At 38.1% G+C, this 72,089-nt stretch overlaps 1 protein-coding gene across 2 annotated transcripts; it reads right to left on the reverse strand.

Moving 5' to 3' along the window:
- Positions 1 to 3,874: 3,874 nt before the first annotated feature.
- On the reverse strand, positions 3,875 to 45,237 carry UGCG (UDP-glucose ceramide glucosyltransferase). 2 transcript variants are annotated; one of them, XM_057721401.1, is made up of 9 exons: positions 44,749 to 45,236; positions 26,299 to 26,440; positions 16,259 to 16,361; positions 15,441 to 15,542; positions 13,801 to 13,913; positions 10,486 to 10,664; positions 7,660 to 7,746; positions 6,972 to 7,161; positions 3,875 to 6,507 (listed from the first exon to the last, which is right to left on the reverse strand). In XM_057721401.1, the coding sequence occupies exons 1-9, from the start codon at positions 44,844 to 44,846 to the stop codon at positions 6,337 to 6,339; spliced, it is 1,185 nt and encodes a 394-aa protein (XP_057577384.1). In that variant the 5' UTR covers positions 44,847 to 45,236; the 3' UTR covers positions 3,875 to 6,336. The 2 variants fall into 2 exon arrangements, with proteins under 2 accessions (XP_057577384.1, XP_057577385.1); XM_057721402.1 differs by lacking the exon at positions 7,660 to 7,746 and having other exon boundaries at positions 44,749 to 45,237.
- Between the last annotated feature and the right edge of the window lie 26,852 nt (positions 45,238 to 72,089).

A 72,089-nucleotide genomic window follows, 5' to 3' on the forward strand; every position in this document is an offset into this window, starting at 1 on the left:
ATGTGAAAGTACCCGGAGGGCAGGGAGAGATGAAAAGACAAACAGGCACAGAAATGAAGACAGAGACATGCCAAGTTCAGGCCCTTATAAAGCTGGAAGTAACTCGAAGACACAAAGTAAAATGCCTGACAAAACAGACAATAATGTAGGTACACAGCATTCTGGAGAGGTCCTGGACTGAATGTGAATTAAGGGTTAAAGGGCAGGGGATCCCAATAGGCAGAGAAAATGATGATGGAGGGAGAGAGATGACCTTTCGGGCCAAGGAAACAGCATAAGAAGGAAGTACTGGTTCAATTTGGAGAACGGGGGTGGGGAGGTGGGGGGTGGGGAGAGAAGTTGGAATGAAGTGAGAAAAGGAAGGACTTTGAGTGATGCTGAGGAACACGGGGTCAGAAAGAGAAGCCAAAGTTAGAGGTTAAGCTCTAGGTCAATATGGAAACAGAGCAGGGGCTACAATAAGCAAAAAAAAAAAAAAAAAAAGCAAAAGAAGAACAAACTAAAAATGTGCAGACTCTGGCAGACTCTGGGCAGGACTGGGGAACCAAAAACTTTTTATTGGATGCTGACCATGGTGTAGACAGATTGATCTTGAATAAAGGTACAGGACTAGAAGATTTAGAGGAATAATTACCCTTCACTGTCTCTTTCTGACTTTACTCTGTAAGAAATTCAAGTCAGAATTCTTTTCAGCCTAGGATTTGGGACCTTGGAAAGGTATCACTGTGGCAATTTTTCCAAGTATCTGTACGCATAGCTTTTATTTCTTGCTCACCAGCTCCTTAAGCCCCAGTAATCTGATTTCTGTTCCTTCCACTCTACTGAAGAGCCATTCTTTTCTTTTTTTTTTTTTTTTTTGGCTGTGCCATGCAGTTTGTGGGACCTTAGTTCCCTAATCAGGGATTGTACCCAGGCCCTCAGCAGTGAAAGCATCAATTCCTAAACACTGGACCATCAGGGAATTCCCAGAACAGCCATTCTTAAAACTTTTTTTTTGTTATAAGAGCCAGATGGTTACTCTCAAGGTCAGGAGCAATTTCCAGCTCTCTCTGAACATCCCACCCTTCTCTCTTTTTTTTTTTTTTTGCTCTTAAAATCTTTATTCAATCAGCAGTGTAACAAAAGCATATATATGTATAATGATCGTGTGATTACCAATTTAAATACTGAATTTAATACTACCAGGAAGTAATTGATGAGCTTAGCCCAGAAGCAATAAGACTACAAACTTAAGGAAATGACAAAAATCCAAGTGATGTATATTATTTTGGAAAACCACATATTTGCATTTTAATGTCTCTTGAAGATTTTTTGTTAACTTATTTTTTACAATAAACTGCATATATTTAGAGTGTACAATTTGGTATCCCAGTCTCCCCCCACCCTTCTCTCTTTCCCTGAAAAAATATAATGTAAAACAAGACAGACCATCTATAAGGAAGCTATGTTCTCACATGCTGACACTTCACCTATCATTGTTGGACAATTCACAATGGCCTGAAATCCAACAATACTGGTGACACTGCAGGAAATACGTCTGCTCTTGAACTCACCAGCCTTCATTCCTTTTCATTCATGACCCACTGACCATTTCCTTCTTCAAATCTAAGGCACCTGTGGCACTCCTCTTACTACTTCTCTCTTCTTTCAAAGGGGGGAGGAACTAACTATCACTTTATATACATCATCTCTCCATTTCCACCTGGTTAATAAATGCAAGCTCAGAAAGATTAAGTAAACTGCCCCAAATCCCACAGCTACCAAAAGGCTGTCTGACTCCACAAGGGCAGCCTCTTTTCCTGGATGCTTTTCTGCCAAGGGATGTATGAATAGGTCCTCAGGATTCTGTCCTTAGCTCCCATCCATTGACACTGTCTTTGGTTATCACACTCAGTGTCTTCAGCTATCAGGTCTATGTAAATGACTCCCAAGCCTACGCCTTTTCATGCTCCAGAGCGGCCATCAATGGTCTGCAGAATTCTCTAACATCCTGCCTATGTTCCTTCCACTGGCTTGGTGTTGGTCAGCCGTGAGGGAAGATGACAGAAGTTCCAGGGCTGATGCCAAGGATAAGGAAACAAAGTAAAAACAAGGTGGCAATGGGAGGAAGGGAGGCAGCAGGGGAGGGCAGAACAGATACTTCCAGTCCTGGTATAAAGAAATGATGTCCTTAAATTGTTTAATTACAAGTCCATGCTGTTCACACAGATGTCTTTTTTTTTTTAGGCTCAGTAGTTGTGGCACACGGGCTTAGTTGCTCCACGGCATGTTGGATCTTCCCGGCTCAGGGATCAAACCTGTGTCCACTGCATTGGCAGGCGGATTCTTAATCACTGAACCACCAGGGATGTCCCAGCACAGATGTCTCAGTGATAAATATACTAAACAGCAAAGCACATGAAACCCCCCCCCCCAGTCTCTACCAATCTCTCCTAGGAAAGGGCAGGGGTCATGCAAAGTATTTAGCACATTTTGGTTCTTAGGCAACTAGCTGCTCAAGAAACTGTTAAAGTTATATATTTTTATTTGTTTTTAGAAAATGTGGAGATAGTGATTCTAAGCTATCTTGCGATATTTGTATTTTAAGGCAAATTACTCAAGCGCATTCCTTGCAGCTCTGCAGGGATAATTAACTGCTCACCATTTTGCAATGTTTGCTTCCTTTCCAACAAAAAGAGGTAGTTGTAGTCATAAACTATAACTTGAAATGAATGAACAATCCAAACACTATATCCTACCAAATATGAGAAGGAAATGTCCAAATCATTTACTAATCTTATCTATCAAATAATATATGTAAAACATTTACCTTAAATTAGCTTTGTAATTACATTCTTGTCTGGCAGGTTTGAATTTGGTTCTCTAGAACAATTTAAGAGTTGGCATATATGGTTATTGAAATTATGGATTTAAACATGTTTTTTAAGGTTTATATAACAAGCTTTAAAGCTGTAATAGGCAGAACTTTAAACAGCAGGACCTAGTGGAGTGACCTACAACGCTGGGACCTGACAGATGCCGGGGCCACTCCCAGCTCTGCTGACAACTGTCCACCTGTGGACACAGCTTTCACAGTGGGCGTCTCAGCCTTTTACTCTAAAATAAGGGCCTGGGCTCTGCAAAGTTTGCCTAGCTATAAAACTCTAAGACTTAACACACAACTTTTTGTTGATCATTTCTTAAATGTTAGGGTTAGAAGTATACTTTACAAACCAGGAGGAATGAGCTTAGTTACTGGGTCAAGGTGTTAGGAGTGGGGCCTCTGGCAGGCCATGGCCAAATCCCTTCTAGAGTCTTTCTCCCCTGGGATTGGCTCTCCAGTTAAGAGCATTCTTCTCTGGTAAAACAGACCTGGGGGTGCCTCTAAGCTTGGGAGGAGCGTGACCCTGGGCAGCGTGTGGGGTATCACATAGTCTATTTCTCTTTTAGGTCTCCAGCAGCTAAGCCATAACATTCTTTTCCTTGGATTTGCCTTTCCTCGCCATTGGGTGGTAAGATCGCAAAGGCTGAGTTCAGGTTGTAAGTGCAGGTGAGACGGGACTAAAGGACCACTGAGCCTTTTCTAAATGTTACGATGGGCCAGGACTTCTCAAATCTGCCTGCACAGAACAAAGAGCAGTGCTCAGGTTCCACCCAGAATAATTAAACCAGACTCTGTAGGCAGGGCCCAGGCATCTGTATTTTTTAAAAAAGTTCTTCAGGTGATTCTAACATGCAACCAACACAGAAAAGTCTGACTTTTAAGTCATACATCTCACCTGTAGCATAGGTAAAGGGAAGATTTCAAAATTATTCTTCAAATAATTCTGCTGTGAATGGTGGAGCACGTTAGATTATTTACAAAAATATAAAAGACATGACACAAAAATACATTATTGCTAATGTTTTGATTGTATTCAAATTTTTATTTTTTGAACAAAAAACTTAAGACAATGATTTTTAAATAATAAACATGGTATATTCTAGACACTTTTTTTTAAAGACAGTTTATTAAATCTGGATTCCTACAGTTCTACTGTGATGCTTTCTTCATCATTATAATAACACTTATATTATTTTTAATCATTTTATCATCATTCTAAACTTGCTAAACAAAGAATCACTCTGTCTGCTTAAGTGAAGCTTCACTGGAAGGAAATACTCCACTATCACATAAAAAAAAACACATATACAGAACAGTCATTTTTTTTTATATTTACAAACACAAGAAGTCTGTCCAGCCATTTTGGTTTTGTTCTTACACTGCCCATACTGAGATCAGCAAAAAGCTAAGGAATAAGCAAGATTTCACTTCAGCAGTGCAAAGGATGGCATCAACCAAACTTCGTTAAACAAACCAACAAATTACAAACATGGTCAGCATAATTCAGCTTGTGTGATAGTGACTTAAAAAAATAAACAGGGTGGGTCACAACTAGACTGGTTTTCACTGTGCAACTTTCCTCAGGGAACAATACTGCCTCCATTTCATGGAGAAAGGAATATGCATGAAAGCCTTTGTTCATGAAGAAAATGCCCTTCAAACAGATTCATCATAAGGCAAAACAAAAACAAAAACACAACAACAAAAAAACCCACAAAGAACCGAATGAAGCAGTTTGGCCCAGAGAAAGCGTGTATATGTGTATACACAGTGTATACACATTTACAGATATACTGCAATTTAAACCATGTATGTACTCATTAGAAAATTAAATGAAATTGGCTCAGTGAAGTGAAAAAGTGTTCATTTTTTTATAAATATCTAGTTATTGCTAAGATGTGACATGTTACGCTTTGACATGGAAATTGCAGTAACGGAGTTTGAAGCTGCCATATTGCCAGTATCAGCCCTGCAGCAGGTGTTCATAAGGACAACATGCCACCTGATCCTGAGCGAAAAGCAAAAATTCCACGAAAAAAAAAAAGAAAAAAGAAAGAAAAAAAAAAAAGGCTTATGCACTGTCCCTTACGTTTTGCCCATTTTTTTTGTTTTTAAAACAAAAACAAGTCCAGTTCACCACAAGTTAAGCACAACCTGACAAGCGAGTTTGGCGGCGTGATGGGGAGAGAAGAGTGAAATACAGCATGCGTTTACAGCCGGCACTGCTCTAGTCTATTCTGTCATACAAACTGGAATACAAACATCCAATTTAAATAAGACTAGACTAACAGTAAATTAAAAAAACAAAACAAAACACACAGTAGACTTAGTTTGATACTGATTAGTTTTAAGAGCAAAACTCATCCTGTCCCCTCTTAATACTCTATTGCAATTTACTTATTGAAGGCTAGAATATTTATTTACTTAAAAAAGATATTAAATACCTGTATCATGAAATTACATTCTTTTTTAACAATAAGACAGACTGTGTAAGAAAATAGCTCATGTGTGAAATGTGTCTGAAATGCGTTTTTCTTCACAACTATCAAAACATCCACTCACACGAAAACAACCCCCCCACCCCACCCCCACCCCCCGCTGAAAGTTAAGGAAAGATGGGGTGCGTCAGGTGAGGAGCAGGGAAGGAAAGATTTACCAGCACAGTGATTAACAATGGTTCAAGACAGAACCAACGAGAGTTGGTCAAAAAGGACGCCTTCGAGACATGGCTACAATTAAAAACCAAACTCAACCACTTTTGGTTCACTGCGGTGAGACCGAAAAAATATTTCTCACAGATTCATATAAATACTAGACTCCAGCTCTTTTGTTATTATTATTTTAAAAGTTTTTCCGTTTGTTTTTGCAAGGCCTAGCTACCATATCACAATTTATATTTGCTCTGCAACGACTACAAGAGGTAGGCATAAAGCATGAAAAAGTTTCTCAGTTAGTACCTCACTGCGGGCAGTTCACTGCGTAACACCTTTCAATTTAGACATGAAAAGGGATCACACCTTCTAGTCTTTTCTAACCCCCCAAACAAAGCTGCTGCCATCCCATACATGTTCTAAAAGAGTGTACTCACCAATAAGAAACTTTCTCTACTGAAGGATACTGTCATAGTGTTTGTTGCAGAACATTCATATATAGAGAGATTTATTTATGTATTTAAAAAAAATAAACAAACAAACAACAACAAAAACTGAACCCAGGTTCCTAGAACCAATTCTCTTGATTCTCTGCTTCCACAAAATAACGTATAACCTTTTGGCCAAGACTACAGATGTGTTTTTTTGTTTTTTTTTTCCTTTTCACAGATGCAATTGCCATGCAAAATAAATTAAAGAACAGTTACCAAAACATACATGTGATAAAACTACTGAAGGTAGATTTTTTTTTTAAAAGCATTTATATAAACATAATTTATAATACTTCTCTTTTTTCCTTTATGTACAGTCACAGAGCTGTAGTTATACATCCAGGATTTCCTCGGCTGTGCCTCCGCAGCGCAGTCTGTAGCGACCAGTTCTCCAGCTTATCGTTGGGTCCCACAGGGCCGACAGAAAAATGTATATTGTCATGGATTCACGGATGAACCAAGCGACTGCATAATCAAGTTTTGAAAAACACAGTGTGCCACCCTAGGAATTAAAGAAATCAATTATTGACTGTCAGACTACAGACAGCTAAAAAACGAAATTCTTCAGTTTCACGCTTTTCAATACACTATATAAAGTCAAGTCTACTTCTTAAGACAACTGTCATGCTATATTGGTTAAGAAAATGTGAATCAGGAGTAGAAGCAGCATTGAAATAACTGCTATCCTAACATATTCTTAATCTGAAGACTTGCTGATTTGCTTAACATCATTTTGTGGTTTTTTTGGAGCCTTAATAAAAGTGATTGTATAACCAACTGAAAGTTGAAGATCAAGTTCCATTTTCTGTCCACATTCCACTAAGGAAAGTAATGCTTAAACCTGATTTTAACCTTTACTGGGAGGCTGAAAAATGGTTTTAGATAGACTTTCTTCAACCTTTTCTAAATCAAAAGCATTTTAGTTCCACCAAATGACTGCCAACTTTCTCAAGCCTATCCACATACCTGGACACCCCTGAGTTGAATGTAGTCAAATATAAACCATGCCAGGCAATGACACATGAAAAATACCATAATATCCCATCTGAATACATGGTGGGCTGCCCATCCAATAATTAAACTGGCAACAAAGCACTCTGAAATCGGCTCACAAATTATTGTAGCAGGAAGCATGTTAATTCGCAATTTGGTCCACCTTAAACAAACAAACAAAAAAGGATTTTCTTTAAACAACAGCCTGGTTATAAGACTAATTAATTTTTTCCCAAATGATCAGCATTTTACCCTGCTATATAAAGGCCTTTTATATAAACTTTAAAGAGTATTTAATAAATCTCTTTTCTACTTTTATTTAGTATCTCAAAAGAAAAAAGTCTTCAGTTCATTTGTATGGCCTATGCTCTGATGAATAAAGACCAGAAAAAAATTCAAAGGGGAGAAAGTCAGAAAATAGAGATGGCATAAAAAAATTCAAAGTCTCAACATCTCTTTTTTGGAAGCTTTCAGTGTTACACAGGAAAGAAAATACATTTAGACATTAACTAAATTTTAATAAAGAAGTTTTCTGGAACTAAACAAAATCTAACTTTCAGTTTTGTTTTGTTTTTTTTTTAAACCAAGTTAGGAGCATGTAAAAATTAAACCCCCTCCCCTTTTCTTTTAAAAAAGTACAAAAAGAAGCCAGCTAATTTACCTGATCATTCTGGACTGAAACTGAGAAATTGAATACGAGCCAGAGTTTTGCATTGCAACTTGAGTGGACATCGCAAACCTCCAACCTCTGAAAATTAAGACAATTATAAAAAGAGCTACGGTGATGAACACATGCAAGCATGACTGGTTATACATTTATTCATCACTATAGAGAGTAAGAAGCATTATTTACAGTAACCAAAATATGGAGGCAACCAGTCCATCAACATATGAATGGATAAAGAAGATGTGATGTGTATGTATATACACACAGTGTACACACACACACATGCACGCGTGCGTGCAGACACACGAATATTACTCAGCCACAAAAAAGAATGAAACCCTGCCATTTGCAACAATGTGGGTGGACCTAGAGGGTACCATGCTTAGTGAAATAAGTGAGACAGAAAAAGACAAATACTCTGTCATCACTTATATATGCAATCTAAAAAATGAATGACTAAACAAAAAAGAGACAGACTCATAGACTTAAAGAACCAGTGGAGAGAGGGAAGGAGGGAGGAGCAAGATAGGGCAACAGGATGAAGACATACAAACTACTATGTATAATAAAATAAACAGGCAACAAGGATACCTTGTACAGCACAGGGAAATACAGCCATTATTTTGCTATAACTTTAAATGCAGTATGATCTATAAAAACACTGAATCACTATGTTGTACACCTAAAACTATATAACACTGTAAATCAACTATACTTTAATTAAAAAAAAAAAGTGAGCAACCACCAGTGTTCAGGGTGAGCCTCATTGCAGGACAGCACCCTACATAGGGTATTTCATACTTATACATATTTTAGTCATTAGAGGCCTATGATAGCACCACCTAAGAACTGGAAGGAACTACAGCTCCTCAGTTCACAGTTTAATAAACTTAAAATACAGACATTCTGAAAGTACCAAATGGAGTGGGTCCTATGTTTAATAGTTTAGTCTCTGAATGCTATTAACAACAACAACAAAAGGGGTGGGGATGGTGGTGGTGGGGTGTGTGTGAAACCAAAAGTGGTCTTCTGTATCTCATGAGAAACACTGTGACACCATGGACCACATTAACACCATCAGGAGAGAAGTTTAAAAATATACTTCAATTTTTAAGATCGCATCTTTAGTAAATTATCACACAAGGAAACGACCCTCTTTAAAAAAGCAAATGAGGGTCATTTTGTGATAGAGAAATGTTAAGCCAATCACGTGATTCAATTAGGCGGCTTCTTCGCAAAGTATCAAATAATCTACTGAGAAATTTCAAAATTTAGAATCATATTCTTTTTTTTTTTTATTTTAGATTTCAGTGTGCAATTTTTTTTTCTCTTTTTTTTTTTTTATTATTTTTTTGGGGGTACACCAAGTTCAATCATCTGTTTTTATACACATATCCCCGTATTCCCTCCCTTCCTTGACTCCCCCCGCCTTGAGTCCCCCCCACCCTCCCGTCCCACTCCTCTAAGGCATCTTCCATCCTCGAGTTGGACTCCCTTTGTTATACAACTTCCCACTGACTATCTATTTTACAGTTGGTAGTATATATATGTCTGTGCTACTCTCTCGCTTCGTCTCAGCTTCCCCTTCACCTCCCGCCCCCTCCCATACCTCGAGTTCTCCAGTCCATTCTCTGTATCTGCATCCTTGTTCTTGTCACTGAGTTCATCAGTACCATTTTTAGATAGAATCATATTCTTTAAATTTTCACCTACTGGCTAATGACTACACTGATATTTTTAATTCTTCTAAAACACATTAAAAATTTACATCCATAATAATGAAAATTTACAATCACAGAGAAGCTTCAACTTAATCACTTCAAACCACAGATTTTTTTTTTTAGGGTTTAAATGTATTTATTTTATTTTACTTTTTAATTGACATATAGTTAATTTACAATGTTGCGTTAGTTTCAAGTGCACAGCAAAGTGATTCAGTATGTGTACGTGTGTGTATATATATATATAGAGAGAGAATATATTCAGTGTGTGTGTATATATATATATATATATATATATATACACATACACGTATACACACACACACACATATGCTATAGAGTAGGTCCTTGCTGTTTACCTATTTATATATAGTAGTGTGGCTATGTTAACCCCTAATTCCTAATTTATCTCCCCTGCCCCACTGCCAACTATCCACTTTGGTAAATGTAGGTTTGTTTTCTATGTCTGTGAGTTTACATCTGTTCTGTAAATAAGTTCATTTGTACCACTTTTTTAGATTCCACCTACAAGTGATATTATGTGATATTTGTCTTTCTCTGTCTGACTTACTTAACTTAATATGATAATCTCTAGGTCCATCCATGTTGCTGCAAATGACATTATTTCATTGCTTTTTATGGCTGAGTAACATTCCATTGTATATTCGGACTACATCTTCTTTATCCATTCACCTATTGATGGGCATTTAGGTTGCTTCCATGTCTTGGCTATTGCAAATAGTGCTGCTATGAACATTGGGGTGCGTGTATCTTCAACCTAGAGTTTTCTCCAGATACATGCCCAGAAGTGGGATTGCAGGATCATATGGTAACTCTATTTTTAGTTTTTTAAGGCAACTCCATACTGTTCTCAAAACCACATTAATCTGAAGAATGTAGAGAAACTAGAACATTTATTTGCTTCATTAGTACATACCTGAATAATTAATGGGAATTACACTCTAAAAATATTAAACTATTCTTGTACTCACTAGCAAAAAATAAAATTGCTCTTAATCCATGGGTTTAACAAATAGAATAAACCAACAAAAGTTAGAAACCAAAAATACAACAGCCTAATTTAATTTAGTTTTCTTACCGGTCAGCTATTGCTTTGGCCATAAAGTAATCTTCAGCAATGTATTGAGCAAAAGCTATAAGTCCTCCTGCTTGATCTAACACATCCTTTCTCATTAAACAAGACATTCCTGTCACACATTTGAAACCAGTGACATTGGCAGAGATATAGGACCTTGGATGAGAGGTTCCAAAATACACCTGCCAAAACAAAACCAAAAAAAATGTATATAATTAGAATTTTGTGTTAAAAGTATGATGTTTATAAATTCTTTTTCCTAATGAATTTAAGAATGATTGGGTGAATACTCTATTATTCTTATGTAAACCACCTGAATAAAAAGTGGTACAAAATAATATTCACATATAGCAAGCAATCAGTAATTTTGTATTTGATTGATACTCTTGTTATTATCACCATTACAAAAAAGTATTTACTTCTAGGTGGGAAAAGTATATTTTATTCTCAAATAAATACTGTCTTCTCTAGAACTCCAAGATTTCAAGATTTACTGAAGTAAAACTTAATTTGGATTTAAATAAGATAGGTAAAAATACTACTCACTGACATATAAAATATTAATATTTAATGTGTCCCAGGACTTCCTAGGTGGCACAGTGGTTAAGAATCCGCCTGCCAAGGCAAGGGACACGGGTTCAAGCCCTGCTCTGGGAAGATTCCACATGTTGCAAAGCAGCTAAACCTGTGTGACACAACTACTGAGCCTGTGCTCTAGAGCCTGTGAGCCACAACTATTGAGCCCATGTGCTGCAACTACTGAAGCCCATGTGCCTAGAGCCCGTGCTCCACAACAAGAGAAGCCACCGAAATGAGGAGCCCGCACACCACGATGAAGAGTAAACCCCTGCTCGCTGCAACTAGAGGAAGCCCGCATGCAGCAACAAAGACCCAACACAGCCAAAAATAAACAAATAAATTTATTAAAAAATAATTTATTGTGTCCTGTTTTCCGAATGTTAGGTATATGAATATATAGGTATACGTATGTATGTGTATATGTGCATATGTATGCATGTGGCTACACACATGCACATGTACACACACAACACTTATAGGTAAATCAACCAACAGAATAATTCTATTCTTAATTCCTTTTCTTGTGTACTTTTAGAGCTAGCTGTTTCTTGCCCGAGTCACTGAGCTTCCCAACTTCCCCATTTTTCAATGTACTTTTCATAAACAGGGTGGATACTAACATTCTGTCTTCCATTTCACTGCCCTTTTCCTAGATATGCTTTGAAGTCACGAGAAATGCAAACTGCTAAATTAATAGTAGAATAAAATAGTCATCACCCAACTTATCAGATATAAACCCTATTTATTATTTACATCTCAGATATGCTGCCTTTTCTAATTAGTCATCTCTCTGTATCCTACAGGGATTGGTTCCAGGAGCCCTTTACCAAAATCCACTGATGCTATCTGCATATTATCTACACCTGTCAGATTACTTATAATACCTTACACAATGTAAATACTATGTAAAGAGTTGTAAACACAATGCAAATACTATGTAAAGAGCTGTAAATACAACGTAAATGCCATGTAAATAGTTGCTGGCTCAAGGCAAATTCACCGTTTGCTTTCTATAACTTTCTGGAATTTTTTTCCCCCAAATATTTTCGATCTATGGTTGGTTGAAGTCATGGATATAGAACCCACAGATATGGAGGGCAGCACCAGCTGCAAATGGAGAGCAGTGATCTCAACGGCAGAAGTCACATACATGGCATAGAACAAGGTAATTCTCAGATAAGATTAAGAATGTGCTTCTTGCCACCTAACCTATGTCCAGACTGGAATGAAGCCCTCGTACCTGTGGGACAGAAGCGAACCAAACTTCTGAAACCAGAAGCACACATCTTAATTCCTTTAGCAAGTATTAAGTGAGGTTTTAGGAATGAGGTGGGACTAGGTACTGTGTTGAAGGCTCCCAGGATTTCTTTACTGACTGGAATAATTCCTCTGGCCTATTTCCATTCACTCTTCATGACAGAGTGACCTTTAGTGATTAACCCTGAACTATGGGAGTGGGTATAATCTGGGAGACGTATTACTGACATACAAATTCAGTTGAATTTTCCAAAACAAAACCATAACATAGTGCATAAGAATAAAAAGTATTTGATTTTAAAGTAACTACCCAGGTCTCTTTTACTAAACAAAAACTCTTGTATTTAAGACTAATGATTTCTTCCAGCAGGGAAAGTATACCCATAGGCAATATTAAGAAAGACCTCATGGTTCAAATTGCCAAAGATTAAATGCAAGTTTCTACAATGTACCTTTTACTCTCAGATGACTGCAATTCAAAAGAATATAAATGCAGATATGCTTAAAAGCAAGTTGGTATATTTAGAGACTGAAACTATATATCTTTCCCTTATAACATTGTCTTTCCTCCTAAATGTTTAACAGTACAGGAATGGTTAAGTATAGATATACATATAATAGACTATGATAGAGCCAATAAAAATTATACCTTTACAAAATAATATTAATGATATAGGGAAAATTTATGAAGTGACAAAAATAAGATACAAATTATTTTGAGTATTATCTCAACTTTGTTTTTTAGAAGGTACATAGGAAAAAAAAGAGAGAGAGAGAGAGTCCTAATGCTAAAAGAAACACAATCTTAATTTTTAAAACTAGAAACTTCCTCTAATTGGTAGGGTTCTGGGAGTGGTTTGTGTTTTGATTTTTTTGCTTATTATATTTCCCCATAACTTATAGTTTTCTACACATAAGTTTGTATTTCTGTTAAAAGGTGAGGAGTAAAAATGGAAAACATAAAATAAGTTGCTCAGATAATTTTCAGAAATCCGTTGTAGAAGGAAATCAATTGGGTTTTATAATGACTTATATGAACAATTTTCCTTTTTTATATATTTGAAATAATTCATGATATTTAAAAAGGATTCTTTTCAGACTGGCTCTGTAAAAGAACTACATAACACATACTTTTATGTAAGTCAGTAGTCCGGAACTGGACTCTAGAACTGAAAGTTAAGAACCATAAGGAAAAAGCATATACTGTGCTCAGCTGGTAATGAGGCCACAGGGTGTTTCCTGGGCATAGCCATTCATTGCCAGAGCACAGGAAGTTTAGCTGTGAGTGATTCTGGGGCCCCAAGCATTTCTTCACTAATGAAAACAGCTACTCTCAACTTGAAGATGCCAGTACTCAGCAGGTTAAAGCAGACTTAATACAGTTAACTTCAGGGAGCTCATCCCAACTCTCAGCATAGTCTCAAGCTTCTGGGAGATTAGGGATCTGATAACAAGAATATTATTTATAACCATTGCACTTACCTGTTCTAATGTGGCGGCAAAGCCCTGTCTGTCTGCTACATACGGCAGCCCGTGAACCAGGCCTACTTTCTCTGTCATTTGGTTAACCATGTCTGTGAGTGTGTCTGGAATCACTATGATGCAAAAGAAAAAAAGATGCAGAGGGAGAGAGGAAAAAAAATTATTTTTAGTAAAATGCCCACGAATGTAAAATATAGTGTGAGTTATTAAATTCTTAATAAATGTTTTTCTTTGTATGTGGGTCTAATGAAATCACCCTTCTGAGTAGAATACAAAATTTTAAAGAAGGCTAACTTACGGTAGTGAATTTATTCTGGACATTTGCAGGCTGGTATATACCTAATATGTACCAGAGGCGAGATGTACCTTGAAAACGTTAACAACCCCTGTTCCTGAACCTCCAAACTGGAATAACGGACAATGTGTCCTAGTATAAAAGGTACAGGAGCAGAGGTCAAAGGACCTCTCAGTGTTCATTCTGACTCCTCCATTTCAACCATAGGAAATGAGCCTCCTCTTTCTGAGGGTATGAGATATTCTCTCTCTTAAAACTGCTAATTGGAACTCAATGAGAATATACTGGATGGAGATTTGTATGCTGAAAACATAACAAATATATGATAGTAAACAACTGAAGGTAGCAAATGTGAAAAATGAACATAACCTCTGACTGTGAACTGACAAATTTGTAATGATCTAATTAAGTAGCAGTGCCACACTTACTATTAATTTTCAAATTTGCGCATTTTAAGCTGATAAAAGTTTACATCATTGTCCCATTTTTAAATAGCAAAAATCTCATATCATTTTATAAGACTTCATTTTTATTTCCCTCAAGTATTTAAAAACTAAATCTACTGTATAGAAGTGTATTTGGACCTTAAATGCATGGAATCTGGGTGGTGGTTCTCAACTGCCTTGTGGGGGACATTTGGCAATGTCCAAAGACAGTTCTGGTTGTCGAAACCAACAGAGGGGGGCTACTGCATCTAGTGGGTAGGGGCCAGAGGTGCTGCTAAACATCCTGCAAGACAGCCCTGACAACAAAGAATTACCCAGCCCCAAGCTGTTGAGGCTGAAAAACTTGAGGTAATTAGAATATACTAGAATATTACAGAACACTGAAATTATTATGTTTAAAAATGCAAAAGTATAAATTATAATTTCAATATATAAAAGGCTTCCTGATAAAATCGGCTAAGTAAAAAGCCATGAACATATTCTAATAAATGTATGTAATTCTAGTAAAATATGCACCTATTAACTTCTGTCCCTTTGCATGAGACAGTATACTGCGCATGCCACAAACAGATCAAAGTAAAAGATAAGTGTCACATGAATAAGGGAAAACTTACACCTATGAAAAAGCTCATAGATTATATAATGGACCCTGACTATTTTTTTTTAATAGTTGGAATTTTCTCTTCAAAATGAAAACATTTTCATACATGTAACATTCTAGGTTAGCACAAAAAAATTAAAATCTTGGTAAGTATAACCTGACATAGTACCATGAAATGATGATAAAATGAATTATTTTATTAGGCAAACAAATAGGATTGATAAATGTATTTTCAGACTGCTCTTGGCAATTTATCATTGAATGAATAGTGTTACAAAGTAAAAAAGAAAAACCTCACCTCTTATTCCACTATCACAAATCCATATAAGATCATACTTTGCAACTTCATATCCTGGCATTAAATTGTTAATTTTAGGATTAATGCCAACCTTTTTGCCACCTAAAAATTTAAAAGTACTGCAGTGAACGATTCATGAAATATTGAAAGTATTTTCTATTATACATATACATAGTAGTGGGTAGTAAAAAGTACTTGCATTTTTAATAATTTAAACAAACATACTTTAATATCATGTTTCTTATTACCCATAATAATATTTTTAGAAAAACGCTGTTCATTCTCAAAAGTAAAATTATATCATTTATCTTTGAAAATTCACTAGTTTCAGTTTTCTAATTCTTAAGTGCCTGCATTAATAGTAAGCATTAATATTTCATAATAAACGAGAGTCTAAAGACTCTTGAGTCTTTCAAATAAGCCTGTAGGCTTTTGGAAAAATATTCTTTTTGCAATACGACAAAAATGAATTCTATCACTCACTGCCAATTATAATCAATGAGATACAGAAAAGACCATAGATTGAAAATTTTAAAGAAACAAAAATAACAGACTCATGTCTGATTGATAAGTAAAACATAATTTGGGGTAATTTTGTTGGTCCCAGATATAAAAAAAAAACACAAATAAAAAAAACTTTGTCTTTATAACAAGTCTTTTCAAAAGGATAGAAACACCTTTCTATATATCTAACAAACATGCATAAAGCAAACACGCTAATAACGTCAATGGGTGTCTAGCACCCTATAGCTTAATGCAAAGATTACTTATATTCAATATATTAAAGCAAAAAGGTTACTGTAGAATTTATTACTTACCTATAAACAATCTAGCATCCACATTTGGATATTTTCCAAGAAGCTTCTTACACACATCAATGGCTGGATCATCATGGTCTTGGACACAGAGAAGTACTTCATACTAGTCAAAGAACACATTTTATGTAAACTAACCTCTTTTACAAAGACAACCACTTATTATTAGCGTTTACTGATGGGTCAAAAAGCATTAAGAAAACAAGCAATTGTACACACAACGTTTAAAAGTTAAGAGAGTATTCATAATGGATGCAAACACTTAGAGCATTATCAAGTGTTGCTTTAACAGAGAGCAGCTTCTCCAGAAGGGGCCTGTTTGCAAGCCAAAGAGAGAATGAAGAGATTGGCAGGGCCCACAGCTGAAGTTGTGCCACTGCCAAATAGGCATGGCCTAATAATTCAACTGGATTCCAAGCTTCTCCATGGCCTTCATCACTGAAGATTTACTAGAGGCTCACAGGGTGCCTAGCAGTGTAAAAGCAACATAAAAAGCAAGTGATTCTGTTAGCTAGTATTTTGTTGAGGATTTTTGCATCTATATTCATCAATGATACTGGCCTGTAATTTTCCTTTTTTGTGACATCTTTGCCTGGTTTTGGTATCAGGGTGATGGTGGCCTCGCAGAATGAGTTTGGGAGTGTTCCTCCTTCTGCTATAGTTTGGAAGAGTTTGAGAAGGATAGGTGTTAGCTCGTCTCTAAATGTTTGATAGAATTCGCCTGTGAATCCATCTGGCCCTTGGCTTTTGTTTGTTGGGAGATTTTTAATCACAGTCTCAATTTCCATACTTGTGATTGGTCTGTTCATATTTTCTATTTCTTCCTGGTTCAGTCTTGGAGGATTGTACTTTTCTAAGAATTTATCCATTTCTTCCAGGTTCTCCAATTTATTGGCATGTAGTTGCTTGTAGTAGTCTCTCATGATCTTTTGTATTTCTGCAGTGTCAGTTCATTAAAAAGATCATACACCATGATCAAGTGGGGTTTATCCCTGGGATGCAAGGATTCTTCAATATATGCAAATCAATCAACGTGATACATCATATCAACAAATTGAAGGATAAAAACCATATGATCATCTCAATAGATCCAGAAAAAGCTTTTGACAAAGTTCAACATCCATTTATGATAAAAGCTCTCCAGAAAATGGGCATAGAAGGAAATTACCTCAACATAATAAAAGCCATATATGACAAACCAAAAGCCAACATCGTTCTCAATGGGGAAAAACTGAAAGAATTCCCTCTAAGAACAGGAACAAGACAAGGGTGTCCACTCTCACCATTATTATTCAACAGAGTTTTGGAAGTTTTAGCCACAGCCATCAGAGAAGAAAAAGAAATAAAAGGAATCCAAATTGGAAAAGAAGAAGTCAAATTGTCACTCTTTGCAGATGACATGATATTATATATAGAAAACCCTACAGACTCTACCAGAAAACTACTAGCACTCATTGATTAGTTTAGTAAAGTATCAGGATACAAAATTAATGTGCAGAAATCTCTTGCATTCCTATACACTAACAACGGAAAAGCAGAAAGAGAAATTAAGGAAACTCTCCCATTCACCATTGCAACAAAAAGAATAAAATACCTAGGAATAAACCTGCCTAAGGAGGCAAAAGATCTGTATACAGAAAACTTTAAGACATTGATGAAAGAAATCAAAGATGACACAAACAGATGGAGGGACATATCATGTTCCTGGATTGGAAGAATCAACATAGTGAAAATGACTGTACTACTCAAAGCAATTTACAGATTCAATGCAATCCCTATCAAATTACCAATGGCATTTTTCACAGAACTGGAGCAAGAAATCTTACGATTTGTATGGAAACACAAAAGACCCGGAATAGCCAAAGCAATCTTGAGAAGGAAAAATGGAGTTGGTAGAATCAGGCTTCCTGACTTCAAACTATACTACAAGGTCATAGTGATCAAGACAGTATGGTACTGGCACAAAAACAGAAAGGAAGATCAATGGAATAGAATAGAGAACTCAGAAGTAAGCCCAAACACATATAGGCACCTTATCTTTGACAAAGGAGGCACGAATATACAATGGAAAAAAGACAGCCTCTTCAATAAGTGGTGCTGGGACAATTAGACAGCAACATGTAAAAGAATGAAATTAGAACACTTCCTAACACCATACACAAAAATAAACTCCAAATGGATTAAAGACCTGCATATAAGGCCAGACACTATAAAACTCCTAGAGGAAAACATAGGCAGAACACTCTATGACATCCATCAAAGCAAGATGCTTTTGGACCCATCTCCTAGAATCATGGAAATAAAATCAAGAATAAACAAATGGGATCTCATGAAACGTAAAAGCTTTTGCATAGCAAAAGAAACCATAAACAAGACTAGAAGGCAACCCTCAGAATGGGAGAAAATAGTTGCCTATGAAACAATGGACAAAGGATTAACCTCCAAAATATACAAGCAGCTCATGCAGCTTCATACCAAAAAAGCAAATAACCCAATCCACAAATGGGCAGAAGACCTACATAGACATTTCTCCAAAGAAGACATACAGATGGCCAACAAACACATGAAAAGATGCTCAACATCACTCATCATCAGAGAAATGCAAGTCAAAGTCACAATGAGGTATCACCTCACACCGATCAGAATGGCCATCATCACAAAATCTGGAAACAACAAATGTTGGAGAGGGTGTGGAGAAAAAGGAACTCTCCTGCACTGTTGGTGGGAATGTAAGTTGGTACAGCCACTATGGAAAACAGTTTGGAGGTTCCTTAAAAAACTACAAATAGAACTACCATATGATCCAGTAATCCCACTACTGGGCATATACCAAGAGAAAACCATAATCCAAAAAGAAACATGTACCATAATGTTCACTGCAGCACTATTTACAATAGCCAGGACATGGAAGCAACCTAAATGCCCATCAGCAGATGACTGGATAAAGAATATGTGGCATATATATACAATGGAATATTACTCAGCTATGAAAAGGGATGAGATGGAGCTATATGTAATGAGGTGGATAGATCTAGAGTCTGTCATACTGAGTGAAGTAAGCCAGAAAGAGAAAACAAATACTGTATGTTAACTCATATATACAGAATCAAAAAAAAAAAAAAAGAAGTTACTGATGAACCCAGTGACAGGGCAAGAATAAGGATGCAGATGCAGAGAATGGACTGGAGGACACGGGGCTGGGGAGGTGGGAAGCTGGGACGAAGTGAGAGAGTACCACAGATATATATACACTACCAACTGTAAAACATATAGCTAGTGGGAAGATGCTATATAACAAAGGGAGATCAACTCGATGATGGGTGATGCCTTAGAGGGCCAGGACAGGAAAGGTGGGAGGGAGTTGCAGGAGGGAGGGGATATGGGGATATATGTATAAATACAGCTGATTCACTTTGGTGTACCTCAAAAGCTGGTACAAGAGTGTAAAGCAATTATATTCCAATAAAGAGCTTAAAAAAAAAAAAGCAAGTGAAATGAACACACCCTTTGTCCTCTAGAAGCTTTGTCTCTGAACTTCAAATTATTTCATCAAGGTGCTAAAAATTACATATCAAAGACCACTATGATAAATTTAAAGGGCTTTCTCAAACTCCTCACAAGACAAGAAAGTAAAGTAGAACCTGATTTGATTAAAAGTGTATCATCCTGAAAAGCACGCTTAGCCTTTTAACTATGAAAACACCCAGTATTTTATTTTGCCCAGAGCAATGTTTACATTTCCATAGTGAATCACGGAGGTCATTTCTAAGCACTTGGCTGGCTGAATCAAAATCACCCTGGGACAGTTTTTTAAAAAAGAGAGTACTGGGCCCCACTCTTAAACTTCTGAATCAGAATCTCTGAGGTGATTCTGACATGTAACCAGGTTTATAAAATCATGAGCTCTAAGTTATATTTTGTAAACTACTAAAATTTTTTAAAGTGTTTGCTTTCACACATAAAGATGCTACTCTATTATTTTGTAGGTTACATACTCTACGCAGTAATTTTTTTCAAAAGTGGTGATAAATTCATGCTGACTCAATAGCAAATTTCCTACCAAACCCTCTAAGACAGACTGAACATTTTTAAGCAAAGGAGGAAGGTTAATTAGGTCCGTGAAAAAATAACAAAGCTATGTGTGCTAAAAACTACAAAGAGCTAAGGACACAATTTTTTAGGTGTCGAACATACAGGGACTGAGGTAATGGGAAGGCCTGTTTGATTTACTTCCATTGATAAACATATACAAGTAAAAAGTGGAAACAATGTGTACAGTGCGCCTTGAGCACAATAATTAATTACTGTTCACCTAATATATGTTATCTTAGCAAAAAGTGGCAGCATAGGATTTAGTGGTTGAGCATATAGGGAGCAGGACTAAGATCAATGAAGAAGGTTTAGCTAACAAGGTAAGGTAGTTTTTTCAAGTGAAAAAAAAGTTTTCTCAATAATTAAGTAGAGAGGAAAGCAATGCATACTTTCCTCATACTTTCTATAGTTATTACACATTCTACCCAATATCTACCATTCATGATGACTGACCAAAATTGCCACCTGAGAGATGCTGAAGTAAGTAAGCAACTTTCCAGCCACTGGTCTCCAGAGATCAGATAAAAAATCTGAGAACGGGATGGGCACCGTTCCTGCCACACCCTGAAATTTCTTTCAGGGTTGACTCTAAGTCCCATAAAGAATCAGTCATCCTCCCAACCAAAATGTTTGCTTGAGCCACCAAGAGGCAGTGGCCTTAATGATGAAGATTAGAAAGGTTAAGTGACTTTCCAAAGGGTATCAGTAACAATTAGCTTTCCTACTATAGTGAGCTGCTCAGTCAGGCTTGCTCTAGAGTTCATTGTTTTTTCAAACATAGCGTAGTGTTATGCTTTTATATTTATGCTGTTTTACAGGTGTAAGTGAATAGAGTGAAAGAAAATGTTTATAAGCAATACAATTCTATAAAATATTATTAAAAACCTACTAAGCTTTTTCTGCAGCAAGAGAAAACTCTGTAATATAAAGTACTAGACATGTACTCAGTGGGAAGAAAAAGGTTATACTAGGTTGTAGCACAAAATTTTTCAGAAATATATGGTGTTAGTATAAGTAAGGCAGGCATAGTTTACCTTTATTCAAATGCAAAATTTAAAGTTTTTGTTTTTACTGATTACACTTCTAAAACTTAATTTCAAATGGAAAACAAATACCTCCTGATTGGCCAGAGTGCAAATGAAACTCAATTCACGTTATCTCAAAAATGTTCAGACTCTAATTATTAAACACATAACTTTCACTTAGTTGTTTGATATTAAAAATCATACTAGGGCTCCCCTGGTGGTGCAGTGGTTAAGAATCTGCCTGCCAACGCAGGGGACATGGGTTCGAGCCCTAGTCTGGGAAGATCCCACATGCCGTGGAGCAACTTAGCTCGTGCGCCACAACTACTGAGCCCGTGCACTACAACTACTGAAGCCCAAGAGCCTAGACCCCATGCTCCGCAACAAGAGAAGCCACCGCAATGAGAAGCCCGCATACTGAAATAAAGAATAGCCCCCTATTCTCCGCAACTATATAAAGCCCATGCACAGCAATGAAGACCCAATGCAACCAATAAATAAAAATAAATAAAATTAAAAAAACAAAAAACATACTAAATTGGAGGTAGTATTCCAAGTGTTTTCTAAAGTATGAGATTTTAACCAGTAATCTTCATTTTTCAGCTAGAATCATCACCTCTGTGTTTGACCAAACATTTAATTTGCTAGGAATCTCTGTAGGAATCTCTGTATTTGAATAGTTAAATCACTCCAACTACACTGCAACTGGTAAAACACAAGATACTAAGTTGGTTAAAAGCTTTCTTAGCTAAGACAAAAATAACTTTTCAGATATTTTTATACTATTGAAAGAACTAGGCCTAAATACATGTTCAAAAATACAGCGTTTATTAAAAATATTACACTCAAAATATTTCAAGAAAACATTTATTTTATAAATCTGAAAGAGATATAAGGTATAGTAAATTCCACTATAAATGTGCACAGCAATGAATATATAAAATCTAAAATAACCCCAGAGTATTTGTGATGAGGTTAGCCTCATCTCAGTAAGCTTGCTATACAAATAGCTAAACTGACTAATTTTCCCTTTTTCTTTCCAAACAGTGAAATGCCTAAAAGGCTAAGTACAAGAGAGGTATAGACAATCCGTAAACTTGGATTCGGTTCTTTGATATTTAACAACTGAATATCTGAAACTGCAATGATCATAAATGCTACTTTTTTTTTTTGCTTTCATGAATAAATTTAGATGCATAAATAACATTCAATTTAGATATATAAATAATATTAGAAATATCTCATTGATTCAGCCCTGTAGATATTAGTAATGTATACTCCTTACTGTAGTAAACCACATAAAATATCCTCTTTAAAAAAATTCAACATTATTTTAACCAATTATATTGCATATCAAGTAGGAATATCTTGAATTATGTATAAATAATTATATATGTTTAAAGAAAAATGTTATGATATTTGGATTACAGAGGAATATAAGTTCTACAACAGGATGGACTTAGATCCCAAATGTCTAGAACATCCTCCAGCACTAAGTATATGATGAATACATTTAAGTGAATACATCTATCCTAGGGTAGCTTTTGAGTGAAAGACAGATGCTTCCTTCAAGTGAAAGGAAGATGTTTTGTAAGAAAACTGCTCTGAATTCGAAGTTCTGACAAGTTATATTAAAAACGTACCTACTTTTAAGAACTAGGTAGTTTATACAATTTTTCAAATTTATTTGGTAAAACCCTCATCTTTCAGACTTCATAGTTTTATACGTGTATTGTGCTGATCTTTTGATAAGTGAACCTTTCTTCAGTCTTTTAAAATTCTTTAGTGTCATCGTGGACAATAAAGAATCCAAATACGGCACTGTACTCGCAATATTTTAAACCCATCCTATATTCACAAAAAAGAAAAGAAAATCACAATTACCATAACCTCACTCTGTTAATAACTGATCATTAATTTTAAAATTCTTCATATGGCCAGAATTTACTAAAGTAAAGCCATCAAGCCACTTTAGATGCAGATTACTGAAATCTCCTGCTGTGGATACATTTCTCCCTAAATGCCTTCTTCTATGCTGATGCTAAATGAGCACTCGATTTTGTAAAAAATGAATTCTGTTCATTTTCTATTCTTATATTTTTCCAAGAAATTTTATTTTCCAAGGAATAAATATCAATATAAGGTGGATTTATGAGATATTTAAAGCATAGATATCTTTCAAGGCACTTGTATAACAGTCTCACCAAAATTTAAAGCTAGAAATTCAGAACAAGTACCAGTAATAAAACTTCCTGCACATGTCTAAAATTAAACAAAATTTTAGAATTTCAACATGCTATATATTTTCCAAATGGCCTATAAGGTTCCAAATCAAATAACAGAGCAAAGAGTTAACGCGCAGAATAAAAACATTTCCATCCTTTTATAAAACAATGTTCACTTTTGACAAATAGAGATTATTAAAAGTGTGCTGGGCCTGGCAGTTACACAAATGTTCACTTCACGACTGCATGCCTCCTTGATGACACAAACAACCCGTGTTCACACTCAGATTTGTGCGATTTCAGTGGTTTAACTTCAGTCTTTTGTAGAACATTCGCCATGGCGTTTGGTCTTTTAAAAAGCAAATAAAATGCTGTGAGAGGAATATTTCCCTTTAGATTGCAGGTACTTTGCACTTTTGCTCTGCTTCTTAAATGTTCTATTTACACAGCTAAAAATTGTGAACTAAAAAAGAATAAAAACAATCTCTTGCATATAATGTTACTCATTTTTGTAATTTGTCAAAACAGCTTTCTCCTCAATCAAATAAATGCCTAATGACATAACTTAGAGGAAAAAGAACTAAGTGAAAAGCTAGACCTCTGGAGATAATTCCAGATTGTATAAAAGAAACTTCATTAAGAAGAAGAAATCAATTATTGATTCATCCCAAATGTTCATAATTAATGGATACATATGTTCCTGGGGTTATTTTAAGAAACTCTTTAAACCCACACTAACTTTCAAAACCACTTTAAATTCCATGACTATTATCTCACAAGAGCTGCAACATAAAAATTCCATAACTAAGTTCTAAGAGTGGTTGAATAGGGAAAGGGTTGGATGATGGTTAAAAAATTGAAATGTGAGATTAAGTTTCACAAGGATAAATGCATATGGTTCCACACTATGCTCTGAGACTCACTCATAATCAATGAAAATATCCTTTCATTCACAAAAACAAATTCTCCTTTGCATTTACTTATATAATGTGAGGCTTGAAAAACTTTCATTTTTCTTACTGCAAAGCTTATTTTACAGTTAATTTTGTTAACCACATCCTTCCTGTATTATCACAGGTCACTTTTTGCATTTTTAGTTTGAAAAAATCTTATTTTTTCTAATTATATATTTAATTTATTGAATAGATAATATATGTGTATGATTCAGATCTCTAAAATTAAATATACATACACACACAAACTAGAAGAAATACATAATTTTCTGCTTCAAATTAGCTTCAAATGCCTAGACTCCAAAACTCCAAAAGTGATAATACAGCAACACTAAAAAAATAACTGAATGACACTCCTGTCTACATACTTAATAAGGGCTGCATTAAGGCTACCATGTCTGTGTCTTCTGTATTCGTTTCACTGGCTAAAAGAAAAGAAATAACAGTGCGAAAACCAGTCACCATGAGAAGTGTGGTGTGTATATGTCATCATCTTTCTCACTACTCGGGCTACATTGTGTTAAAGAAATAGGAAGGAAAGCGTCTCTGAGTGGCAAAAACTCTGGAAAAACTGAGGCAATAGCAGTAAAAACTGAGGCAAGTGAGTAGAGACCACAGAGGGAAAAATAAACTGGCCTGAAAATCAAGCAGGTAGAAATTTAGATATATTTTCACAAGTAATCTACCACTGCCAGAACACTCTTTCGAAATCAATGTCTCAAATAGGCAATCGAAAAAGCTGCCATAAAGCTAAATATGAAAACTAAGGAATATTAACTTTTCCTAAGAAACTAAAGGGAAGAAATAAAGAGAATACTCCCATCTCAAGAAAATTGAAGTCTCCAAGGAAGGATGTACGTTGAATTTATAGATAAATAGATTATATAGATAAAAGATATAAGCAATACAATTAGGTATTAAAACCCAGAAAAATCAAGAAATTAAAAAATTAGGTATTGGACTTCCTTGGTGGCGCAGTGGTTAAGAATCCGTCTGCCAATGCAGGGGGCACGGGTTCCATCCCTGGTCCGGGAAGATCCCACATGCCACGCAGCAACTAAGCCCATGCACCACAACTATTGAGCCCGTGTGTCACAACTACTGAAGCCCGTGCACCTAGAGCCCGAGCTCTGCAGCAAGAGAAGTGACCGCACTGAGGAGCCCCAGCATCACCACAAAAAGTAGCCCCAGCTCGATGCAAGTAGAGAAAGCGCACGTGCAGCAATAAAGATTCAATGCAGCCATTAAAATAAATACATAAATAATTTTTTTAAAAATTAGGTATTGATGAAGCTCCACCTCACCACTAATTCTAACCCCCAAAAGTCAGATTCTCAAGGGGATTTATTATTAGTTCTAGCTGTCCTGCATCCCATTTCAGACCAATGAACACTGCTTTTTCACTTTCACTGCAACTCTCATGGAATAAGATTTTTATACTCAAACCACCAGGCACTTAACAATGTCTCAGTTCTAGGAACTTTATTCAGGGATTTCTAATTCAGGTAGACATACTGATAGTTAGAAAAGGAATTTATACTCCTTCCTCAACCCCATTTCTGTCCTGTGACAATTACTCCTCCTCCTCCTACTACTAAAGCATAAATTTGATGAAGTCAACACCATCATGAATTTTTAATGCCTTCACCTGATACAGCTTCAAAATTCCTCTTTAAGTGTTTACTATAAGAAAAGAAAAAAAAAAGGTACAGTCTAGCCCATTCCTATGAGCACAACACTGTACTTACCTTGGGATAATCTAATTCAAAGAATGTTTCCAAGTTGTTGATTAGGTTAGGATCTACTCCTTTCAGCGGTTTCAGAAGAGACACGCCTGGGAGCTTGCTATATGGCTGTTTGTCCGTTGCCTTCTTGTTGAGGTGTAATCGGCTAAAAAGCAAATGATACACACATTAACATACACTTCTGGAGAATATATTAGGGCCAAATCTATATAAAGTATATACAAAGCTACCAACAAATTCTGAGTTAAAAAAATTTTTTTAACTGGCATCGTTCTAAAGGGATATCTGAAAGTGAAAGAAAGTGGAACCAGGTAAGCTTCCAGTTGAAGAAAACCAGAATGGTCCAGTGAAGGCTGGAGCTTAAGGCTACTGTTTACTGCTGTACTCTCAGAAGCTAGAACCGTGCCAGGCCTGGAGCAGGCATTCAATAAATACCTAGTGAAGAAATGAATGACAGTGTTATTAGCCCACACATTAACTGCTCTCTCTCCCAAATCGCCATCAAGGTGGCCAAAGAAGTATAAAAATAGCAGGGGAAAAAAAATCGCTACCTGTACTGGAAAAATATGGAAGAGTAACCAGAAAAATCTGAGAAATTTCTATAACAAACAGTTCACACAACAACTGATTGAAAGAACTACCAAGCTAGCCAGCATGGCAAGCAAGAAAATGGGATAACTTAGCAGAACTCCCAGTGTTCACAAGCTCAGAATGGCAGGCATGGAACGGAGGAAGTGGAAGGTAAGAAAAAAAATTTAATGATGAGAGAAATGTTTGTTAAGGGCGCTGGAAGACATACCGATGCCACCAATTCACAGAGAAGCTGGCCAAGGTTATCGGCACTGCTCCATCGCATGAGTGGTACAGCACAGGGCTCCTAATGGGGGAAGCTACGCCAATCAGAGAAGACAGGATGTGCCCCAGTTCACATCAGGTCATCACAATAAGGAGAGCAGATGCCGTTCACCAAAGGCGCCTTCCCTCCTTCTCATAAGCACTCAACAGTAATTAGAGGTTGGGACAATCACGGGGCCACCTGCAGGATATTTTAAGACACATTCTTCCACATTTTAACATCTCTGAAATCAATGGCATCTTACAATCGCTGGCAGCCAGATGGCAGCCCGGACGTAGCAGCATGCAAACCAACCCTTCTACAAGAGCGAGAAAACGCCAGTATCAATGCATCTTAGGTTAGATGAAATACACTATTCATCTATGAATGATTTCTGGAAGTATACCAGTACTATCACCCATAGCAGGTAGCCGCAGGCTCACTCCCCTAATTAAGGCAGGGGTGTGCTGCAGCAAACCTCTCATGTTTCAGAGAAGGCATCTTTACGGAAAGAAAAGCGGGTTACTACCTACAACAGAAAAAAATTTAAACCAACCCCAAATTTAAAGAACAGTGTGGTCTCGATTTCTGGTGCATAACACCAAATGCCAGAAAACAATAAACGCCATCTATAGCAGTGATGTTGAGTGTGGCAGCGGTCCACAAGTTGCTTTTTACTGGCCAATGATGAAAAGAAATGGAGAGAAGGCATTTAGAAACATTTATAGCAGTTTGACATTGCCATGCCATTCAAGCATATGATCAGTCATTTATTTTCACTGTAGTTTACCAAAGGATCAGTCCAGGACAGATTGGAAAACTTTTAAAGAACTGATCCTTTGCCACAGATAGTTTGGAAAATATTGATCTACAGAGTTCATCTAGAGGGCTGGAAAGAGGTAAAACCATGATCTAAAATTTATATAACCACAAATATGACCACTATTCCATTTCTAACAAAATAGCAGACTAGATGTCTGGAGAAACCTACCCAGTACAGAACATCCAGACTGACAGAGGGAAAAGTTTATATCATATATTTAATTGGCTGAAACAGTAATATATCTACATGGTTCAAATCACTAAAAATATTAAGAGGTTCATATAAAGAAGCCTCCCTGTCCCCCCTGTCCTCCATCTGTCTTATTCCCATCACCACCTCCCCTGCATTATTAGTTTCTTACTTATCTTTCCAGAGACTTTTAAAAATGCATATACAAGCCAAAACATACACACACGAAATTCTTATATCATATTTATAATTTTCTCTCCTCCTTCTTAATAGAAGCACACTAAAAGCATGTTTTTAAACACATGACTAAACTGTTAGGAATAAAAAGAAATCTTCTCAGGTCAGAAATAAGGAGAAATCCCTGAGTGAGTGAGTGCCAGAGACAATACTTGCACTGGTACCATCTGCTAGTCCCTAGTGACCTAGAAATGGTAACAAGCCTGAGACAGGAATGACAGAAAAATCTGTCCCAAGAACCCTGAATAAATATGGAATCCCTTAAAGGCAAAATAGAAAACTCCTGACCCACAGAGGGAAGATGGGGATGCTGCCTATCTTGGATTCAGTCCAAAGTGAAACAGAATCAAAGCAAAAAGTCTCCCTGGAGGACACCGAACCACGTGGGTTTGGAACCCAGAATGCAAACTAAAGGTGTTGCTTGAATAAAACCCAAGAGATGTAACAAGAGCGACCACAATATGTGACCGTGAATATATGAAAAGAACCACGCAATGTCTAGAAATGAAAATGGTGGCACTGACATCAGAAGCTCATTAGACAGGTCATACAGAAGTAGCATACACACAGTTCAAAAGACAACTGGAGAAACTGGAATCTAGATTTGAAGAAATTATCCAGAATGCAGCTTAGAGAGAACAAGAGGCAAAGACTAAAATCATGAAAGGGTTTGAGACATGGAGGCTAGAATAATTAAGTCTAAAATCCCAGTAATTTTTATCTACTGGTCCCACTGTATGATCATTAAGTGCTATTAAACTGTAACAAAACATGCAAGTGAGGTCATAACCAATTACAGAGAAACCTAGCCCACTAATGCACTGCGTTTGGCGAGGCTTTAGATGAAAAATGATAATTTAAACTGTGCTAGGACTTCCCTGGTGGCATAGTGGTTAAGAATCCACCTGGCAATGCAGGGGACACAGGTTCGATCCCTGGTCCGGGTAGATCCCACATGCCGTGGAGCAACTAAGCCTGCACACCACAACTACTGAGCCCGTGTGCCACAACTACTGAAGCCCGCACGCCTAGAGCCTGTGCTCTACAACGGGAAGCCACTGCAATGAGAAGCCTACACACCTCAATGAAGAGTAGCCCCAGCTTGCCACAGCTAGAGAAAGCCCTCGCGCAGCAACAAAGACCCAACGCAGCCAATAAATAAAAATTGATTAATTAATTAAACAATAAATAAACTGTGCTAAACAGTCTAGTGTTGATCCTATTTTTCCCTTCTTCCCTTTTGTCTTCATTAAGACATTTTACTTTAAATGCTAATACAGATATACTTCCTATCCTTTCATATCAAGAATGCAGCATTTTATCAAAGACAGGCTGACCTGTCAAACAGCAATGAAGCCAAGTGTACAGTGAAGCAAACTGATGATAAGTACTATATCTGAAATTTCTACTCAAAATTATTATAAGTGCAGCTTTATCACAGGACCTTAAAAAAATTCTCGTTTGTGCCATATCTATCTATGTATCTAGCCCTCTCCCTCCCTCCCTCTCTCTCTCTCCCTCCCTCTCTCTCTCTCACACACACACACACACACACACACACACACACACAATTTTCTCTCCATACCCCAAGGGGTCATCTTGTAGTGTGCCCCCTAGGATACAAGTATCCTACTTTGGAGAGTGTTGACTTACGTAATACAACTGACATAGCCCCTTGCTAAACATTACTTGAAATATTTATCAAAACAATAAAAAAATTAACACACACGCACAGCACTCTGCTATGCACACAGTGGTGCTCCGTATAGAACAAATCTATTTTGAGCCCAAATGTACACCAGGCATTATCCTTTGCACTGGTGATACCATGATGTACAGGCAAACTCCATACTGTCAAGGAGCTGTCGTGTAACAGGGGAGGTGCCCACACACGGAAGCTCTTCTCCTTACATAACTCCTACAGAGGCCAACGGAGCCATGCTCTGGAGCAAGAATACCTGAACTCTGCCTGCCACACACAGAAATGATGCCAATGGGTGCCTTGGCCATGACCAGTGTGTTGTAAACCAATTCGTATTTTTCAAATTATGAACAACAGCCCATTTACCTGGAGTCTCAAAAGTGGCCTGAATGGTAAAGTCCCCCAAGTGGGCAGTTTCATAAGTGGCTCTGACAGGGTCCTGCAAGATTTCCTGGTTTCAAAGCAGTTTTTATTTTTTGCATTACCTAGACGGCAGGCAAGTGGACGTACTGCCCCCACACCTTTCACAGGATTTCCCGTGGGTGCTCATTTCCACCCTCAGCCTGATCAGGTAACTTGCTTTCTTCCAGGGTCCTGGGTACAGCACTTTCTCAGTTTCAGCTGCTGTACTGGGAATCCACTTCTACCTTCTCATCATGCTCTACCTTCCCATCATGCATCTGGCTTGCAGCCTTGACCTTTCTGTAGGGGAGCCAGGGAGTACTTTTTCTTTCTTTTTTTTTTTTTAGTGGGGAAGTGATGGGGTTCAGATTTGATTGATTATTTATTTATTTATTGGCTGCGTTGGGTCTTCGTTGCTGCACTTAGGCTTTATGTAGTTGTGGTGAGCGAGGGCTACTCTTCATTGCAGTGTGCAGGCTTCTCATTGTGGCATTCGGGCTCAGCAGTTGAGGTGCACAGGCTTAGTTGCTCCACAGCATGTGGGATCTTCCTGGGCCAGGGATCGAACCAGTGTCTCCTGCATTGGCAGGTGGATTCTTAACCACGGCACCACCAGGGAAGTCCGTACTTTTTCTTGATACGTAACACATATAGTAAAGTCACAGGAGAGTACACACCTCAGTGAATTTTCTTAAATTGAAACACTCATGGAACCAGTACCCAGCTCAAGAAACAGTCTTACCAGAACCCCAAAAGCCCAAGCACGTGCTCTTCTACTAACTACCGTCTCCTCAGGGTAACCACTATCCTGACTTCAAACACCATAGATTAATTTTGCTGGTTTAAAAATTTATCTAAATGGAACCCTGTGGGATGTACTCTTTTGTGTCTGCCTTCTTTTACCTTACACCATGTTTGTGAGAGGCAATCCTTGTTGGTGTAGTTATAGTTCATTCAGTCTCATAACTGCATAGTATTCCTTATATTAATATATCACACTTTACCTACTTTCTGCTGATGGACTTTTGGGTTGTTTCCAGCTTTGGCTTATTACAAATAGTCTGCGACTGCTTCTGACCTTACATAAGTATAAAAATCCCTGGCTTCCCCTCTCGCAAACCTCAGGGCTTTTTGGACAATATGAAGAAACAGGAATTGAGTTTACTCTCCCATCTGAAACAAACAAAAAAGCGGACAAAAAATAAGTAATGGTTGTTAAGATACTGGATATCAGGTAAAGAAGTGATTCCTCAGACATGAAAAACGAATGAGCCGAGTCCTCCAATTGCCTCAGCTTACTGCTTTGTGACAATTTCCAGGCCAGGAGCCTAGTGGTTTTTTTAACATTTAGTATATAAAACGCCTATAAGCAGAAATCACAGCTTACTGGACTATTCCAGAGCCTCGGAATCTGCAGTTTTATAAGCACCTCAAACGATTCTGATGCAGGCTAGCGGTGAACCACACCTGAAGATACACTACAGTCGGCTGTAAAGTCTCCAGGGTCCAATGAAACAATGATATCTAGATTGTTCTCAACTTAAAAAAAAAGTTAAATAAATGAAGAGTAAAAAAATGGTTGGCTAAATAGAGCTGGAGGGTATGGTTAGTCTAGAGATAAAAAGATGGCAGCCATCCACCATTTGGTAAATACATAAGCTATCCCAGGTGGAGCACGCCATTAGCAGGTGGCCACAAATCAATAGAACTAATATTACAGAACCAGCAATGCATGAAGGAGACCAACCGTGAGTGACCCAGGAGAGTAGAAAGAGAGCCAGGAAGAAAGTAAAGCCACAGAAGGGTTTGTTTGGCTGGACTGTTTTCTTTTTGAAAGGGTTCAAGAAAGAAAAACATTGAATGCTGCCGGGTGGACAAGATAAGAACTGAAATGTCCACTGGATTGAAATGTCCACAGAGCTGAAATGTCCACTAGAATGTGTGAACACTGGTGACCTCAGAGTACTCTGGGCAAGGGGCAGATAGATAAAAATGGTTGAAAGGCAAATGAATGAGAGGGGAGCTGTGATAACTGAATAAACACAAGTTTCTCCTGAAACCTGACAGTGAAAAAGGGCCAAAGGGTAACTAGATGGAGAAGGGTTTTTCAGTTTCATTTTTAATTGTTTTTAATTTTTAATACTTGAGTATATACGGTCAAGGGAAAGAGCCAGTGAAAAGGTAAATAGAGAAAAATTAAAAATAATTAATGGCATGATAGGATTCACAGTGAGAAGTAGGAGTTAAGGTAATATGACAAGAATGAGGGTAAAACAGTGAAGATTTAGAAGAGGTGCTGCCAGTCATGGGTGTCAGAGCTAAAAACAGAAACAAAGATATTGCCAGATACCAGCGTAGGATTAGCTGAGATCTGAGACCATGAATGTGTAGTAGTACCAATCCACGTGGCTGCGTGATTACCTCTGCAAGATTTTGAAAGTTGAGAAGCTATAAATTATGAGATGGATTCAGGATAACAGGGCAGACTGATATGAGGGAAGGCAAGAGGCAAGATAAGGAAGTGATGAATTGTAACGGAGAATTACATGACGCCAAGAGGTAGCAGGTGGAGCCACATCTGTGGGTAAATCGCCTAGGGCAGCTGTTCTCAGGCCTTGGCTGTACAGGAAAATCACCTGGGGAGTTTTGGGTTTTGTTTGTTTGCTTGTTTGTTTTAAATTACTGATGTCCAGACCACAGAAATCTGACTCTCTCGAGTTGAGACCCAGGCAGCAGCATGTTTTTTTGTTTTTGTTTTTTAAAAAACCCTCCCTGGTGGCTCCAAGGTACAAAGTTAAGACCCACAGACCAAGGAAGGCTTCACTTACTGTAAGAAAGAAGAGGGCTGAGGTGGAACCTCTCAGAAAGATCAGCCGTTATGGGATGGATGGGAAAGAAGAAGCCTGTGAAGGAGCCGTACAAGTGGTATAAGGATGGGGAAGGATTGTAGAAGAGAGAAAGTAGGGGCTCTCTCCACAGTGATCTCACTGCGGCCAGTTATCAGAAACTTAAGATTCATAACAACTGGAGAAATTCCCATACAGGTTGCCCTATTCCTACAGATTACTTCTGGGATTATTTTTAGGTTATCACTGGCAGTATATATAGCATACTGGTTTAAGAGCCCGGGCTGGAGGGAGACTGCCTGGATTTCTGTACCAGCTTCACAAGCTAACCAGCTGTGTATCCTTGGGTAAGGTACCTCGTTATCTTAAGTTGTTGCTGTTGTTTTTTAAAGTGTGAGTAATAGTACCTACCTGATAAAGTATTGATAATTGTGAGAAATAGATGAGATTAAGCCACAAAGTAAACGTTCAGTGATACTTATTACTGGTAATTCTTTTTTAACTGCTAATTTTAAGGACATTTTCCACTAAATGTACCTTCCCTGAACTACCATAGTTCTGACAAGAGATTTAGAGATCACAAGCATTGATATGACATACACACCAAAAAGGAAGGACTGGAAATTCACAGATTTAAAGATTACTTCAAATAAATTTAAAGATTAGACCATTATGTTTATTTTCTTTTTAAACATAAAGTCAACTCTTATGTACTAAGAAAGATTACAGGGGGAAAAGGGAATCATCAAAAGTCTCAAATCATGGTTAAAACAAAATAAGTCAACATGGGATAGGGACTTCCCTGGTGGCGCAGTGGTTAAGAATCTGCCTGCCAATGCAGGGGACATAGGTTTAAGCCCTGGTTCAGGAAGATCCCACATGCTGAGGAGCAACTAAGCCCATGTGTCACAACTACTGAGCCTGTGTGCCACAACCACCGAAGCCCACGCACCTAGAGCCCATGCTCCACAACAAGAGAAGCCACTGCAATGAGAAGCCCATCCCAACGCAACAAAGAGTAGCCCCTGCTCGCCACAACTAGAGAAAGCCCACGCGCAGCAACAAAAACCCAACGCGCAGCAACAAAAACCCAACGCGCAGCAACAAAAACCCAACGCAGCCAAAATTAAATGAATTTAAAACATGGACTAAAACATTGAATGCAAAGTTTAAATTATATGCAATATTTATGCTAAAATTATATTCAAGGTTAAAATTGCACTCAGAATTTAGGAACCAATTTAAAGTTCTATAGGCCTCATCCCGAAGTGTAAAAACGATGCAAGTATGAGAGTGAGAGACATTAAATGTCACAAATTATTACTGCCTAAAAATGACCTGTGACTGTTTTCTTAGGTGAGCTCTCCTCTAAGACTGTTAAATGGGTTTTCAGTTGGGCAGAGGTGCTACATAGTCCTGGCTTCTCGAAATTCGTCTACCCTTAAAGCCTGGCTCAAAATGTTGGATTCCGCAGCCACAAGAATACCCCTTCACTTGGCTCTGCTTGAGGGAGAGACTGTCACCCTCAGAGCTGAGGCAGAGGCAAGATAATTTCCACAATGTAGCAGGTACAATGTACAAAGCAACTGCTGGTTACTATGTAATCCTATCATATTCTCTTCTATCATGAAGATATTTTGAGGCATTCCAAAGGAGACTCTAGTCTGTTTTGTTGACCATTGACTCACCACGCCTAACACAAGTCCCCAAAGCAAAGAGTACAATGCAGCCTTCCTCTGGGTCCAGGCCTGGGAGAAAGCCCTTCCCCACAGACCCTAACACCTGGAACCCCTAACACCTAGAAACCTGTCAGTGGCAGCATGTCCCAGGCACCAAGACCAGCAAAACCACAGATTTTAACAGTATTCTTAGTTCTCGTGCAACAGAATCCCCCCTCCTAACACGTATGCCCATTTGCTTTTCAGAAATTTGATTTTATTACATTTTCAGGAACGCATTAGGTCAAAAAGAAATGGTCCTCTTACATGTTAGTCAATGGTTTTGATTGGCTTCATTTTTGAAGAATAAAATGATCCTGAAACTAAGGGAGCAATTGGGGAAGACAGGAAAGCATGGTAAATTTTCCATGCGTGTCATTCTCCCAAGGAATTATTTCTAAATTACATTTTAAATTGAGAGCTGAAGTCACTCTGTCAAAAGGAAAAAAAGAAAATCGCATTCATGTAATTAAGGCATGTCACTGCCAAGGACAGGGAGGGGCAGGTGCTCACAGTAAGCTGCTGCAGGGCTATACCTGCCAGCTGCAAGGACAGGGAACAGAAGGGTAGGTACCATCTGGGGTGCTTTCTCAGAGTAAGAGTCACTTCAGTCTAAAAGGTCATGAGAGATGAATCACAGGCAAGAGAGAGAGGCCTTCGGGGTCCTGCTTTCTGCTACGAGCTAGAAGGACATCTATTCAGGGAACACTTCAAAGAACTCCAAGGGATGGTAAGGCGTATACAAGAATATTCTGCTGGACTTTATGGCTGCTTTGGCTTGATGAATCTTAACTGCCTCTCCACATAAGGGTTTTCAACTGGTGAGCTGATGGGATGGCCTTGGTTTTCCTTGTTGATATTTATTTCCTAACATCTCAGTCTCTCAAATTGTTACTGTTCTTTACATCATTTAACTTACTATTTTATCCTTCGAATCTTTTAGTCCCCTCTCTGCCCCTACTCAACGGTTTGTTTCATGGCTTGCACCATTTTAAAATGACTTATTTTACAATTTTGTATTCAAATTGAGTTTTGAGCAGCAGGGTGGCCTGAAATGAAGGGAAGCTTCTGGGAGAGAGGGCTGGCTGTTCTCGTCCCCTTCTGTCAGCCCCTTGCAGCCACCTTAAGACAGAGCTACACCTCCCAGAAGTGAGGCACAAGAAACCTCCCTCAAAGCTTCTCAGGGAGAATATGGATTCCTCGAGGACAAAGTTCACCTCGTTTAACAGCCCCAGACTGTGCTGTTTCTATAGTTCTGCTGTGCAATTCAGCTGAACCAATTTATCTGACACTGAGAATCTTCTCCTCTGCTCCATGCCATCAAGCTTGTTAATATTTCATGTAAAATTAAGTTGACTGCTTGATCAGCAGACCCGTTCTTCATATAGTCCATGCCAGCAATTCCCAATGATAAAAGGCCTCTGTTGTTGTTGTGAGCTATGACTGTGCCCTGGGAGGCTGTTGCTGTGTTTGTGATGGGTATGTGTCTTGACTAATGTTACTTCCATATAGCACTTATCTTTTCAAAAATGGTACTGCAGCAAAATGGGCCCCATCAGCAACACAAAGCCCACCTGCTGGTGCAACATTCACTCTGTAGACACAAGACTCCCCAGAGAACACAGAACAACCAATAGTGAGTTGGCTTTATAGGAAAATACAAACTATTTCCAATGGACAACAGGCCTGTACACTATAGAACACAAGGATTCCGCCACCATAAAAAACAAAGAGGAGACCTTTACTAATTTTACTCCCCCTCCCTCCCCCAAAAATTCCAACTCATTAATCCTTTGGTGACAACAGAGTTAGCCCTAGTGTATGGGAAATAAATAGAGCAAGGTATTTTGCTGATAGCAACTGATTATTGATGGCTTGACTGGTATTCCCTTTGGAAAACCCTGGGGGGAAAATTCAGATCTAACAAATAATTTGTAGGTGAGCACGTTATTGATATGGCCCTGTTTCTATCTTAACCCATAATGTGTTACAAATGGTGAGATAAAGATTCCATTTGGTCCAATTAATTTCATTAAAGACCATGGCCACTGAATGCATCCCAAATGTGTCCATCTACCTCAAATCACAATGGCCAAATGACACTAAGTTCATGAGTGAGCAAAAATCCCACCATTACTCCTGGAAAAAACTCAAAGATAATTCATTCCACATGCAATAAGTGAGTGCCGAGTAGCACGGAAGATACAATAGTAAATAAGTCACCTCCCTACCCTCAAAAGCTTATAATCTAAGTGGGGAAAGAGACAACAGAACACGTATTTGTTTAGATGGGTAAATTCAAGATATTATGGAAGAACATAAGAGGGGTGCCTAACCCAGTAAGGAGCTAAAGTTGACAATGACTTGAATAAGTTAAACAAAAAGTAAAACAAAGAGGAAGGATGGGAGGGGAGGAGGGAGAGAAGGGCAAAAAAAGGAAGGAAAGAGAATTCTAAAGAAAATCAAATAGCACATTTGAGGGAATGCCAGTAATTCAATGTTGCTGGAGAAATGGGCACAGGAGATAGATGGCTCAGCTCTTAAAGAACTACACATCTTGTTAAGGGGTTTGAATTTTAACCTGAAAGCAGTAGGGAACCGTGGTAAGATTTTAAGCACATGATCCAAGACTACTGCTCCAGGAAGATTAGGCTACAACAAGAAAAATAAAGTAGACAAGGAGCAAAGCTGTAGGTAAAGATAACCAGAGAGTAGAGATAGTTCAGTATCTACGGTAGAGATAATGTGTACTGAACTAAACATGTAGGTAGGAAAAGGGAGGAATGAGGAATCAAGAAAACCATTAGTAATTATTAAAAGCAAATTACAGGAACTTCCCAGGTGGCGCAGCGGTTAAGAATCCGCCTGCCAACGCAGGGGACACGGGTTTGATCCCTGGTCCGGGAAGATCCCACGTGCCACGGAGCAACTAAGTCCGTGTGCCACAACTACTGAGCCTACGCTCTAGAGCCTGAGAGCCAAAACTACTGAGCCTGTGTGCGGCAACTACTGAAGCCCGTGCGCCTAGAGCCCGTGCTCGCCAACAAGAGAACCCACTGCAATGAGAAGCCCGCACACCGCAACAAGGAGTAGCTGCCGCAGCCAAAAATAAACAAATTTATTTAAAAAAAAAACTGAATTACAATTCCCATTTTGCTTTTTAAAGCTATCACAATATAGCCCAATTCTGTATCTCTCCCAGGCTCAGGTTCAGGGGGCTCAATTGCTTTATTCATGCACCCAAAAGTGGTTCTGGCAGCAATGACTGACTGATCAACATCTGTGCAAAGTCCAAGTGCATCCTCAGGACGAAACCCAGAAAATAAGCTCTCAATTTACATTCCACTAAGGCTCAGAATTAATGAATGAATTAATTATTCATTAATTTGAGGCAATATATTAAGGAATTTAAGGCAAAAAAATCATGTCTAAAAATATTTGAAATGCTGAAATTCACGTTAAAAACACAATTGGTTTCTGACAGGCAGTTTATGACAGTTATCTTGATACGGTGACTATTTAAACTCTGTTCAAAAGCTGTGCTGCAGGTATAAAAGTTGCTGTAATAGGACTTCCTAGGTGGTGCAGTGGTTAAGAATCCGCCTGCCAATGCAGAGGACTTGGGTTTGAATCCCTGCTCCAGGAAGATCCCACATGCCGCAGAGCAACTAAGCCCGTGTGCCACAACTATGGAGCCTGCGCTTTAGAGCCCGTGAGCCACAACTATTGAGCCCATGTGCTGCACCTACTGAAGCCCACGCGCCTAGAGCCTGTGCTCCGCAACAAGAAAAGCCACGGCAATGAGGAGCCCATGCACCACAACGAAGAGTAGCCCCCACTCACCGCAACTAAAGAAAGCCTGCGCACAGCAAAAAAGAGAGACTCAACACAGCCAATTAAAATAAATAAATAAATGAATTAATTAAAAAAATCATAAAAAAAGTTGCTATAATAGAAAAGTTAGGAAAGGCAGAATAAATTTGAGGAAAAAATCTTCAGGAAAAGGACCTCTGCTTTAATAGGGGGCAGTTAACATCTATGGATACAAGAAGTATTTCCACCATACCCTGGCACCTCCAGTCAATTAATAGAAAAGATAACATTAGGATACCATGCGTGGAGTGCAAAAAATAATAAATCCAAGGAAGGAGAAGGATGGGGGAGTAAAAGGAGAAAAAAGTAAGGTGTCTTGCTTAGATACTTTTGTCTAGCAGTATGGCTCCTAACAGCTAGCTAAGTAGGGAAGAAAACAACTGCTTCCATTACAGGAGATGATATAAAAGTGGCTTGTACGTTTTGCTCTGGAAATAAAACTAAAAATTATTTAAAAAAAAAAAAGAAAAGAAAAAACAATTGGTTCCAGACTTTTTCATGATTTCACTGCAGCCCCCAAGCCATCAAACCACACTAGCTCTCAAAAAAGGGAAAAAAATCCATAAAGGTCAGTCACTTAACCAACTCTGCCTGCAGAGGATGTAATCATTAGGTTTTTGTTGTTGCTGCTCTTTTGGGGTGTTTTGTGTTTTTTTTTGAAAAAAATCTTCAAAATAAGAGCCCTGAATTTCAAATGCTCTAATCTGAATGTTATCTTTAACATTATAGGGGAATTCCCTGGTGGTCCAGTGGTTAGGAGTCAGCGCTTTCACTGCCATGAGCTCAGCGTTCAATCCCTGATTGGGGAACTAAAATCTACCCCCCCACCCCCCTGCAAGACTTGGTAGGGTTGGGGGGCACATTATAGGCAAAATCCCACAAATGTCTGGCATCTAAAATATGTTATGGGACTTCCCTGGTGGTGCAGTAGTTAAGAATCCGCCTGCCAATGCAAGGGACATGGGTTCCATCCCTGGTCCGGGAAGATCCCACATGCTGCAAAGCAATTAAGCTAGTGTGCCACAAGTACTGAGCCGAAGCACTGAAACTGCTGAAGCCCATGTGCTCTACAGCTCCCATGCCACAACTACTGAGCCCACGTGCCTAGAGCCCATGCCCCGTAACAAGAGAGAAATCACCACACTGAGAAGGCCTTGCACTGCAATAAAGAGTAGTTCCTGCTTGCCATAACTTGAGAAAAGCCCATGTGCAGCAACAAAGATCCAAACGCAGCCAAGGATAGAAAAAAATTTTTAATTAAAAAAATAAAAAAAAAACATGCTAGGAAATGATAGGGCATCAGTCAATATTAAATCTGGAAAGGAGCAAAGCAGTAAGTAGAGATACCTGTGAGCAGAGAAAGTTTCAAAATGTTGAAAATAATGGTTCTCTAGTTTATAAATCATCTCAATTTTTAAAATTCTAGGATTATAGGACTTGTAAGGTATTTATGAAATTAAGAGCAAAAAATTTCATTGAACAATTGTTCACTATATTAACCACGTTCAGCTCCCTTTAAAAAATACAGTCTCATTTTAAGAAAAAACAATATAATAGAACATTGAATCTAAATTAACTAGATACCATTACACACTGTATTTTTTTTTTTTAAATAACCACTGGTTTAAAAAAAAATCATTTTTCTTGGCAATTTCACTACAACGTTTGTATTACTTAAACATTTTTAAACATTAGTAGCTCACAGACTATGCTCCTCAATCTGACTACCAGATATGGAGCCATATAAGATTTTGAAAATAGGCTCCACTTCCACCAGTTGCGGGCACAAGGTTTTAGGAGAGGATCGATATCTGATTATTTTAATTTATTTATACTTTATCTTACCTCAAAAAGGATTTGAGAGGACACAGGTCACGTGTTCAGAAAATATATTCTTCAATAAAATACAGAATGCTTAGCACAATAATTTAACCAAAATATCACTGCCAGTGCTCTTTAATCTTGCTTGTCCAAATGTTGAGATTATCAAATGTACAATTCTACTAAATACTGAAGAGAGAAGGAGAGGACAAAGCCTTAGTGCTCTGGGACTTCCCTGGTGGCGCAGTGGTTAAGAAATGGTCAATGTGGGGAACACGGGGTTCAATCCCTGGTCCAGGAAGATCCCACCTGCTGCAGGGGAACAAAGCCCGTGCACCACAACTACTGAACCTGAGCTCTAGAGCCTGTGAGCCACAACTACTGAGCCCATGTGCCTCATCTACTGAAGCCCATGTGCCTCGAGGCTGTGCTCCTTGACAAGAGAAGCCACCACAATGAGAAGCCTGCACACCAAAACAAAAAGTAGCCCTCACTCGCCACAACTAGCCACAATTAGAGAAAGCCCATGCACAATGAATATCCAATGCAGCCAAATAAATAAATAATAAACAAATAAATAAAGCCTTTTAAAAAAAGAGAGAGAAGGGATGTGGGGTTATATGTATACATGTAGCAGATTCACTTTGTTGAACAGCAGAAACTAACACAACATTGTAAAGCAAAAATTATACTCCAATAAAGATGTTTAAAAAAAGTTTCAAATGAGAGGAGCAAGTGCATTAAAAACAAAACAAAACAAAACAAAACAACAACAACAAAAACCCCTTAGTGCTCTGCTTGAAAACAACTCAAATTGGGAAGTATCTTTACTTCAATGAGAAAGGAATCAAATCAAATGTAAATAATTTTGAAGGTAGGATGAGATGAAAGGAATTTAATTTTTAAAATGGCAAGATTTAATATAGGTACAAATTAAGCTGTTGATTATTTACTCTATGTTCAGTTATCCATTTCAGAAAGACATTCAGAAGATTCCTACTCATCTGTGATAAACTAATTGCATATTCTTTATTCTATTTTCACATAACTTTTCTGAATTCTGTTACTCTCAATATAAAAGGTAACTTTGTGGGGCATTGGAAAAGAAATACAAAAACTCTTTACAGTATCTTAACTAAGATAAAGTCTGCACTATTCTCAAAAGCTGAAAGTATTTTCAGTAAAAATGCATTTAAGGAAATTTTGCAGTTTATCATTAAGCACAAAATAACTAAAAACAATTCTAGACCTGTCACAGTCTAAAAGTATAAACACTCCCAGATGGTTATTTGAAGTATTAAGCTACATCACCAGTGTTAAAGTGTGACTTTATCATCATGTATACATCATAGAGGGACGGGGATCCATCATGGTCCTATGTTGAAAGAAGTCAACTTTCTGCAAATTGAGCTGTGAATTTAACAATTCCAATATAAAAACAATATTACTTAGAGTCTGGGGGAAAAAAGGTTCTAAAGTTTACTTTTAAGTAAAAATGTATAAAAAGTCAAAAAAGTTTGCCAAAGAATAAGGATGGGCTGGCGTCGCCAGTAATATGGTAATAAAGGTAGTAATACTTCATTTATTAAAACAGTGGATACTGCTACACTTTATATGGGTAAAAGGTAAAAAAAAATCTAAGAAAACTCAAAGCACTAAAAGAAAAGCAGATACTCAACATATAATAGTTGCGGGAAATGGAGAAAATAAAAAATTTTATGAGAGTCAGGAAGAAAAACAAACACTTGACTACCTAAAACACACAGGTACACACATTTCTCCATGTTAAATATATGTACAAAGTTAAAAGAAAAAAAAAAGCCGGGAAAAAACTGCAACATATCACAGAATAACAATCTTCATATTAAAAAGACTACCACAGCAATAGATTGCAGCACAGGCAAAAGATTATGAGTATGAAATTTACAACTAAATGTACTAATATTAAATATATGAAAAGCATTCAATGCATCTAGTAGTTAAAGGAATGAAAATGAAAAACAGAAAACAACAAAAAGCCTGATACTTAGTAAGGGGAAATGGGGACCATTATACAACGTAACCAGGACTAGGAATACATACAACCTTCCTATAGGGCAATATGTATCAAAGCTTAAAATATGTACCACTCTGGCCCAATAATTCCTCTTTCAGAATGTAAACTAAGAAGATCATCTCTCAAAGATGTAACCACATGAATTCATCACAGTGTTGTTTGTCATCTTGACAAATTGAAAATAACCTAAATGCTCATCGATAATAACAATGAATACATATTAGTACCTCATAAATAAAAATGTCATGCATCTATTAAAAATGATGGAGAGATCATACATTTGTGCACATGAGAAAATTACTCATGACATTTTACATGGAAGCTCCATGTGAGTGTGCGGCCCTGGATATACTGTTCTTCAACCTTATTTCCAGCACCTAGAACAGTGCCTTGTACAAAAGAGCTTCCCAGAAAGTATTTATTAAATAGATGAATTTTAAAGCTGGTTAGAGAACAATCATAATATGGTCCCTTTCTCTCTCCCTCCTTACCGCCCTCCCTTCCTTTACCTCCCCTGACAGAAATATAACTGGAAGACACAAAAGGTTGACAGGTAATGGAGTTCTGGTGTGTGTGTTTAACTTTCGCCTTTCTTCCGTTCTGTATTGTCTAAATTCCCTATACAAGTAAGCATGTTTTATTTTTATGATTGGAAAAAGTAACAAAATTGTTTTTTAAGGACTCATATATTTAAAATGAACTCCAAAATGTTCAGTGCCACAGCTCACAAACTCCAAAACCTAAGATCAACAGTATCCAAGAAGCATTTTTCTTTCAAAGAAATATCAGTATGCCTTACACAATGTAGCATCTTTCTCCAGTACCAGGAAATGCCACACTATACCAATAAAATGCAGTATTTCCAAAAGGGAAAAGCACACTTTTTCTGTAGAGAAAAAGGGAAAAAAATAAGTAATTAATTTCTTAGAGTCCTCCCCTCTCCTCTAACCCTGTCCTAATTAATGGTAAAGTTCACTATGCACAATCATCTTTTTTTCGGGTTAAAAATCCAGTGAATCCAAGAGTAAATGTGTTCTATGCCAATTCTTTCATTTCCTTACGAAAGCTTTTTTTTCATTTTAAAGACGTTTAAACAACTGAAGTACCAAAAGTAGCTACCTATGTCATATTCAACCCATTACCCGGTTTTATTTTAGTCACAGTCTTTATCACTATCTGAAATAATCTTATTCAGAATTTTATTATCTGTCTCTCCCTTCTGGAATGTAAGTTCTATGAGGACAGGAATTCTATCGTGCTCGCCACTGTGTCCCCAGTGAATGGCATCTAATGAAAACAGGGAGGGGGGGAGCACAAAACTAAACAAGACAGTAAATAAGGAATGGGGGGGGAGTGTGGGAGAAAACCACACTGAAATGTACAAGCCGACATGACTCAAGGCTACAACGCCAGCTCAGAGGTTTGGTGGACATTTTTCAAGGTATGCAGGTGCTTCACACCTATCTAAGGACATAGAGCTCTTCCAGGAAGAAGAAAATCCACAGGGAGGTCTCCAGGTGGCTGTGTGCAGCTCCCAAAAGGGAGGAAATGATCATCACCATAATAGAAACGTGGCCCAGGTCGAGAGAGAGAGAGAAAAAAATAATACACCATACATCTTGGCCCAGATGAAAAATCACACGAATCCCCAACACAAACCAAGCAAGCAACCTTCCGTCCGACACGAAAAATGAGCACAGCCTCCTTTCCCCTGGCTGTGCAGTCGCCTGCACACCCCAGCCACCCACCCCCTCGCTCGCCACTTTTCTCTTCCAATGAACCCCCCGCCCCAGCTGATCCAAGAGGAGAGGGAATGGGAGGAAGAGTCTGAAAATTAGCTTTCTCCACCCCCATCCGAGCCCAATCCCTTCCAAAGCGAAACTCCTCCCACCCTCGCCTGTCCCCAGGCCTCGACCCCCGCCACGGGCTCCTCCAGCGGCCCCCCACTCACGTGTAGATGATGGCCATGAAATGCATCAGCCACAGCACCAAGAAGAGGACGAACCCGAAGACGGCCATTCCCTCCAAGGCCAGGTCCAGCAGCGCCATCCCCCGGCCCGGCCCGCTCCGGCCGCCGCAGCCGACAGCGCTCCCGCAGGAGGAGGACTGGGTGGGCGCCCGGCGCGGGGGCGCAGAAGTGGAGAGAAAGGTGGGGAGAGGAAGGGACGGAGGGGGGTGGGGGCGGAAGGGGCGGGCAGGGCCTGCGCGCCCCCGCCCGCGCGCACTCGCCCGCGCGCTGGCCTGGGCGCGCTCGCGGATGCCGGCGCTGCGGCGGCGGGACGCAGTGATCGGAACCGCCGTGGCCCCGCGCCCCGGCTCGCCCCTCCACCCCCTCGCGGCCGCCTGCCGGACCCCGCACGCCTGCGCCGCCGCCGCCTCGCCGCCGGGCTCCGGGCAGCGCAGCTCCGCGCCCTGCTCTGCCGCCGCAGCTCCGCGTACTGATCGAAACCGGCGGCTGGCGCCCCGACTCCCGGGCGCACCCAGCCCCGCCCCGGCCCTCCAGAACCGCGGCCCCGCCTGCGGAGGGGCGGTGCGCCCCGCTCCTCTCCGCCCACTCTGCGGCCCTCCCGCCCGTGGCGTCACGGTCGTGGGCACGCCCCTGGGAGGCTGCTCCTGCTTCCCGCGGGCGGGGTTTCCCCCCACCTCCGGGCTCCGGCCGCCGCCCACCTCTCCGTGACCCGCCGAGGCGACGCGGGCGGCCGGCGCTGCAGCCCTAGGCCGGCCTCCGTCGGCGGAGCGGGACCCTGTGTCCAGCTCGGGGGACACGTTCCCTTTCTGCGGCTCTGGTGTTCCAGGGCGCCCCAGGAAAAGCCCCGGGGTTCCAGGCAGCCCCCGAGTCGTGTCGCGGTCCGACTTCCAACGCTGTGTCCGCAGCCTCTGCGCCAGGCTCTGCTCGGAGCGACTCAGGCCCTCCTCCAAGGCACGTTCCTGGGCGCCAGGGTGTCCCATTGCCTTCCTCCCGCGCTGCTTTTAACGCTGTGGAGTCTTGGATCACAACGGACCGAGAGTAAAATAATCTCCTCGTGCTTCACAGATCTCTAAGCACCTTAGACGCAGCGTGTAACATAAAAGAAATTCTCAAACTCAGGATGTAAAGAATCAGCTAATACTGAAGTCCTCGGAGACTTGCCCAATACGGAAGCCATAGGGGGCGATTGAGCGCTTGAAACGTGGCTGGTAGGAATTGAGATGTATTGCGAATGTAAATCATACACCTGATATTGAAGACCACCTCATTAATTTTACATTGACTACATATTGAAACAATATTTTGATATCCTGAGTTAAATTATTAAAATTATTTCACTGTCTTTGCTGTTGTACTCTTTAAATTTGTCTAGCTACTAGAAAATTTTACACGGGAGAATAGCACTGGTCTAAAATGGAAAGAAATGGCATTTTGGATAGTAAGGTAACAATGTTTATCTTAATTTTAAATCAGTCGAGAGAGATGGTTTAATCTAGTACTAAATATTTCTGTTTGTTTCTTCAGCCTGGATGAATTTATATAGTTTCTCTATTGTTTTATGTTTAGACAGTGTTTATTATTTCAAGTGATTTCCTTTTAAATAATCCAAGACTTCCCTTGAGAGATTTCAGAATGGAATTCAATTTTGAAAAGAAGTTGTTTATTATTATTGTTTACTGTAGTTAATATCTATTGAATGAGCTATCTCAATCTATAGTTAAATGATAAACTACAATCAGAAAAGAGTTTAACGTCTATACTGAGAACCAATCCTGGATTTGCTGTCGCTTTGTTTTACCTGGGTAAAGTCAGTAAGAAAGAACAGGGCTTATCCAATAAGAATGGCCATCATCACAAAGTCTGGAAACCACAAATGTTGGAGAGGGTGTGGAGAAAAGGGAACTCTCCTGCACTGTTGGTGGGACTGTAAGTTGGTACAGCCACTATGGAAAACAATTTGGAGGTTCCTTAAAAAACTACAGATAGAACTACCATATGATCCAGTAATCCCACTACTGGGCATATACCCAAAGAAAACCATAATCCCAAAAGAAACTTGTACCATCATGTTTATTGCAGCACTCTTTACAATATCCAGGACATGGAAACAACCTAAATGCCCATCAACAAATGAATGGATACAGAAGATGTGGCATATATATACAATGGAATATTACTCAGCTATAAAAAGGGATGAGATGGAGCTATATGTAATGAGGTGGATAGAACTACAATCTGTCATACATAGTGAAGTAAGTCAGAAAGAGAAGGACAAATATTGTATGCTAACTCACATATACAGAATCTAAAAATGGTACTGATGAACTCAGTGACAAGAATAAGGATGCAGATACAGAGAATGGACTGGAGAACTCAAGGTATGGGAGGGGGTGGGGGGTGAAGGGGAAGCTGAGACGTAGCGAGAGAGTAGCACAGACATATATATACTACCAACTGTAAAATAGTCAGTGGGAAGTTGTTGTATAACAAAGGGAGTCCAACTCGAGGATGGAAGATGCCTTAGAGGAGTGGGATGGGGAGGGTGGGGGGGACTCGAGGCGGGGGAGTCAAAGAAGGGAGGGAATACGGGGATATGTGTATAAAAACAGATGATTGAACCTGGTGTACCCCCCCCAAAAAAAAAAAAAAAAAAGAACAGGGCTTAGAAAGCAAACTTCCATTGTTGAGAGTTACTGGTTGATAAAGTTATAGCCCAATACTATACTAGCATGAAAATAACGCTACAAGTGGAATTTTTAAAACGTCACTATTTTAGTTAATCAATACTAAGACATACTTTTAAAAAAACACTTAAACACATTTTAACATTTCTGAAATGGAAATGCATCTCACAGTCAATGGCATCTTACAACTAATTGGTAGGGTTTTTTTTTCTTAATTGTATACAAAATAATATTATATCTTACAGTTAATGTCCTTTAAGATTTGATGAACTACGTCACTTGGTCAGTTTAAGCATTTTGTTGTATTCTGCACTTCTCCAAATGGTTTTTGGAACCTTACAACAAAGGATTTTATACAGTATGATCAATGACATGGAAAATGAGGCCAAAGAAAGGTGAAAGAACCAGATATTCTTTTTTTTTTTTAACTTTTTATTTTTTTATTTTTTACAATAAACTGCATATATTTAGAGTGTACAATTTGGTATCCCAACTGCAGTAACTTTTTTTTTTTTGGGGGGGGGTACACCAAGTTCAATCAACTGTTTTTATACACATATCCCCGTATTCCCTCCCTTCCTTGACGCCCCCCCCTCGAGTCCCCCCCACCCTCCCTGCCCCAGTCCTCTAAGGCATCTTCCATCCTCGAGTTGGACTCCCTTTGTTATACAACAACTTCCCACTGACTATTTTACAGTTGGTAGTATATATATGTCTGTGCTACTCTCTCACTTCTTCTCAGTTTCCCCTTCACCCCCCGCCCCCTCCCATACCTCGAGTTCTCCAGTCCATTCTCTGTATCTGCTTCCTTGTTCTTGTCACTGAGTTCATCAGTACCATTTTTAGATTCCGTATATGTGAGTTAGCATACAATATTTGTCCTTCTCTTTCTGACTTACTTCACTCTGTATGACAGATTGTAGTTCTATCCACCTCATTACATATAGCTCCATCTCATCCCTTTTTATAGCTGAGTAATATTCCATTGTATATATATGCCACATCTTCTGTATCCATTCATTTGTTGATGGGCATTTCGAGAACCAGATATTCTTAAGAGTTAACAGAACTCCTCTGAGTATAATCAGTAGATAAAAGATCAACTATATTGTACTTTCACCTAGTTAAACTCTGTCCAAATCTGGTAGATGATTTTAAAGTAGCAGCTTTAGAATGTGTAATCCTAACATTCTACAGCTATGGTAAAAGTGTAGGTTTCTCCTTTGTAGCACAGCAGGCCTGTCCATTGATCTCACTTCTGGAAGCTAACATTGTTTTGGTTGTTTGTCTAAAGGGCTCTCTCTAGCCTCTAACTTTTTCTAGTGGCAATCTAGTAACATTATATATTAGAATTCATATATTTTAAGAAGCAATGTTTTTAGAGGTAAACAAAACCCAAATTTGAATGTCATTTAATGACCCTGGATGGTTTTACTTATAAAACCTTAACAAGAAAAGAATTCCGAATGTCTATTTCAAACCAAGTAGTTGGAGCACATTTTCGATTTGAACCAAATCCAAACCAAAATAATTGTAGCTGATTCCAACTGAAACTGAGATGAAATTATATTGGTTCTAGTCCCACCTCCCAGAAAAGAGCAGAGGCTGGGAGAACACGAGTTCATAAGTTACCTCCGAGAAGGGTAACAAACTCTGGCAAGTTGATACTCTGTTACATTGTGCCCAAATGCCTATATTTAAAGGTTCCTTTTACATTTTTTAAAGTTGTAATATTTTCAGTAATCAGGACTCTTGATTAGGATTTTGTCTAAGAAAAACATCACCTTTAGTGAGATTTCAAGAAAAATCAAGTGTAAAATGCGACACAAAGGCTATGTACAGATAAAAGACTAAAAGAAATTACACCAGACGATTATGAGTACTTGTCTTCGAGGAATGAAATGTTGATTTTTTAAAAATCTACCTTTTTATATTACTGACTTTCTATAATGAGCATTACTCTTCCCATGAAGGAAAATGACCATTTTCTATTTTATAAATGAGTTAATCCATGATGAAAAATCACATAGAGGACTTCCCTGGTGGCGCAGTGGTTAAGAATCACCTGCCAATGCGGGGGACACAGGTTCAATCCCTGCCCCAGGAAGATACCACATGCTGCGGAGCAACTAAGCCCGTGTACCACAACTATTGAGTCTGTGCTCTAGAGCCTGTGAACCACAACTACGGAGCCCGTGTGCCAAAGCTACTGAGGCCCGCGCGTGTAGAGCCTGTGCTCCGTGACAGGAGAAGCCATCACAATGAGAAGCCTGCACACTGCAATGAAGAGTAGCCCTGGCTCGCGGCCACTAGAGAAAGCCCACGCACAGCAACGAAGACCCAACGTAGCCAAAAATTAAATAAATAAAAATAAAATTAAAAAAAAGAAAAATCATGTAGAAATTTTTCATAATTAAAAAAAAATTATGAGTGATACAGTCGCTTTGGAAGATAGCTTACAAGACTAAACATACCCTTACCATATAATCCAGCATCACACTCCTTGGTGTTTTAGCCAAATGAATTGAAAACATGTCCATACAGAAACCTGCACACGGATGTATACAGCAGCTTTATTCATAATTGCTAAAACTTGGAAGCAACCAAGATGTCCTTCTGTAGATGAATGGATAAATCCATTGTCTGGTACATCCAGACAATGGAATATCATTCAGCGCCAAGAAGAAATTAATTATCAAGTCATGAAAAGACATGGAGGAAGTTTAAATGCATATTACTAAGTAAAAGAAGCCCATCTGAAAAGCCTGCATACTGTAAGATTACAACTATATGATGTCTGGAAAAGGCAAAACTATGGAGGCAATAAAAATGTTAGTGGTTGCCAGAATGGAGAGAGGGCGGATAAATAGGCAGGTCACAGAGGATTTTTAGGGCAGTGAAACTATTCTATATGATACTATTCAATATAATGGTAGATACATGTACTACACATTTGTCAAAAACCATAGAATGTACAACATCAAGAGTGAAGCCTAATGTAAACTGTGGACTTTGGGTGACTATAATGTGTCAATAAGGTTCATCAGCTGTGATAAATATACCACTCTGGGGCAAAGTGTTGACAGTGGGGGAAGCTGTGGGTGTGTTGGGCCGGGTGTATATGGGAACTCTGTATTTTCTGCTCAGTTTTACTCTGAACCTAAAACCGCTTAAAAAAATAAAGTCTATTTTTAAGAAAAATCAGTGAGTACTCCACTCAAAGTATTGGAAATGTTATGTGTCCGAGTTAGTGAGATAAACATTTGTCATCAGATCCCAGGGCTTTCCACCTTCTAGGCACTCAAATATTTGTTGAACAAGTGAATTAGTTTATTTAAACTAGTCTGCACAGAGAGAAGTCACTAGAAAAATTGCTCAACTTTCTCCTTTGTTTGCAAATACTTTAAATATGGTTTTTTCTTTGTGGGAAAGAAATACACATTAACTACTTATAACCCTCCTTCAGATTACAAAATTAGACCACAAAGTTACAGTGAGTGAGAGTAACTACATATTAGTTCACCTAATCACAATCTGAGGACCTACTGTGAAGCCCATGCTCTACTTGACAGTCAACAGCATCATTTTCATGTCAGTATTGAACATATGGGGGGGGGGTCCTTGAACAGCAGGGGTCCACTTATATGCAGATTTTTTCAGTAAATACCACCATAATACTACGGGATCCGAGGTTGGTTGAATGTGGTTAATGTGTTATTTTTAAAAGATAGGTATATTGTAAATTCTCAGCCCTATAAAAACATTTTTTAAATGTAGAAAGTAAAAAGTGATCCTCCAGAAATTGGGTAAATTCGAAGTTCCAAAAACAAAGTTAGAATCAGTTGATCTACAATTTGTGGTGCTAATGCCCAAAGAAACAATTTGTCTTTTTTCCCACCAAGTGTGTTTGAAGCTCAGGTGCTTAATGCACAGTGGTTTTGTTACCCCTTAAATGGTAACTTTGTAAAGGCCTTCAGATCCTAAGATAATATATCACTATGAACAGCCTTCAAAATGTACAAAGGTTCTAGGCAAATTGTTAGTTCAAGGCCTGATCTTGATAAACCACTGGTATAGTGTGTTTGTATGTACAGGTGTGGTCCAGGGGAGTGCCTAGAGTTTACTAGAGTTCATTTCATTCTCAGCTGTTTTGCTAGCTCATATCCAAATGACTAATTAAAATGTTTTACCTCATACTCATTTCTTTTCAAATTTCATACTTGATTTTGTTTTAATCCATAGTGCTAGGTTGAAGCACTAATGTTCATTCCTAAAGGAAGCTAAATTCTAAAGATTTCTGAATGTGCCCCATGGAAATATCAATTATTTTCTTTTTCAAAATGTTTTCAAAATTCCTTCTTTTTAGATAGATATTCATGACTCAATTCAATTTATTTGTTAAAGTTTATAATGTCAAAACGTTCACCTGGGTGTGTGTGTGTGTGTGTGTGTGTGTGTGTGTGTGTGTGTAAACAAACTTGGTTGGTTTATTGGAGAATGAGAGACAGACAGAGACAGAGACTGAGACTGTAATATAATCCTGCTTTGGTATCACTGGGTGATTATTTTCAGGACCCCCTCAGACACCAAAATCCACAAATGCTCAAGTGCCTTATATAAAATGACATAGTATTTGCATATAGCCTAAGCAGTACAGGTATGTATCATATAAGCATACATTCCTGTATACTTTAAACCATTTCTAGATTACTTATAATACCTAATACAATGTAAATGCTATGTAAATAGTTGCCAGGACATACAACAAATTCAAGTTTTGCTTTTTGAAACTTTCTAGAATTTTTTTTTCAACTATTTCCTATTCTGGGTTTGAATTCCAGTTGGTTGAATCCATGGATTCAGAATCCACGGATATGGAGGTCCAACTGTATTTATCGAACACAAGAACATAAGTTATGTGCCCGGAAAATTTTAAAATATTAACATGATTTGCACAAATATCGTGAAATATATAATTGGAAGCCAAAAAGATAAAGTTTACCAAACTGACACATCTGATTAATAGAGGAGCTGGAGTTTGGACCCAGGTCTGTCAGACTCCAAAGCCAATGCTCTTCATATTAAAATGTACAATATTAAGTTAATTTAAACAATATATAGTAGATGATCAATCCTCAAATTCAGACTGCAAAGTAGTTTTCGGTTTAGCAATATTTAGTTTAATAACCAATATTCTGTAGAAGTCAGTTTCAACACCTGAGACATAGGAAAGTGTATTTAGAATAGATCATATTGGTCATGGTGAGATGCACTAAACATCTTACTCTTTTACCACATCTATTATTTCAGTTAAGAGGAATTTCACAAAATATACCGTCATTTCAGAACATTTCATCTAAGAGAGTAAACAATAAGTAGAAGAATTTAAAAGATCAGAAAAATGACAATAAAATCTGTTTCTTATTGTATTATTTCATAGTATTAACAAAACAATTAAAGTGTGAGTTTAACTTTTACTAAGGAACAAAAGCTGTTGAGATAACCTAGGTCTTTTGAATTTAGGATCTCTACAAAGTACCTTCTATGTGAAGAATGCTTTGTTTGAGGATACAGTGTAGACTATCGGTTAAGTACATACATACATTGAGAATGTCAAACTGGCTGGGTTTGAATTCCAGTTCTACCATTTACCAGCTTTATGACTTGTGTTGTGAGGACTAAAGTTAACATATGTAAAATACTCAGAATACTTGCAGACACGTGTAACTTTTATGAAAGTTTTATTATTATTCCTTAATAGAGAGCATTTATTTATTCTAATTTCATCTAGATCACTAACTTTTCTTAACTTCTTTCTTTACTGTTTTTAACCTATGAAAAATAAAATTAACTATACTTAAAAGGATTTTTTTTTTTAAAAAGGCAAATTGATCTCTCTGTGGCAGAAGCATTCAACACTCCACATTTTTTTCTTATTACACAAACCGGGATATCCTATAGATCTCATCTTTTTGCTAACATAACTGGTTTATTCAAGCAGAAACAAATGCAATTAGATGATAATTGTATAGAATAGGAATAGTATCATTAAATAGTAAAGAGCAAACAAAAATACTTCTATTCCATGAGAAAAATAAATTTCGGGCCTTGAAATAAAATATTCTATACAAGCAAAGAATAAGCTTTTAAAGGTATTTAGATACCCATGAGGTTTTCTGACATGTAAGAAACAATGATATTGAACAAATGTTAATATTAATTTTGGTAATAAGTACCTTAAAAATACTTAGAATAAAATGCATCGGGATATCAGGTTTAACAGAAGGCAGTTTTCAGAGTCTAGTTTACATGACTCTATATATATATGTATATGTGTGTATATATGTATATATATACACACATATATGTGTGTGTGTATATATATATATATCCGAATTGGTTAAAAAAAGAGAGAACATCTGCATGAATGAGACCAAACTAACAATGAATTTGTGAAGAAGATGAGCCCTCCACCCAGTCTAGTAATTTAATTGTTCAGAAATCATATCCAATTATTTTTAAGGCTTTAATTCATTGTGGGTATAAATTTGAAGTATTATCTCAAATATGAAGAAGCATGAAACAGTCCATTGTGCAATTCAAGGGAACAGAAGCATCTCTTGGGGGCTTTCTATGTTAAGCTCATCCCTAAATTCAATTGCCCATTTTAATTATTTTGAGATCATTTGGGCTTGGGAGGCATGGTTAATGGTTAGTCGCTATACAATAGAAAATATTGAGCTAAATTATTTGAACAGACTGTTAAAATGACAAAGTAAACAAATGGCTGGCTTTCTTATCCAGTTATTTCTTTTCCTTTATTCCTCAGCAAATATCAAAAGAAACTATGTTCCAGGAGCACATTGTTCTATTGCTTTGGACACAAAGTTAAAAATGATATAATCCTTTTTCAGGAGAAGTTCACAGTTGGCTGTGGAAGATAAACACAAGAACAGATCATTGTAATGCAACCTTTATTGAGTGTTGATAAAGAAGGAAGAGGAGAATTGTGTGGGAGTTCGGAATGGTTACTTTTATTTAGAAAAGTCTAGAAAGACTTAAAGGAGAAGTCCTAGGTGAGAGGAAAGCAGAATGTCTCATGTGGCTAATTTTTTTTTTTAGCTCTTCATTGGAATATATTTGCTTTACACTCTTGTACCAGTTTTTGAGGTACACCAAAGTGAATCAGCTGTGTTTATACATATATCCCTTTATCCCCTCCCTCCCATGACTCCCTCCCACCTTTCCTGTCCTGGCCCTCTAAGGCATCACCCATCAAGTTGATCTCCTTTTGTTACACAGCAACTTCCCACTAGCGATCTATTTTACAGTTGGTAGTGTAAATACGTCTATGCTACTCTCTCTTTGTCCCAGCTTCCCCTTTGCCCCCCACCCCAGCTCCGTGTTCTCAAGTCCATTCTCTACATCTGTATCTCCACTCTTGCCCTGTCACTGGGTTCATCAGTACCATTTCTTCAGATTCCATATATATGAGTTAGCATACAGTATTTGTTTTTCTCTTTCTGGCTTACTTGACTCTGTATGACAGTCTCTAGGTCTATCCACCTCATTACGTATAGTTCAATTTCATAGACGTGGTTACTTTTTGAATCTAAACAACTGAACAATCTGAGGGAGGATGCTGGGAGGTAGCCAGAAAACAGTCCTAATGGAGACAACTTGAAAAACAGTTGACCTTGGTTAACTGCTAAGTTAATTAATATATGATTGAAAATCCAATATATTGAGTGTGACCATATAAATGATTGTCTAAACTGGGACACTTTTAAGAAAGAAAAAGGTCACCATTAACAGTCAAGCTAGGAAAACTGGTGTACATTGAGACTGTCATAGGCAAATTAGCCATATGGTCACACACTATTTAAAGATTATTTAAAGGACACAGGAGTCCAGCAAGGCTCAATCAGGACTTTTGCTCCATTTTTTTGAGATAGTCTTGGCTCTCTGCTTCTGTGAGTGTCACTTTTGTCTTCAAGCTGACCTCCCATGGTTGGAAGACGGCTGCTAACCTGTACTTCATTGTTTTCCCTTTACATGCAGGAAAAGAGAAAATGTATTAGTTATTCACAACCACCTAACAAAAATCTGGGCTTCCCCCGACCCAATTTGAATACCCTAATGCCACTTGTATATTGGCCTAAGGTATAGCAAGGAGAACTAGAATGGTCAAATCAGGACACTTGAAGCTGGTATAAGAGTAATCACACACAAACTGCATGGCAGCTATGTAATGGAAAATTAGAATTGGAAAATTAGAATTGGAGAGCTAACATAATACCCACTACACTGAATTTTCACAAAACAATGGGAAATTTCCAGGAAGTTTTAAATATGAAAGATCCCAGTTAAACTCTTTCAGCTTTTTGGGTTTTGTTTGTTTATTTTGATTTTTGTTTGTTTTGTTGTTGTTGTTTTTAATAACTGCCTTATTGATATACAGTCATGCCATAAAATTCACTCTTTTAAAGTATACAATTCTGTGACTTTTTGTATATTCAGAGTTGTGTAACCATGACCACCTAATTTCAGAAAATTTTCATCACTGCAAAAAGAAACCCCATACCCATTAGCAGTCATTCCCCATTTCCCTTCTCCCTAGATCACTGCAACCACTAATGTAATTTCTGTTTATAGATTTGCCTATCCTGGACATTTAATAAAAATGGAATTATACAATATGTGGCCTTTTGTACTACCTTCTTTCCCAGCATAATGTTTTCAAGATTCGTTCATGTTGTAGCATGTATCAATACCTCATTACTTCTTTTATAGCTAAATAATATTCCATTGTATGGATATATTACCTTTTGTTTATCCATTCATCATTTGAGTTGGACTTGGGTTGCTTTCATTCTTTGGTTATTATGAATAATGCTTTTGAGGAACCCAGAGTCTTTTCTAAAGTTGCTGCATCATTTTACAATCCCACCAGCAATATATGTGGGTTTCCATTTCTCCACACCCTCACCAAAACTTATTATATCCATCCTACTAAGTGTGAAGGGGTATCTCATTATGGTTTTGATTGTATTTTCTTAATGGCTAATGATGTTACTAAGGTCTGAATGTAACTCCTCAAAACTCATATGTCGAAATCCTAACCCCTAAAAGTGGGTGATATTATTAAGAAGTGGGGCCTTTTGCAGGTGAGTAAGTTATGAGGGTGGCGCCTCGGTAAATGGGGTTAGCATTCTTATAAAAGAGATCCCACAGATCTCTTCAGCCTCTTCTACCACATAAGAACACAGTCAGAAGGTACCAGTTATGAACCTTGAAGAGGATTCTCATCAGAACGCAACCATGCTGACCCCTTAATCTTGGACTCCCCAGCCTCCAGAACTGTGAGAAATAAATTTCTGTTATTTATAAGCCACCCAGTTTATGGTATTTTGTTTTAGAAGCTAAACGGACTAAGACAGATATCGAGCACATTTTCATGTACTTATTGCCCATTTGTATTTATTCTTTGAAGAAATGTCTATTAAAATCCCCTGCTGATTTTTATAAATTTGTCTATTTATTTATTTTATTTATTTATTGGCTGCCTTGGGTCTTCATTGTTGCACGCGGGCTTTCTCTAGTTGCTGTGAACGAGGGCTACTCTTCATTGTGGTGCACGGACTCCTCATTGCAGTGGCTTCTCTTGTTGCGGAGCAGAGGCTCTAGGTGCATGGGCTTCAATAGTTGTGGCACACGGGCTCAATAGTTGTGGCTCACGGACTCTAGAGCACAGGCTCAACAGTTTGGCGCACTGGCTTAGTTGCTCCGTGGCATGTGAAATCTTCCCAGAGCAGGGCTTGAACCCATGTCCTCTGCATTGGCAGGTGGATTCTTAACCACTGCACCACCTAGGAAGTCCCCCTACTGATTTTTAAATTGAGTTTGTATCATTTTATTGTTGAGATGTAAGAGTTCTTCATTCAGTCTAGTTACATGTGCCTTATCAGATATATGATTTGCAAATATTTCTCCCATTTTGTGGGTTGTCTTTTTCCTTTTCTTGATAGTGTCCTTTGGAATACAAAGTTTTCTATTTTAATGGTACAATGTATATTTTTTTTTTGTCACTTGAGCTTTAGCATCATATCAATGAAACCATTGCCTAATTCAAGATCACAAGGTTTACTCCTACATTTTCTTCTAAGAGTTTTATCATTTTAGCTCCTATATTTAGGCCTTTGATCCAATTTGAATTAATTTTTTAATACAGCATTATAGGGGTCCAATGTCATTCTTTTGCACATGGATATCCAGTTGTCCAGACACCATTTGTTTAAAAGACTATTCTTTCCCCATTGAATTGTCTTGGCACCTTTGTCAAAAATCAGTTGACCATATTTGTATGGATATATTTTTAAATTCTTAATTCTATTCCATTGATTTATATGTCTATTCTTTTGCCAGTACCATATGGTCTTGATTACTATAGATTTGTAGTAAGTTTTAAATTGCAAAGTGTGAGCTAGCCAACTTTGTTCTTTTTTAAAGGTTGTTTTGTTTTTTTTTGGGATCTCTTGAGTTTCAATAGGAATATTAGGACCAGCTCATCAATTTCTGTAAAAAAAGACAGCGGAGATTTTGATAGGGGATGCTTTGGATCTATAGATCCATTTGGGTAGTATTGCCATCTTAATCAATTGTCTTCTGATCCATTAAAATGGGATGACTTTCCATTTATTTAGGTCTTTAATTTCATTCAATAGTGTTTTCTACTTTTCAGTGTACAGGTCTTACATTTCTTTTCTCAAATTTATTCCAAGTATTTTATTCTCTTTGATGCTATTATAAAGGGAATTATTTTCTTAATTTCATTTATGGATTGTTCATTGCTAGTGTTCATTGCTAAATATAACTGTGTTTGTGTATTGATTGAACCCATTCCCTTGGCAGTGAAAGCGCAGAGTCCTAACCACTGGATCACCAGGGAATTTCCTTGTTTATTAGTTCTCATAGCTTCTTTGAGGATTCATGAAGATTTTCTATATATAAGATCATGATTTTCCAAAAGAAATAGTTTTAATTCTTTCTTTTCAATCTGGATGCTTTTTATTTTTTTTCCTTGCCTAGTTGCCCCAGTTAGAACCTCCAGTATAATGTGAATATGAATGAATAGGAACGGCAAAATTAGATATCATTGTCTTGTTCCTTATAATTATAAGGGGAAAACTTTCAGTCCTTCGCTGTTAATTACAATGTTAGTTGTGGGTTTTATCAGGGTGAGGAATTTCCTTTCTTTTCACACACTGTTAAATATTTTTTTTATCATAAAAGTGTGTTGAATTTTGTCACATATTTTTCCTACATCTACTGAGATGATCATGTTGTTTCAATCCTTTATTTTATCAATATGGCATATTACATTGATTATTTTCAGATGTTAAACCAACCTTGTGTTCTTGGAATAAATCCCACACTTGTTCATGTTGTATAATCCTCTCTATATAGAGCTTGATTCAACTTGCCACTATTTGAAGCTTTGTACATATACCTATATTCATAAAGGGTATTGGTCTGTAGTTTTATTTTCTTGCAATGTCTTTGGTTTTGGAATCAGTAATATTGTCCTCACAGAATAACTGGCAAGTAGTCCCTCCTCTTCTAATATTTGGAGAGTTTTTGAAGGACTTGTGTTTATTTTTCTTTAAATGTTTGGTAGAATTCACTGGGAAAGCCATTTGGGCTTGGGCTTTTCTTTGTTTGTTTGTTTGTTTTAATTACTATTTCAATGTCTTTATTTGTTATAGGTCTATTTAGATACTCTAGTTCTTTTCCAATCAGTTTCAGTAGTTTGCTTCTTTCTCGGAATTTCATCTAGGTTATCCAATTTGTTGAAAAAGAGTTGTTCATATTCTTCCCTTGCAGTCCTGCAAGGGAATAACATGAAACTTAGTAGTAATGGCCCCTCTATCAGCTGATTTTAATAATTTGAGTCTTTTCTCTTGGTTAGTCTAGCTAAAGGTTTTCAATTTTATCTTTTCAAAGTACCAGCTTCAGTCTTTATTGATTTTCTCTATTTCTTTTATTTCCACTTTAAGTTTTATTATTTTCCTACTTATGCTTATATTGGGTTTAGTTTCCTCTTTTTTAATTAAAAAAAAATTTTTTTTTGGCCATGTTGTGCAGCTTGCAGGACCTTAGTTCCCTGACCAGGGATCAAACTCAGCCTATGGCAGTGAAAATATTGAGTCCTAACCACTGGACCACCAGGGAATTCCCTCATTTCCTCTTTCTGTCCCAGTTTCTCAAGGTGGAAGTTTAGATTATTGATTTGAGACTTCTTCCTTTTTAATATAGGTGTTTACAGCTATAAATTCTCTGCACTGCTTTAGCTGTATCCCATAAGTTTGGGTATGTTGTAGTTTTGTTTCCACTCACCTCAAGGTATGCAAATAGGGCACATATGAAAATGTCACAAAGATAACTGTCCTTACCTAGATATTTCTGTTTTTCTTGAATAAAGTCTCCTCAGATGGTGAGAGGTCTTTTGTTAATTTTCAAAGTTCTGAAAAATGTTAAATTTGACCATTTTTGCTAGTATACACATTGCTTTTAGTGTTCCAAAATGGTAGAATTTAATATTTTTATGTTTACTTGGAATATTTCCCTAACCACTTAGAATATGTGGTATAATGGGACTCAGGCTATGTCCTAACTTAAGACTGACTAGGAAAGGGAAATTTTCACTGGCACTAACAACTTCCAGTACTTTTCTCAAACTCTTCTTATGTCTATGCCCTCCCTCACCTTGACCAACTCATCTGATCCATGGGCCTTGATTTACTCCATGATTTACATCACTAATTAACCTTGGCTAGGGTACATACATTTATCAGTGGGGATCCTCTTAGAGCATTGTAAAATGTATATACCAGAAATAAACAGGAAAGAACCTAACATTCTAAAGAAGGAACAAAAGGAAAGTAATTGTATTCATGTTTGGCAATTTATAACTCTTCTAAGAGGGACTATTATTATTAGATCCTTAGGAAAAATAAATGAGAAGCAGATTCAAAATTCTTTGATTTGCAGTGGAATCTTCCCATTGTTAATATTGGGGATGGCACTGCTGCACACTGAGCCAAATTACCCCCAAGATTTTAGTGAAAATCTGGCTCCCCGTGTTGGATCACCCAACTGGCAGACTAATCACATTTACTTATTAATTCATTCAACAACTGTTTATTGAGCACTTATTATTTAATAGGCACTGTTCTGAGTGATAGAGAAATAGCACTGAACAACACTAAGTTCCTGTTCTCAGGGAACCTATATTCTTTTTTTTAATATTTATTTTATTATTAATTAATTTACTTATTTTATTTTAATTTTGGCTGTGTTGGGTCTTCATTCCTGTGCATGGGCTTTCTCTAGTTGTGGCTATTGAGGGCTACTCTTCATTGCAGTGGCTTCTCTTGTTGCTGAGCACGGGCTCTAGGTGCATGGGCTTCAGTAGTTGTGGTGCATGGGCTCAGTAGTTGTGGCATGTGGGCTCAGTAGTTGTGACTCGAGGGCTCTAGAGTGCAGGCTCAGTAGTTGTGGTGCAAGGGCTTAGTTGCTCCGTGGCATGTGGGATCTTCCTGACCCAGGGACAGAACCCATGTCCTCTGCATTGGTAGGTGGATTGTTAACCACTGCACCACCAGGGAAGCCCGGGAGTCTATATTCTAATAGAACAGGCATTCTAAATAAAAATAAACGCATAATGCAGTGTGGGAGAAAGGATAGAGAGTAAATATCGGTGCTGCAGTGGGAGAAGGCTTCTCTGAAGAAATGACATTTGAGCAAAACCTGAACACAGTGAGGGAGTAAGCCATGCAAATAAGTAAGGAAGGACAGCTCCATTTAACAGAAGTACAAGTGGAAAGGCCCTGCAGAGGAGCACATTTGCTTCTTGGAGGAGCAGCAGTTAAACCAGTGGGGCTGACTAGAGTAAGTGAAGGGAAGAAAGGTAGGAAATTGGTCAAAGCAGGGCCCAGAGTCTAGGCAATATAAGGTTCCAAAGGTCATAGTAAGGACTTTGGATTTTACTTTGAGACATGAAGTCACTGGAACATTATGAGCACGTGGGTGACATGATTTGACTTTCATTTTAAAAAGATCTCTTTGGCTGTTGTATAGAGAAGAGTCCATGAGGACAAAAGTTAATAATCTACTTGGGAGACTATTAAAGTAGTTCAGGGAAAAATGGTATGGATTGATTAGGGTGTACTTATTTATTTATTTACAAGTTAAGTTTTATTTGGGGCAAAATGAGAACTGCAGCCTGGGAGACAGCATCCCGGATAGCTCTGAGAAACTGTTCTCAGGTGTATTTATTTTTATTGCCTGCCTATTCCATTAGAATATAGGCTCCATGAGAGCAGGAACAATGGAGGCAGAGAAAGTGAGCGATTGGATTCAGGATGTATTTTGAAGGTGGTGCCAACAGGATTGGCTAATAAATAGGATACAGAGTATGAAGAAAAATAGAACAGTCATGGCTGCTCTAAGATATGAAGTCTGAGTAATTGGGTGAATAGTGGTCCAGTTTCCTGGGATGGTGATCACCAGAAGGAGCAGATTTGGAGAGGAAATTAAGAGTTTTGGGACTTCCTAGGTGGCGCAGTGGTAAAGAATCCACCTGCCAATGCAGGGGACACGGGTTCGAGCCCTGCCCTGGGAACATTCCACATGCCGCGGAGCAACTAAGCCCGTGTGCCACAACTAGAAAAAAGAGTTTTGCTCAGATGTGTTACAAATGAGATATCTATTAGACATCTGTGGTTGATTAAAGATGATCATGGATTCTTTGCTTCTCTTCCCTTTAAGAGGTAGAGTCTAATTCCCCTCTTCCTGAATCTGGACTGCCTTAGAGACTTGTTTGACCCATAAACAGTGGTGAAAGTGAAGTTTTGGAACACCTTGGGTTAGGCCACGAGAAGCCTTACGATTTCTACCCAGGCCTGTTGTTACACACTCTAGGGTGCCCGAGTCTCCGTATGAGAAATCTTACTGCTCTCAGACTGGAGACATGCTGGAGAGGTCACAGTATGTATTTCAATCAATGGTCCCAGATAAGCTCAGCTTTCTCAGTCATCACTGCCAGGGTGAAGCTACCTTAGACTCTCTGAACCTGACCATCTGCCAGTCGAATGCCAATGAATGATCTCTGTCAATTTCAAAGTCCTTCCCTAAAAAATGGTGAGATATAACAGAACAGTTGTTGTTTTATGCCACAATGTTTTTTTTGACAATTTGTTAGAAAGCAATAAATAACTGGAATAAAATTCAAGTGTTGAAAATAACCTGAGGATCATCTGCATGTAAATAGACTTTAAAGGCATGAATGAAACTGTGCAGGTGTTCTTAACCTTTTATATGCCGTAGAACTCCTCAGTAATCTAGAGATTTCTATGGCTCCCTTCTTTAAAAAAATGTTTTTAGATGCAGAATATAAGATATATAGGATTGCAAAGGAAGTCAATTATATTGAAATATCATTCTATCCACAGACCCAAAAGGTTAAAAAGCCATCAGCATTAATAAAGTATTGATAAAGCAGATTGATAAAGTCATCAGTATTGATTTAAAAAAGAGGCCTGAGGACTGAACTCTGAGACACTCAGGCTCAGATGTTAAGAAGCTAGTGAAAAGAATGAATCCAACATAGAAAATTGAGACAGAATAACTAGTGAGGGAGGAGGATAATCAGAAGACTTTAGTGTTATAGAAGCCAAATAAAGAAAGGGGTAAAGGGAAGAACATGATTAATTATACCAAAATTTGCAGAGAGTTCCAATAGAGTAAATCCTGAGAATTGACCATTAGATTTGGCAACAAGAAGGCCATTAGTGATCTTGACTGAGTGGTTTCACCTTTTCTGGAGAGGAGGCAGAGCAGAGAAACAGGGAACTACATGAAGGGGACATGTGGTCAAGGAAGATTTTGTTTTTTCCTAAGAAATGAGATATTATAGTAAGTTTTTAGACTAATGCAAGAGATCCAGTAGAGAGTAGTGGAGCAACAGGAAAATACTAAAGTAGAGGTCAGTAGATGGGATTCAGGTGGCAAATGTCAGGATTGACCTTAATAAGTGCTTAGGGCTCTAGAAAAATGGGGCTCCAAAAAATAAGAACAATTAATTTTGAAAAATTTTATGTTAATATTTCTTTAAAAATTCAAGGTTGTCATTATAGGGAAAACCTAAAATTTGTTGGACTTCCTTAAATACTATATTCATGGTTTGGCATTTCTTATTTTGAATTTCATTTGATAAGGAGAAGGAAACCATCTTTCTAGCATTTAGGGCTTCCAGATGTCTTTCTTAATCAAATCTTGGGATCTCCCCAAATCTGGGACCAGGTAATTGTTCATTAGGAATTCTTAGAATATCTATGATATGGAAGACCCAGTTTGACCAAGTTCACAATGGGAATGATGAGGTATGGACATTAGGAAGCTAAAGTGAAATAAGCATCGTTCAGTTTCATGTCTATCTTTTGAAACTGGAAATAGAACTTTATTTGTGCTCCTTTGGGAGAAGCTGATTCCCATTTAACTTTCTAGCTATATACCTTGACTGCCCCATATCAAAGAAACAACAAATAGTAAAATTTGTCATCTTGTCTCTTAGTTTGAAAAAGGCTTTTGGTAAATGTTAAGAAAAAGATAAGCTTGTAGAGGCCTAGTACATTGAGTTCAAAGATGGAAATTTTGAAAATTTTACCGTAATTTTATGTTTGAGAGTGTGGGCAGTTAAAGAGGGCTCAAGATGTTTATATATATATTTATGTATTTAATTTATTTATTTGGCTGCATTGGGGCTTAGTTGTGGCACATAGGAACTTTTAGTTGCAGTACACGGACTCTTCATTGTGGTGCTTGGGCTTCTCTAGTTGCGGCACGTGGGCTTTTCTCTAGTTGTGGTGTGCAGGCTCAGTAGTTGTGACTCACGGGTTGAGTTGCCCCACAGCATGTGGGATCTTAGTTCCCCGACCAGGGATCAAACCCACATCCCCTGCATTCGCAGGCAGATTCTCAACCACTGGACCACCAGGGAAGTCCAATATTTTGAAATAATTGATTTGGATCTTTTTGTTTTGTGGATGCATATATGAAATTTTACCAGCCACAGTACCATCTCAGAGATAAACAGATCTCAGTTCCTTACAAGCAGAAGCTGAAAGGAAAGTCATCTTGATAGTGTCTGAAGGTCATTCTGAAGCATAAAACTTTTTTTTTTTTAATTTTAGATGTTTTGTTTTTATTAATGAAAATGCAAGCAATACAGAAAAGTAAAGAGAAGAAAGTGAAGAAAAACATACCGGGCCCTCTGTCCAGATGGAACTATTTTCAGCATTTGACAGAACTACCTCCAAATATTTCCATATGTGTGCAGATAGAAAATTAGATTAACCAAGAGCTAAACAAATATATTTTTACAATGAATGAGATCTTTATATGTATGCTTCTAAGTAAATGAAGCATAAAACTTTTTAAAGGGCTACCAGACATAGTTATGTTCAAGGTGGTCCAGTATTAATGTCATTAATATTAATCCTCCATAGACAGTGAAAACTAATTGTGATTTTTAAAAGGAGCTCCAACGCAATTGTACTAAAAAATCTTTATGCTGGTTCAATGTCAGCTTTGTGGTCACTTTTGAGCCCAGAAATGGAAAAGTCTAAAGAAATGTGCTGCTCCAATTGGAGCTTATTGCCAAGTCCCCAGAGTTGCTGATATTTTTATCATTCAAGCAAACTTTGGGTCCCAAACAGTGCATTTCCAAAGAGTGCAGTAGTGGGGAATCAGTATTTATCTCCAGGATATCACTGATTCTCTGTTACTAGCTCCCTTGTTTCTGAAGTCCCCAGCAAACTTTTGTTTCATTCTGACAGTGTGTAAGTAACAAAGGCGGTTCCAAAATTATAAGTGATGATTCGAAGTTAAGTTGCTTCTCACTGGAGCATCTTCCCCATAGCAAGGTATGCTCTGGAGAGGAGAAATGAAAGAGAGAACATCCTGAAGGGTTAAAGGATGTGCTCCTCTGAAAGGGGAACAGAGTGACACAGTGACCACCCAGGCTACACATATTAAATCTGGTTATGTATATGTGTATGTCACCTGGTTTTCACTTACAATAAAAATAAAAGAAAGACATACAGGGTACATCGCTTGCTTAGACACTGACTAAATTAACAAAACCCAAAACTTACTATACCCCCCAGCCAAAGAAGGGACATTTGTATGCACATGAGGGGGTTACTTTCAATGTGAGAAAACAATTGCATCGTGTGACTGTACATAGAATACAGCTTTAAGCCAGTGAAATTATTTTTCTCATTATAGCAGCAGCATGACTCATAAAGATATGTTTCTCTTTTTGCTTCTTTTTTTATTGTTCAGATCTCAGCTTAAATATTATCTCTTCATGAGGCCTGCTTACACCATCAAGTCTAAAGTCACTTGGTTTTCATTTTCTGCCAAGTACTTATTATATCTGATTTTTTTAACTTATGAATTTACCTCTATACTTTTGGTCTCCTCCACTTCAGAATGAAAGCACTACTTCATGAATGTAGGAAACTTGTCCGTCTACTGCTATAGCCTCAAAACCTAAAATTAAGCTCAACATGCCATAAATATTTATTGACTAAAAGAGTGAATTAATGTATGGCTGAGTTGCTTTGCTCTGCACCTGAAACTATCACAATAATTGTTAATCGGCTATACTCCAACGTAAAATAGAAAGTTAATGAAAACAAACAAAAAGTAGCCAGTTAAACTTTATTTAAAAAAAAGAATGAATTAATGAATGAGCATTGAAAAATTAGTAAACTTCCAGTTTATTATGTAAACCTAAAATAATCCTCACACCAAAACCACAATTAGTATATATGAAAAGAATACTGAATATGAAAAGAACGAATTTATTAATGTAAATAGATGTGAAAATTCTAAATAAAACTCTAGAATAACAAATAAAACTGTAAATTAATAGAATTACCACCATGACCAAATAGGGTTTCTCTCAAGGTTTTGGTACTTTTTTTAACTTTTTAAAAAAAATTATCAAAATAAAGATATGATTTATTTATTTTTTAAGAACTTTTATGGAGATATAATTGACATACAATAAACTGCATGTACTTAAAGTGTACAATTTGATTTTTTTTTCTTATTAGTAGTGTGTATATGGCAATCGCAATCTCCCAATTCATCCCACCCCAACCCCCACCCCCCCCGCTTCCCTCCCCCCCCCCGTGTCCATATGTTTGTTCTCTACATCTGTGTCTCTATTTCTGCCTCGTAAACCAATTGATCTGTACCATTTTTCTAGATTCCACATACATGCATTAATATGCGATATTTGTTTTTCTCTTTCTGACTTATTTCACCCTGTATGACAGTCTCTAGGTCCATCCATGTCTCTACAAATGTCCCAATTTCATTCCTAACAAAGATATGATTTAACTTTTCATAATAGGATAGAAGCATAGAAATAAAAAGTGAACATCTTTTATAAATTCTTACTCCCAAATTTTGTCCCACTTTCTACACTTACTCCGTAACCCCTATCCCTCGACTTCCCAACTTCAGCCAGATACACTGGCATTGCCAAGGTTAATAACATTGTGTCTCTTTCACTTATCATAAATAAAACTTCTATGCTCTGTGGCAAAAGGGAAGACTGGTTCAACACGCAATCAGAGTGCTAGCTAGTGGTCATATCAATCACGGCATAAATAATTTTCTCTAAAGTTTAATACACATCTGAAATTTCTAGTCACTGTTGCAAGATGAAAAGCAGAAATAAAAGGTATAACTCTGGAAAAGGATCAGAGAGATTTAAAATTATTTGTTAAAAATACATGTGAGGGTACAAATCACATACTTAGTAGTTCAATCATATTTATTTTATCTAAATCTTCTAACCTTATTTGTTTTCTGTCTACTCAATGTTACCAACTGGTAATGTTGAGCGAAAATTCCTATTACACTTTTTGTTTCTTTCCATTTCATTTTGTATTTCTAATAGTTTATATTTATGCGTTTTGTACATTTATATAGAACATGAAGTTCTAGTGATCCCATTTGAATACAAAAATAATATATGTCTTGCATTTGTTATTTAACATTGGAGATATTTTTGTCTCCTTTACTTGAATTTTTAGTGTGCTACATAGTGTTCCAGTAGAGAGAGTGACCCATACTTTGTTCTAACGAGTCATCCATCCATCAAGGGCATATATCAGACCTTTGCCCTTGCTGTTCTCTTTGCCTGAAATGTTCTCCTCTCAGATATCTGCATGGTTGACTCACTTCCTTCAGATTTCTGGTCAAATGCCATTTATTAAAGATGCATTTTCTGGCTGCTGCCCACTAAGATAGTGTGCACATGCACACGTATGTGAGTACACACATACACACACACTGTTACTCTTTAGTTTCTTTTCCAAACATACATATACATACAGTAGAAACCCTTTTATCCAATGAAGTCAAGACTATCAGTGGTTATGTGATTTAAAAAAGTAATAAAATAGGAAATAATTTAAAGATTATATATTTTTAAACATATTCTAACCATTTAATTTTTTAACAACTTTTATTGAGATACAATTGACATACAATAAACTGCATATATTTAAAGTGCACAATTTGATATTTTTTTTCTTATTAGTAAGGTGTATATGGCGATCCCAATCTCCCAATTTAACCATTTAATTTTAACTTAAAATCTTTTCTTTGGGTATGAGTTTATTTATTAGTGTTTCATGTTGCTTTTCTTAAATAAATTACATACAAAGTGCATTTTCTATGCTTTTCATTTAAAGCAAGCCTGTAATTTTTAAAACACTATTTATGTCCCAGTAAATGAAGTAAAGTGAAGACAAACAAATTTGAAGCAATCTCATCACAAAATCCTTCTTGATTTTTCAGTTTTCCCCCAATGATTTTTAGTTGTTTCTCCCAAAGCTAATTTGCAGTTTTTTTTTTTAAAGTCACCTTTATCAAGTCTTTCCAAAGCATTCACATAAATGATGGCTTCTTTTGCACTCAGTTTTTAAATAGTTTATGTAACATTTAATTTAATTACTTAAATATAGAAATAGTCACAAGTGCCATAAAAAGGCTTAAAATAAGTACAACTGACTTTTGGTAAGCATGAAACTCACCTGGTAGAAGCCATCATGCGGATGCCATAGGTATTCATTGTGTGTTTTACAGGAAAAGTGAAAAGTGTTGGTTAATCTTATGAGTCAGTTAAGTGGCTGTTTGGTTAAGAAAGCATCTATTTTGAGTGGAGGTATGTGTTTATGCGTGTATATGTTAGTATACACAGAGAAACTTTCTGGTTGGAATTCAAGAAATTGCTAACAATAGTTGCCTCTGAGGTGGATGCCTAGAGCAAGATTTGGGAGAGAGAATGACATCTCATGTACTTGTTTGAATTTTTGCCACGTGCATATATTACTTGTTTCATTAAAAACAGATTTAGAAATTATGTGTTTATCACATTTCAGGCTACTGTTTTTGCTTATTAGGCATTCCTTCTACCTCTTCTGGTGAGAGATCCTGAATCTCCTGCCTCTGGCCCGGGCGAGGCAAATCAGAGTACCATCCCTGTGGAAAGTGATTGGTGGTGGGAAGAGCACATGACCAAAGCCAGTAATGACTTGGCTGATCAGGTTCTTCCTGGTGTTTTTTTCTTAATTGAAGCATCTTTCTTGTGAAGAAGCTATAAGAAGAGAGTTCTGTTTCCACCTAGGAAGTAGAAAGCCTCAAAAGACCATTAGTCCCATTCTAACTACATGAAAAAGCCAGATAATTGACAAAATCTTAACTTCTTTGAGCCCATCACAGAGCTGAAGTCTTAAGGCAACCAAGTAAACTGAATTCCAAAGAGCGACAAGCTACTCTGAAGAGAGATGGAACACACAAATTTTCTCACTTGTGGCAGACCATGTGAGAAAAAGGTTACCAAAATAAAAACAGGTATATATATACTACCAACTGTAAAATAGTCAGTGGGAAGTTGTTGTATAACAAAGGGAGTCTAACTCGAGGATGGAAGATGCCTTAGAGGACTGGGGCAGGGAGGGTGGGGGGGACTCGAGGGGGGGGAGTCAAGGAAGGGAGGGAATACAGGGATATGTGTATAAAAACAGATGATTGAACCTGATGTACCCCCCCCAAAAAAAATAAAATAAAATGTTAAAAAAAAAAAAAAAAAGGTAAGAAGAAACTGGCTAAAATGTTAACAAATTCTTAAAGGCCAAGTGTGATCTAGTGTCATTTTGAAATGGCTAGACTCCCCAGACACAAGAAAAGTTTGTGCTCACTAGCAAATTCTATTCCTCGGCCTCCACTGAGTACTCACAAGAAAGAGTGGGGGCAGGACAGGAAACTTGTGAGAGACTCCTCCAGGTGGTGCAGGCATGAAGAAGGTGATGAGCTGCTACTGGGGGTCAGATACAAACTCCCCCCCAATTTCCCAGACCCTTCTCTCAAAGGAAACAAACGCATTAAGCCACTGGGCAGGGGCAGCAAATCTTTTCACTCCCAGAGCCAGGCAAAATTCTATGGCTTGTGGAATAGCAGTAGAAGCAAAACTAGTCTAGTACCAAGTACCAGGTAATATCTGTCTACTAATTGGTGGCGGGGGGGCAAGAGTGTGGAGAGAGACCTCATCTGTGGAACAAATATACAGGAGTTACTGAAAGCTGAGAATGAAGCCAGAAAACAGATAAATTTTCTAGGACTCCAGGCCCTACTTTAAGCATAAGGTAATAGCAACCAGCTGCTGGAGGAATATGAAGATTGTGGAGCAGTGAAGGTAATGAAACAACAAAACCCAAACAGCTCAATTTCTGACTAGGTTGACTCACCTCTCACAATAGTAGTCTGACATAAGAAGAGTTGTACTCATTTCTGAGAGTACCCACAACTCTGGATAGTATTTAAATACTACTAACTCAGTCTCTTCTTCATTTATTTATTTGTTTGTTTGTTTGTTTATTTATTGGTTGCATTGGGTCTTCTTTGCTGCTCACAGGCTTTCTCCAGTTGCAATGAGTGGGGACTACCCTTCGTTGAGGTGTGCGGACTTCTCATTTTGGTGGCTTCTCTTTTTGTGGAGCATGGGCTCTAGGGGTGCAGGCTTCAGTATTTGCAGCATGTGGGCACTGTAGTTGTGGCTCCTGGGCTCTAGAGTGTGGGCTCAGTAGTTGTGGTGCATGGGCTTAGTTGCTCGACGGCATGTGGAATCTTCCCAGACCAGGGATTGAACCTGTGTCCCCTGCATTGGTAGGCAGATTCATAACCATTGCACCACCAGGGAAGTCCAGTCTCCTCTTCTCTATACACACTATCTAGCATTCAATAATTTAAAAAAAAAATGATGAGTTATACAAAAAGTCAAGGAATAAACAACACATTGTCCAGAGATAAAGCTAATTAATAGAAACAGACAGGGCTTCCTAGGTGGCACAGTGGTTAAGAATCTGCCTGCCAATGCAGAGGACACAGGTTCGATCCCTGCTCCAGGAAGATCCCTGCTCCAGGAAGATCCCACATGCCGTGGAGCAACTGAGCCCATGCGCCAAGGAAAAAAAAAAAAAAGAAAGAAACAGACAGAGATTGAAGAGGAAAGTTAGAAACTTACACTCAGCTAAAAACAACTCCATGCTTGTTTTGCTTTTGTGAAATATGCTTGCTGTACAGAAAACTGAAAACAGAAAAACAGGATAACCCAACAATTCAATGTAACTTTAAGATGTTTTGCTAAAAAATGGAATGTTCTGCACCTGCTCTTGTAAGTTTCTGTTTGGAAACTTCCATGCTCTGTAAACATGTGCACTATAAAAGTAAAGCTCACCCTGAGCTCAGGGCCCAGAACTTTGGAGCGTTAGCTCATCTGGGGCTGCCAGCTTAATAAACCTGAGTTCTCCAACCCTCCGAGTGTAGTGCTTGGTTTCTCGATGGACCGATTTCTGCAATATTTCTGGAGGCCCCAGAGAGATTCCAACCATGCCGGCCCCTTGTGCCACCAGACCTGTGGCTCTGCAGAGTCGGAGCGAAGGAGCTCCAAGACAAACGAGGAGGCGCGCCACCTGACGGTATTCCAGGTTCTCTTTCGGACCAGTGCTCTGACTCTCTGGATGGCCAGGCCCCAACCAGACTCATTGGAGGGACGGACCAACACACCAGGAATGGCCACAGGATCAGGTAAGGCACCGTCTCTGGATGGAAGAGGAGCTTGATCACCTCCTATGGTCTTCAGTAAGAAGACCACCAGTTAGGGACCTTCCCAGAGAGGGGAGGCACCCACCAGTTAGGGACATTTCCAGAGCGGGGAGGCACTGTGATAAACTCTGGTGTGAATGTGTGTGTGAGTGAGCACCCTGGTTCATCCTCGTTCCAGGGCAATTGTGTGGCTCCACAGCCTTCATGGCTACAGAGTCCAAGTGGGCCCTAACCTGTGGCTCCGTGGTGACCTCATACGGCTCAGGGTGGTGTCTGTCTCTGGGGGACCCAGTCCCTTCCTGTGAGTCAGATTCAAGTCAGGACTCTATACCACCTGCCAAAGCTAAGAGGCACCTAAGTTCCCCATGGGGACGTGGCCAGGCAGGCACC

The sequence above is a fragment of the Hippopotamus amphibius genome, chromosome 2 (assembly GCF_030028045.1).
Source record: "Hippopotamus amphibius kiboko isolate mHipAmp2 chromosome 2, mHipAmp2.hap2, whole genome shotgun sequence".
Lineage (NCBI taxonomy): Eukaryota > Metazoa > Chordata > Mammalia > Artiodactyla > Hippopotamidae > Hippopotamus > Hippopotamus amphibius.

Coding starts and splice junctions, on each gene's coding strand:
- UGCG (XM_057721401.1), bottom strand. CDS start 44,846: ATGGCGCTGCTGGACCTGGCCTTGGAGGGAATGGCCGTCTTCGGGTTC. Junction 10,665..13,800: donor TTGCCGCCACATTAGAACAG/GTAAGTGCAATG, acceptor TTGTTTTGGCAG/GTGTATTTTGGAACCTCTCA. Junction 6,508..6,971: donor TTCAACTCAGGGGTGTCCAG/GTATGTGGATAG, acceptor TTTAATTCCTAG/GGTGGCACACTGTGTTTTTC.